The sequence below is a fragment of the Anabrus simplex genome, chromosome X, assembly GCF_040414725.1.
Source record: "Anabrus simplex isolate iqAnaSimp1 chromosome X, ASM4041472v1, whole genome shotgun sequence".
NCBI classification, from domain to species: Eukaryota; Metazoa; Arthropoda; class Insecta; order Orthoptera; family Tettigoniidae; genus Anabrus; species Anabrus simplex.
Genome location: NC_090279.1, coordinates 56,598,755 through 56,670,843, shown reverse-complemented (window position 1 = coordinate 56,670,843; position 72,089 = coordinate 56,598,755).

The following is a 72,089-nucleotide window of genomic DNA, read 5'->3' as shown; positions in this document are numbered from 1 at the left end:
TAAAGCGATTGTCACACTTCTGCACGTCAGACACCGAACCGTCAAATGTTGATTCTATAATAATGCCAACATCATTATTTGTTCTTCGGCTTCCATTGTACAACAGATAGTAACTGCACCCCATTTCACATGACTTTTCTCCACTCCTTCATTTTCCTGCAACTCACAGATGCCTAAATGCCTTCTCACAAGTGCTGTCGCTAATTTGCTACTTCATCCAGACATAGTTCAGTGATGCGATACAGAATGAAGGTACTCGCTTGCTTAGCTGCCACAGCCCGTGTTACAGTAACCCTTGCTTACTTTTCATGCTAGCTGTGTGCTTCCAATGTGCTTCCCTTCCAGAGGAGGCCCTAACCTTGGTACCGATTACATGAGACATGTTTCTGTAATCATGTGACGGTATTATTTTACGGCCGGCTTGTCTTGCAGCATTTGTGAGCTAGTGACACCAGGTAGTTACGGTGCTCCGTACATGGGGAACAGATGCCTTTTGCAGGCGATCCTCTAGAGAAGAAGCACTACGCTCCTTTCTGCATTAACTTCCTGAAAGGAATGTGTCACTCTCCACCAAAATTCCCATTAAGGACTTTGTGCGTGTTTGGTTCGCGAGAGCTATTATATTTCACTCAAGTCTGCCCACATGCCAGTGGGAAAGCCGTATCTATCGCCTGGGACGTGCCACGTGTTACAGCAATGTAGCTGGTTGGTGCAGAATATAGGAGCAAAATATCATATAATTTTACTGAAAAACTAATTGTGAACCTCATGAATCACTTGTGTCAACAATCACATAATCACAAAGAAGATTGGCTACAGAATTTTACAACTTTTGCCACAAAATGTATGGCATACAGTCCAGTGTCATATTTTCTGCCCCCTGTTGTCTAGTGGAGTCATCATCATAACCTTGTGCGATGATCAAGAGGTTTAGCCTGTCGTATCTGGAATCAGTGTCCCCCTTTCATTATTTGTCAGCTTAATTTCTCCTAAGAGTGCGGTGATAACACGTGGTCGAGCCTTCCACTACTTTGCTTGTTAGGAAGTCATGCATTCGACTGGTCCATGTGAATTCAGTACATACAGCGTGAAATGGGAAGTGCTACTTCATGCTACAGTGTATTTTGGCCTTCGTGATCGAGTATTCCCATGTTCCTGATCTCACCTTTAACCAAGAAATCCGTATTTCTCGCTCTTGTTTCCTAGAATATGTAGAACTACTCTGCGGTGGGGAGACAGGCATAGACTTGGAAGCTATCCAATGATGTTATCATTCGACTATAAATATTCACTTTGTCCATGACCTTTTGAAGTAGAAGGAATTTCATTCCTTCTTTTATGTAGCATCAATATCCACTATGATGAAATTCAATGTCCTGTAATCTCAAATTTTTGCTAAAACCGTGATTTTCATTCTCCTTCTAGCTCTAGTGTTAAAGGAACATTTGTAAGAATATTCAAGGAAATGATACCTTGCATTTGGGTTCAAATTCAGGGTATCAGAACATTGTAAGAAAACACTACTACCAATGCCATATTCTTTGTCGACTTCATAATGTACCGACCTCGATAGCTGCAGTCGCTTAAGTGCGGCCAGTATCCAGTATGCGGGAGATAGTACGTTTGAACCCCACTGTCGGCAGCCTTGAAATTAGTTTTCCATGGTTTCCCATTTTCACACCAGGCAAATGCTGGGGCTGTACCTTAATTAAGGCCACGGCCGCTTCCTTCCCACTCCTAGCCTTTTCCTGACCCATCGTCGCCATAAGACCTATCTGTGTCTGTGCGACGTAAAGCAATTAGCTTCATAAAGTCTATCGCAGCAATATCTGGAGGAGAAAAGAAAGCGTCAGTGTTAGGAAAACAGCCGTCATATGCTTGTTATATTCCAGATTTTCCAGGATTTCATCAGGATTATGGGTTTCCATGTTGCATACGGCTTCTCTTGAAGACTGCAATTGAGACATAGACGGATGTAATACATAGTAGTATAATGGGAAGGTCCATCTATTCAATACAGAACACAGTTATAATGGTTAAATTACAACCGTTTAATTAGTAGTTGGACTAGTTGCAAAGCCAATTTCTCGTATCTTAATCCAAAATTGAAAAACAGACATAGACACATATATAAATAACCATACAGGGCAATGCACTAGTACAATGTAACTCTATGTTTAAAATGATTGAGATAGACTAAGAGTTAAACTGAGTAATAATGAATTAGGAGAAATTTGACAACACTGAGTTAAAAATGTTAACATCCATTCTATAACATCATATAACGTTGAAAAATAGTTTCCTTATTGACATCATTAAGAATATGAGGGTCCAATTTTGAATTTTCATAACAAAATGCTCAATAGGTTTTTCCACTTATAAGTATGAGATTCATCAGTGTTGGGTTGAAAACATGACGCTCGTTCTTATGACAAAACATTACACTTTAAAACTAGTTTTCTGCAAGTCTAATAGGATCTTAAGATTCCGGGTACAACTTTGTGTTGTCTATAGTTTAAGATAAGGAAAAGACTTATATCACATATTTTAGGAGTATGATGTGTGTCTTTGTTACATGAAAAATCCGTTGAATCTTTCTGGCTGTAAAATGCAGTATAAGATGTTTTGTTCATTTTCCGAACTTGGGAATTGTGCTGTAGTTGGTAATTTGAAGTTTGTTAATGTTTTGTATGTAACGTGGATGCCATGTTATGTGCCAATGTCCGATAAGGAATTTGTAGTTCAATATAAGAACTGAAGAAAAGAAAATAGGGGAATTTACTATTTAGACGAGCGTATTTACGTGAAGTAACGGAACAGTGTGCGACTAACTTCTAGTACCGTGTGCTGTGGTGTGCGGTAGAGAAGAAACTGAATGTTATGATGCACCGGGTCGCAGATGCACTCTGTGCTGTGGTAGAGAATGGGCGGGGGAGTAGGGAGGGGCAGCGCGAGAGGTGTAGAGGTATGGAAAGACGGGGAATTTAGCGAGGGTAATGCAGAGAAAGTGAGTGGCTTGAAAAGGTTATTGTGCATATTTTGAAAGACGAATCTGCTATTGAGAATTTTATTTTTTCTAAAGAATGCGATCAGGATATCAAAGAGTGTTCAAGATTTTTCTGAAATTTCATTCATATTGTAGCCTGAATTGAACTATATATATCTTAGTGGATGTAACAACCTTCAGTAATATCCAACAAGGGACCTTTATTTAGAAGGTTGTCAATGAGCTCGTATATTCCTAAACCGTTAGAAGTTTCTTGAGCCACATGTTATGATTCGGGAGAAAAGACGCGCCACATCCTCGTAACAAGTGATAGGTTTTGAAATTTATGACCACTGAATTTGACCTCAGATGATGTTTACCCTCACGAATGTGATGTTCATTAGTAACGAGCTGTCTGAGTGGGATATCAGCGAGTGGAATGTTCAGTAGCAATTTCTTTGTGTGAGAGTTGTAGTGGACTTGGCTGTTGAACTAGTGATCGCATGGTTTTAATTGTCGCTGTAGATGGAGAACCGAGGTGAGCAACGCAGATAATCAACGTCCGGATGGCGGAACACATTGTTTTAGGTGCAATGTGTGCGGAGAGTTTCTGGCTGAGAAGATGAGCCTCTTGCGACATCTGAAGGGACACAAAGGTGATCGTCCCTTCAAGTGCGATTACTGTGGAAAGATCTTCGGCAGCAGAAGCACCTTGTCGGAACACTTGAAGGTCCACCGCCTCCTAGTGTGCGAATTTTGTCATAAATGCTTTAATAAACGGAACCGGCTTAAGGAGCACATACGGTTTCATACAAGTAGGGTAGGAACCGATTGCAGTATCTGTGGTAAAAATTTCGGCAGGAGAGGCAATCTGACAGGGCACATGCGGACTCACACAGGCGATAAGCCATACTGTTGCAATATTTGTGGTAAGCTTTTCACCTATAAAGGTTCACTCTCGGTACACATGCGGACTCACACAGGAGAGAAGCCATACTCCTGCACGACATGTGGCAAATCCTTCCGCCAGGCATTCCATCTAACACTTCACTTGCGTTCTCACGTACACGAGAAGCCATTCTGTTGCAATTCTTGTGGTAAGCTATTCTCGGATAAAACTACACTCTCAAAACATACGTGGACACACAGAAGCGAGAAGAAATACTGTTGCAATGTATGTGGTAAATACTTCAGGCTTAGAAGCGATCTAATAGTACACGTGCGCACTCACACAGGCGAGAAGCCATACTGTTGTAATATTTGTGGTAAGCTTTTCGACTATAAAATTAATCTTTCGAAACACATGACGACTCACACAGGCCTAAAGCGATACTGTTGTAATATTTGTGGTAAGCTCTTCACCCATCAAAGTTCACTCCCGAAACACATGCGGACGCATACAGGTGAGAAGCCATATGGGTGTAAGGTCTGTAGCAAATCCTTCTGCCAGAAAGTCAACTTGATACGTCACGTGCGCATGCACTCACGCGAGAATATTTGCAATATTTGTGGTAAGGTGTTCACGGATAAAAGAACACTCTCGAATCACATGCGTACTCACACCGGTGACAAGCTATAGTAATGCAATATCTGTAGCAAATCCGCCAGCCATAAAGGGCACCTTACACATCACGTGGGGATTCACACGGGTGCGTAGCCACATTGCTGCAGTATTTGTATTATGCACATCTCAAAGAGAATTGCTTTCTCGGAACACATGCTGGCGCATACACAAGAGAGCCAATACTGGTGAAATGTCTGTCGCAAAATCTTCAGTCAGAAAAACTATGTAACAGTTCCCATCCGAAAGCATACAGTAGGTAAGGCACACGTTTATCTCATTAACGCTGTAAAATGCTCTCATAATCATGTAAACTTAAGCAAGGATATGTGAACCACAAGCGACAGAGATGCCGCACTGCTCCGTGTTATATGGCGAGTCGCTCGCACGGAGCACAACGCTCCCGGTGCACACGGCCGAGAAGGTGCACGAGGGTCACGCCACGCCGGGATAAAGCCGCAAGAGCTAAATAACGTTATTTTGCTTTACGTTCCACTAACTACTGCACGTAGAGTTCACGAGTTCCACAAGGCTTTCTCCAATCCGGAGATGTAGCCAGGCACTTGCGATCGCACACAGCAGAGAAGTAGTAATCTTTTAATTCAGATCGGCACCTTCTCGGCACACCTTATAATGTACTCTGGAGAGTGGTCCATCCCTTTATTTCATTTCCTCTGAGATACAATTTTCAAGTAACATAATCCAAGGTCCGTGTGCGGTGCGACGTAAGGCAACCAGGAGAGAAAAAGAAGCAGAGGAAATTATCTGACTTTTCTCCTCATCAATCACAGATATATGACGCCCGCTTGTTTTCAGCCGTTGACGACACTATTTCTGCTTTCGGATATCAGTAGAACTCTGGTCAGTAACACTCATTGAGGAGTCACCCAGGTGTGGGGATATGAAGTAATCCGGATGAACGCAGAAGAATCATACGACAAGGAGAAGTGGTAAGAGACTAGAAACTGATGAAAAATATTCAAACGTTCGTATTAACAATTCTAGAGGATAAATAAATGCCGAATCAAGGCATAATAAGGTACGCAAATGAAGACTTTTTTTGCTGAAGACTGAGCACACCTGTGCTCCCCTTCCTACATGTCACAAGTGTGTCCCTTTAATTATGAGTAGACCAGTAGCTCAAAACTGTACCTGCTCCCTCGGCTCTTGTACGATTATATTGTGTCTGTCAACCTGTGCTGAATGCAAATTGAAAGTTAAACTTCAGTGCCCGTACCTGTTCATGAAGTTCACGTAGTTCTCGAGGAGGCGTCTGTAAGTAAGGACTCGTATGTCGACAGCTGCTGTATTCTTGTGCAAAAGTTCCTCAATTTTTGTTTACCTAGTGTCAGAGAATTGGCCACTTGCTTTTCTCTAATGAAACCACAAATAAGTCACTATACATCTCTTATATCTCAACGTTGCAAGTGTTGAAGAGACACACTGAGTACTGAACCCTTTTCGTCATGTCAAATTAATATTTGCCTGTTCCAGGTTTTTGGCAGGAATTGTTAACTGTTTTGTTTTAGGGGGTGTTAATGTCTCTTCGTCACTTCTATACGTGACTATTGGGTATGAAGGAAGGCTTACTTACTTAAATTAAAAGCTTACATAATCTGACTATGTGTATACAATCAAAAACAATGTAATATAATGGTGGGTTTCTTCACAAATATGGCCATAAGCTGTGGTCTGTGGCCATAATATAATGCTGCGTCTGGACGATTTCAGGATGAAATTAATTACCACAACAAAAGAAAGCCTCAAGGGATATTTATAGGAAACCACATTGTGGTTAATTAGAAAACAACAATATGAGGTTCAATCTACTCGGCTCCATAAGCAGGAGTGCTTTATGATTCTCGATAGTCTAAATATCAGAAAGTGATCTCCAGACCTCTTTTAATTTAGGCTGTCAACTAACAGACCGTCGGCATAAGACAAGTTATCTGGAGCCGTAAATGAATCTGTGTAACCTCCAATTCACAGTACTGAGGTATAATGGCCATTCAATAACGTTAATGTTTAAGGTTAAAAACGTACCTGATGACCAAGGTGACCCCTCATTGGAGTTAAGTTAACTGAACATGCCTGATGACCAAAGTGACTCGCCGAAACAAGAGGAGCTCAAGTGCCAGTGACAGGTGTAATATTACACAAGATAAAACAGTATTGTGTATATTAAATATATGAAGTTATTTCACAAACCATAACAACAGATTGCAGTCTGTGATTGGAATAAATCCACGAAAACCTGTTAAAGGAACTCCTATACTACCACAATTTTACCCACGCTGTCATTTTGTTATAACGTTCAGCGAATCCCCAAAATAAGCTCGACTCATGGGTAACCCTTAAATAGTATTGGTCACAGAGTTCAACCACATCCACTGCTAAAATATAATGGGATCCTCACACCTCATCTAGGATCAGTTGGCTGGTTACATCATTTCATGATGCTAGTATTGCCGAGCAATCCCAAGAATCCCTTCTATGAACTTCAAACACCATCCTACATTTCCACTGGAGGACATGCCATCGAAAATCCTTAACGCTTAGCTGCACTTCAAACATATCAAGAAATGGAAATTCTAAATACGTAAGGGCATTCTTCTTACACTTAAATAATGATTAAAATGCCCAGCGGGAATACGAGCTATGACTGTGTTATGGAAACATCGAAAGTGTAATACAAATTCAAATATTTGGAACCGTTACTGAAAATCCACTCTGTCATTTGCCTATGCAGTAGAATTGATATTCAAATAACTCCCTATTTATTTTAACATCAATATTGTTTTAAAACGCCCTTCTATTTCCAAACATATAAATGTGAGCACCTGTTATCTCGTCAAACAGGTTTATAGCTGCCGCTTCCCACTGGCTTACAAGTGAGCAAACAAATCTCGCCACGGACGACCATTTACTACAGCACAAATCTACGTCAAAAGCCGTGTATTATCAGACAATTTATCGGTCAACACTATTGCCATCACGAACGAACTCAAATTTGTTGGGATCTGTGGAATACGATATGAGTTTCACTGGTATTAATGGAGTTCATAGATGAACAAAGCATCCCTCTTGATATGAGATCCTGTTCAATGTTCAAACCATGGAACTTACCATATTTCAAAACATTCTGTCCTCACGATTTTCCCTCAGGCCTTTTAACAAAGAAACCTCGGCATTATCTACACTGTTAACTCTGGAATATCTACCAGGAACATGTCTCACTAACTGAGTCACATGTTGTCATAACTACATGAAGAAATAGATCGTATCTACCACCGAGTTATAGACAGTTACGAAGTCTCTCACTTCACTTGGAAATACAATACTCCAGACGCATACGACAGATTTAAAAATCGACCTCAAGCCTCATTAGACCTAACCCCCTGCTGTCACCTTCTGTCAAATTTATCGCAGACTGACCTTTTACAAAACAATCCATAACATACGGATAGTATATATTATTCATTCCATTATTTATTATTATCATTATTTCAGTACGTGTCCAACTAAGTAGCGAAATTGTACTTATTTTGCAGATGAGTGTGCTTTCTTCTCTTCCCAGATTCTCTTCTTCCCTCGCTGTGCTTTTCATCCGTCCATGCAGTGGTGTTCTCATCTTGGGTTTTTAGCAAAATGATGTGAGTTCACCAACGTTCTAAAGCTAGGCGTGTGCCATATACTTTCATCTTGTATGCTGATTGCTTTGTCTTTCTCAGTTTCGATTATCCAGTTATTCATGACTTTTAATGAAGAGGTATTGTTAAATATGTCCCAGGTGGGACACGATTTTAGCCTTGGTGACTCACCCTTGAAATTTGTACCTCTGTTTGTACTGTGCGACTAATGTCGCTTATTGTATCTGTATTCCGTCCGTCCGCGGAGTACTTCAGATGTTTTAATTTCATGTAAGTCACGATTTTCCTGTTGTCTATTGGTCCGCCTCAGGGCAGCCTGGGAGCGAGGCTGATCTTAGGTCCGCTCGCTCGCTGTTCTACCGGTTTCTGCAACAGGCTCGCCAGCATAGCCTCAGTGCATTGTCGAGTTCCAAGATGGCTGGAAGCCTTGTGCGTGGGCTCTCTGATTGGGCATCTTTCTATTTAGATATGCCCGGATGATGCGCTATAAATATGGGCTAAGGCCCTGAAGTGTTTTAATTTTCTTGATTTTTCATTATTATCCTTTCCTGAGTTGACGTCCGTTATTTTTTTCTGCTTAAATAGTGTGCTCATGGAATGTAAGTAACATATTTTCCAAACTGACGCCATGCGTTACTTTTCTTCACATGGATCAAAAGTAAGTGAACTACAGTTTTCTCTTTACCATGGAGCTTGATGTCATCTCAAAACCTCAATATTTGAAGTGAAAAATTTTCTGTTTTATTATCACCATTTCCAAAGGACCTTCGTTTCGAATGAACGTAGGAATAAAAAAAACATGAAAACTTCGAGTTTAATGACTGCAATGAATAAAACAGTTTCAAGTTGATAGTAAGTCTTCGGCCACAGTGCAGGCGGCGAGCGGAGCGTTGCGTTGTTTGGCGGCGCGAATGAAACTCAAACCTGCGTTAGCAAATGCATGTTGCCATAGTGCCAGCGGCGCGTCATTTGGCTCAAGGACAACGCTGCCTGCCGCCAGCCGCTCACTCCTGTTTGAGATTTCAGGTGCGCCGCTCGCGATGACTGTTCGTGATTTAACAAGAGCAGATTAGGAAGTGTTAATTTCTGAAGTTCAAACCCGCACTTTCCTATGGAATGACAGAGAGAAGAACTAAGTCAAACACGGTTATGAACATAATCAATATTGCCTTACTATTATTATTATTATTATTATTATTGTACGTCCTATTATTGTGTAATTAATATTATTAAATTTTGTAACATATTACTATTTTGAAAACTTGTTTTCGGCATTGCATCTGACTTTTATAAAAGTACTTACATGAGATATGAAATTTGCATTTTAAAAGGACTACTAATACTAAAAATACTAAAAGGAGTCCTTGGGGACAGAAAAATGAATGTTCTAGTGTTTATGTACTAATAACACTGAGAACAATGTTCTGTGAGGTTATCGACAGATTTGCTCAGCCTACAACTTGGAAGAAACCTTTGCTGTATTGTTTAAGCAGTACTTATTTCTATCTGTTTCCCTTTACTGTTAGTTACAATATGTCCAACTATTTAATTACAGTAATTAATTAATTTAGATTATTTCTAAGTCTGTAGTTTTAATTCTGTTTGTGATGATGATGATGTGATGATACCAACAGATAGTTTACAAGTCACTGGAATAATCAGTGAAATACTCTCTTATTTGCCTCGCATATTCACTGCAACTGTTGTTCCTGCGATCTAAGTTCCCACAAGTTTGGACAGTTTCATTTTCTGGAAATTCTAGAGTCACTTCACGATAGTGTAGATCACTGTCACCATTCTTTTCCCTTATTAGGTTATGGAGGACACAAGCACATTTGATAAATGTGATGGCGTTCCCCTCGTTTGTGTCAATATTTGTATCCAGAAATCGCCACTTAGCGCGTAATATTCCGAATGCACATTCCACACATTTTCGAGCGCTAGATAAGTGTTTATTAAACCTTTCCCTTCTAGGCGTTTGTCCTCTCCCCGGATATGGCCACATGAGGTAAGGTTTTAGAGGACAGTCTTCATCTCCAAGAAGTACCAGTGGCAGAGTTCGGTAGTCCCTTATCACTAGGCACATTAAAATTATTGGTTTCTAATAGATTGAAAAGAGTGGAAGTCGTGAAAATGCCTCCAACACTCTGTTTTCCTCTCGACCACATTTCAATAGTCAGCAACACCTTGTAGTACTATAGAGAAATATTTCAGATAATTGAAATAACTGGAGCCGGAATTAGGAGGGCGCTTTATCTCACAATGCTTTTCGTCGATTTTACCGAAGCAATTAGGGAACACCCAGCGTTCATAGTAGTCAGTGGCCTTTCTTCAGTTGGTGGTGGCATGAATTCTTCAACCTGGATGACCTCACAGGTTTCTTTCACTATTACAGAAACCGCAGATTTTCCTACCCTGAAGGAAAATGCCAGTGACCGAAACGAAACCCCTGTCGCTAGAGACCTAGAAAATAAGAACAGTGTTAGAAATTTACTCTGAGTATCTTTTTTAATGTTAAGCCATTAGGACTAATATAAGATTATATTAATTACAACATACAGTAGTTATTGAATATTTATTACTGTGTTCTACTTCAGGAGACGTGGCGAAAAACAAGTGGAAGAATTTGAAAGAAGAAAGTTTCGGAAGGAACTCCAGAAGCTTCCAAAGGCATACAGCGGTTCCGAAACAAAAACCGTAAACTCATCTTGGGCGATTTTCGACGCCATGATGTTTGTAAAGGATGTCGTTCTTTCCGGTATAACTGAGAGAAACCTCTACCTACAAGAGATGCCATTGCCATCAAGCGCCTCTTATGTGGGGGAAAGTGAACATACTATTGGCAGTGATGGTGAAGAGGTATCGCAACAGACAAATGTGTCCTCGGATACCACAACGCCAAAACCAAGAGCCCGGAAGCGTAAAATCGATCCATTCGATGAGAAGATGCTGGAGCTCCAGGAAAAAAGATGGACATATTATTAGAAGAACAAAGGCAGAGACAGGATTTCAGTGATCTCGATTACTGTTTCTTAATGACTCTCCTGCCGCATATGAAGAATTTAAGCGCGGTGGAAAAATTAACATTTTACACTCTTGCTTGAAGTTTTAAATGCAGTAAAAAGACACGAAGCATATGAAACGGGCTGAAACCATTGGGACTTTGGTTCTTTTCTAATATTTTTTTCTAATATTCTAATATTTTTCTAATATTGAAAAGTTAATTTCAAGTAGAAGCTAACTTGTTCTTATTTACTTTTTCTTGCAGTGTAGGACAGCTCTTGGATGTATTTTGAATGAATACGACTTAATTTCTTCCACAAACATTTACGGAGACATAGAACTAATCAATGTACTTTATATATACAATTGCACCATTACTTATAGAATCCAAGAACCTGTGCATTTAATTCAAAAATGGCCTTACTTCATTGTAATGATTAGCCTTTCTTCGGTACTAATGGGTCTCTGGAAGTTGGTGACTTGCTTCTGTAGTCGCACCTTAAGTTTGTTTAGTAAGAACTCAAACGTTTGAATAGACGTACGAGTATATTAAAAACATCTATCAGGAAAACTCCTTAGTTCCCCATATAAATGATGAAGTTCTCCATACATTTCACGTTCTTTATTAATTGGATGAACACCAAATTCTCTCCTGACCCCACTTCGAACTCTTCTTTTTAGGCAAGAATTTTCTAAAAGCAAAGCCAAACCGGAAAACTTTGATACCGCCATTATCTAATCACCACGCCGGGCCGCTTACTGACTCTTGCAAGATGTCCACACCAAATTTCTATTTTGTAACTCGTCTGGGGGATTGTGCTGCCTTCTTGATATGGGGAGGGGGTTAAAAGTTAGGACTTCCAGGAAACTTTATAAGACCATGAGACCTATAGGTTATCGTTCTGGATAAATATCACCGACTGTGTTCTTATGCAGATTTGAAACTCCCAGCGTGTCGCTCTCAGAGAATTTTGAGAACGTTAGATTTTTCTAGGGATCCTGAAGTCATCAGGTTGTCTAGTACCAAGTTTTAAGTTTCTAGGATGCCTAGAATGGTCTCATTAATTCACGTCTGTTTTCATTTTTATGCCTTTATCTATCTATATCTATAAAAATGAATGTATGTTTGTATGTAAATGACACATCTCCTTCCAAATCACTGGAGCAATTTCAATCAAATTATGAACACTTATTATTTGGTATCTGGAGACGAGCACTGTGGGGGTAAGCCACCTCTAGCCCCCCTTAGGAGTGGGGGGGTTAGAGGGTTAGGTAAAAATTAATCTAAAATGGTGTCGAATCCATAGTTTTTTGGTCGCTGAGGTGAATAGTGACACTCCCGACTTTTAAAAGGTCAAAATTCTGCTCCCATTTGGGTGGGGGTGAGGGGGAACTGATGATGAATGTATGTGTGTAAATGACACATGTCCTCCTAAATCACTGGAGCAATTTCAATCAAATTTTGAACACATGTTATTTGCTATCTGGAGACGAGCACTGTAGGGGTGAGCCACCACTACCCCCCTTAGGGGTGGGGGTTAGGGGGTTAGTTAAAAACATATTCGAAAATAGTGTCGAAACCATAGTTTTTGGGGTCGCTGAGGTGAATAGTGACACTCCCGATTTTTAAAAGTCAAATTTCTGCTCCCATTTGGGAGGGTGGCGAGGGGGGACTGATATATAAAATTAAACGAAAATAGTGTCGAATACATAGTTTTCGGGGTTGTCGAATGTGAATTGTACACTCCGGATTTTTAGTATCAGGAGACAAACCACGTGGGGTTAAGACAGCCAAGGAAAGCTTAGGAGCGTGGGGGGCAAGGGGGTCAGATATAAAAATTAACGAAAATAGTGTCGAATCCATACTTTTCAAGGTCGCTGAGATGAATAGTGACACTCCGGGTTTTTTAATGTCCGAGTTGAGCCCCCTTTGCGGTGGGGGTGAGGGGGTGTGATATGTAAAAATAAACGAAAATGGTGTCGAATACATAGTTTTCGGGGTCGCCGAGGGGAATTGTACACTCCGGATTTTTAGTATCAGGAGATAAACCACGTGGGGCTAAGACAGCACAGAAACCTTAGGTGGGGTGAGGGGGTCAGATACACAAATTAACGAAAATGGTATCGAATCCATACTTTTCAGGGTCGCTGGGATGAATAGTGACACTGTGGATTTTTTAAAGTCCAAGATCAGTCCCCATTCGGGTGGGGGCAAGGGGGGAGTAATATATAAAATCAAACGAAAATAGTGCCGAATATATAGTTTTCGGGGTCGCCCAGGGGAATTGTACAGTCCGGTTTTTTAGTATCAGGAGACAAACCACGTGGGGGTTAGACAGCCCAGGAAACCCTAGCTGCGGGGGGGGGGTGCGAGGGCGTTGAGATATTAAAATAATCGAAAGTAGTGTCGAATACATACTTTTCGGGCTCGCTGAAACGAATAGCGACTCTCCGGAATTTTCAAATGTCCATGTTCAGCCCCTTACGGGGTGGGGGGCGATGGGGGAGTAATATATAAAAATAATAGAAAATAGTGTCGAACCCACAGTTTTCGAGGTCGCTGGGATGAAAAATGATACCCCAAATTTTTTGTATCAGAAGACAAACCACGTGGGGGTAATACACCCCAAGAAACCTTAGGGGCAGGGGGGCAAAATGCTCAGATAGAAAAATCATCAAAAGTAATATTGAATCCATACTTTTCGTGGTCGCTGAGATGAATAGTCACACTCCGGAATTTTTTTAAGTCCAAGTTCAGCCCCATTCGTGGTATGGGGCGATGGGAGAGTGATATATAAAAATAATCGAAAAGAGTGTCGAATCCATAGTTGTCGGTGTCGCTGAGATGAATAGCGAGACTCCGGATATTTTATAAGTCTAAGTTTATCCCCCTTTTGGTGGGGGCGAGGGGGGAGTGATATATAAAATTAATCGAAAATAGTGTCGAATACATAGTTTTCGTGGTCGCCGGGGTGAATGGTACGTTTCGCATTTTTAGTATCAGGAGACAAAAATACGTGGGAGTAGGACACCCCAGGAACGCTTAGGGGAGGGGGGGGGCGAGGGGTTGAGACATATATATCATCGAAAGTAGTGTCGAATCAATACTTTTCGGGCTCCCTGAAATGAATTGCAACACTCCGGAATTTTTTTATGTCCAAGTTCAGCCCTCTTCGTTGGGGGGATGGGGGATTGATATATAGAAATAATAGAAAATACTGTCGAATACGTAGGCTTAGGGTTCGCTGAGATGAATAGTGACACTCCGGAATTTTAGTATCAGGAAACAAACCACGTGGGGGTAATACACCCCAGGAAACATTAGGGGTGGGTGGCGAGTGGCTGAGATATACAAATCATCGAATGTAGTGTCGATTCCATATTTTTGGGGGTTTGGGGGTCGCTGAGATGAATAGTGACACTCCGGAATTTGTTAAAGTCCAATTTTAGCCCCCATCGTGGTGGGAGAGATGGGAGAATTATATATAAAATTAATCGAAAATATTGTCGAATCCATAGTTGTCGGGGTCGCTGAGATGAATAGTGAGACTCCGTTTATTTTATAAGTCCAAGTTTATCCCCCTTTCTGATCGGGGCGAGGGGGATTGATATATAAAATTAATCGAAAATAGTGTCGAATACATAGTTTTCGATTTCGCCGAGGTGAATTATACACTTCGAAATTTTAGTATCAGGAGACAAGCCACGTGGGGGTAGGACACCCTTGGAACCCTTAGGGGCGGTGGGGAGCGAAGGTGCTGTGATATAAAAATAATCGAAAATAGTGTCGAATCCATACTTTTCGGGGTCGTGGAGATGGTTTAATTGCACTTTGGATTTTTTTTAGTTCAGCCCCCTTCGTGGTGAGTGGCAATTGGAGAGTGATACATAAAAATAAACGAAAATAATCTTGAATCCATAGTTGTCAGGGTCGCTGAGATGAATGGTGAGACCCCGGGTATTTTACAAGTCCAAGTTCATCCCCCTTTCTGGTCGGGTTGAGGGGGATTCAGATTTAAAAATAATCGAAAATAGGTTCGAAGCCATAGTTTTCGTGGTCGCTGAGATGAATAGTAACACTCCCGATTTTTTAAAACTCAAATTTTGACCCCCTTTAGGGGGAGGGTAATGAGATATAATAATAATCGAATATACTGCCTAATCCATAGTTTTCCGGGTCGCTGAGATGAATAGTATCATTCCGGATTTTTAATTTCCAGCTTCACCCCCCTTTGGTATAGAGGGTGAGAAAGGGTGAAATAATAAATTGTCAAAAATTGTCGAGGTATTTGGTGGCTAGACGGTAAGTCGTATCTCAAAAGGGATTGCATAATTTAGAGTGATCTACAACTTTGATCCTATAACTTTTGTTGTATCTTTATCCCTTATGTTAAATTTGGCTGTATTTCTTGAATTACCTAAATTTTGCACTTTGTACACGTAAATTTATGGTTTGATTCACTTATAGGAAAGATGGGATCATCAAATTCTACACGAATATTGGCCCACCCAGCCAAATTCTATGTTTGAAGCTGTCGCATAAGTATCTGAAAATTATTCACTGTGTGAAAACCTTACACAAATTTCACATTATTCAACGGTTCTAAAATAATCTTGCCTTTAAATGGATGAGATACGAGGAAATGCCATAGGGCCAGCCATTTAGATAGCTAAATGAGGCCAGAGTCGTCTTTTTATACAATCCGTTTTTCAATATGAATGCACCGTTTAGCAGCAGTTATTCTGTAAATGAAGGTGAACATGCATATACTTCCGTATGTCGATCTATATTTATTAATTTAAGTCGATTTGTAGCGATCTAGAAAGGGGTGTGTCTTACATTGTAATTAATACTTTACAAATCAAAAGTGACTCTCAGCAGGAGGGTGTCTGCTGTTGTAATCAGTACTCCCCACATCGACCTTAACTAGCAATAGGAATGGGGTAGTTCTCCAACGCCTGTGTACCATTGTAATGTATAATTCCCTTCTTGATTTGACTAGCAGAAGGCAAGGGAGCGTGCATTTTTAAAACTCTTTTACCTGATTCTCTTTATCATTAGGTATAGGTGCGCCCGATTATAAACAAATTTACCCATCAAAATGTGATTGACGTTACGCATAGTGAATTGTGGTAGACAAGTGGACCTGTCGTTATCATCACAACTCTGCAACTCGCACTTTACATTGGAAACAACGTCTGCGGACCTCCCTATGCTTTTTCTCGGATAACGCCAAGAGACATGCAATTAAATTTTTTTTCTTCACTTCATGTACAGCAATTTACTTCGATCCGTGTACATTGTAGAATACCGTAGCGAAGCACGGGTACATTTGCTAGTCTATGTATATATATAAATGTCATTGTATGTATGTATGTATGTATGTATGTATTACATCTCCTCCTAAACCACTGGAGCGATTTACACCAAACTTGGTACACTTACGACTTAGTATCAGGAGACAAACAGCGTGGGGGTAAGACACCCCAAGTACCCTTAGAGGCGGGGGGGCGAGGGGGGTCACATATAAAAATATACGAAAATAGTGTCCAAAACATCATTTTTGGATTCACTGAGATGAATAGTGATACTCCCGAATTTTTCCAAGTCCACATTCAGCCCCCTTTTTGGTGGGGGACGAGGGGGAAGTGATATATCAAAGTAATAGGAAATGGTGTCGAAACCATCCTTTTCGAAGTCGTTGAGATGATAGTGACACTCCGGATTTCCTTTGACAAACCGCGTGGAAGTAAGACACCCCATGTTCCCTTAGGGGCGGGAGGGGGGCGCAAATGGGGTGGCATATAAAATATTCGAAAATAGTGTCGAATCCATACTTTTTATGGTCGCTGAGATAATTAGTGACAACCCGAATTTTTTGAAGTCCAAATTCTGCCCCCTTTGGTGTGGCGGCTGGGGGGGCGAAGGGGCCACGTATACAAATATACGAAAATGGTGTCGAATCCATCATTTTTGAATTCACTGAGATGAATAGTGATACTCCCGAATTTTTCCAAGTCCAAATTCAGCCCCCTTCTGGGCGGGGGGCGAGTGGGAGTGATATGCCAAGATAATCGAAAATAGTGCCGAATCCATCCTTTTCGGGGTCGCTGAGATGAATAGTGACACTCCTGATTTCTTTTGACAAACCGCGTGGGGTAAGACACCCCACGTACCCACAGAGGTGGTGGGGGGCGAGGGGAGGTGTGACACATAAAATATTCGAGAAAAGTGTCCAATCCATACTTTTCGTGGTCGCTGAAAATCGTGACACTCCGGAATTTTTAAAGTCCATTTTCAGCCCCCTTTGGAGTGGGGAGCGAGGTGGAGTGATATATCAAAATAATCGAAAATAGTGTCGAATCCATCCTTTTCGGGGTCGCTGAGATGAATAGTGACACTCCGGATTTTTTGACAAACCGCGTTTGGGAGGACACCCGAAGTATACTTAGGGAGGGAGCGAGGCGGGTGACATTTAAAAATATTCGAAAATAGTGTCCAATCCATACTTTTCGGGGACGCTGAGATGAATACTGACACTCCGGAATTTTTAAAGACCATTTTCAGCCCCCTTTGGGGTGGGGGGCAAAGGGGAGTGAGATATCATAATAATCGAAAATAGTGTCGAATCCATCCTTTTCGTGGTCGCTGAGATGAATAGTAACACTCCGGATTTCTTTTGACAAACCGCGTGGGGGAGGACACCCCATGTACCCTTAGGGGCGGGGGGCGAGTGGGATCACATATCAAAATATACGAAAATAGTGTCGAATCCATCGTTTTCGGATTCGCTGAGATGAATAGTGGTACTCCGGAACTTTTCCAAGCCCAAATTCATCTGCCTTTTGGGTGGGGGCGAGGGGGGAGTGATATATCAAAGTAATAGGAAATAGTGTCGAATCCATCCTTTTCGGGGTCACTGAGATGAATAGTGACACTCCGGATTTCTTTTGATAAACCGCGTTTGAGTAAGACACCCCATGTACACATAGGGGGGGGGGGGGAGTGGGATCATATATAAGAATATACGAAAATAGTGTCGAATCCATCGTTTTCGGATTCGCTGAGATGAATAGTGATACTATGGAATTTTTCCAAGTCCAAATTCGGCCCCCTTTTAGGTGGTGGCGAGGGGGAATGATACATCAAAGTAATGGGAAATAGTTTCGAATCCATCCTTTTCGGGGTCGCTGAGATGAATAGCGACACACCGGATATTTTTGACAAACCGCGTGGGGGTAAGTCACCCCATGTACCCATAGGGTTGGAGGGGTGCAAGGGGGTGACATAAAATATTCGAAAATAGTGTCGAATCCATACTTTTTACTGTCACTGAGATGAATAGTGACATTCCGGAATTTTTTAAAGTCGAAGTTCTGCCGCCTTAGGGTGGGGGTCGAGGGGCGGTGATAAATCAAAATAACCGAAAATGGGGTAATCCATCCTTGGGGTCGCTGAGATGAATATTGACACTCCGGATTTCTCTGGACAAACCGCGTGGGGTAAGACACCACCACGTACCCATTGAGACGGGGACGGGGGGGGGGGGTACGAGGCGGTGACATAAAATATTTGAAAAAGTGTCGAATCCATACTTTTCGTGGTTGTTGAGGTGAATAGTGAGACTCCGGATTTTTATAAGTCCAAATTCAGCTCCTCTGGGCTGGGGGCGAGGGGGTAGTTATACATAAAAATTGTCGAAAATAATGTCGAATCCACATTTTTCGGGGTCAGTGAGATGAATAGCGGCACTCCAAATTTTTAGTATCATGAGATAAACCACGTGGGGGTTAGGCACCTCACCTGACCTTAGGGGTAGGGGGCCAGGGAGTGAGATATAAAAATCACCAAAAGTAGTGTTGAATCCATACTTTTCGCTGTCGCTGAGATGAATAGTGACACGCCGGAAATTTTTCATGTCCATTTTTTTAATAATGTTATTTGCTTTACGTCCCACTAACTACTTTTACGGTCTTCGGAGACGCCGATGTGCCGGAATTTAGTCCCGCAGGAGTTCTTTTACGTGCCAGTAAATCTACCGACACGAGGCTGTCGTATTTGAGCACCTTTAAATACCACCGGACTGAGCCAGGATCGAACCTGCCAAGTTGGGGTTAGAAGGCCAGCGCCTTAACCGTCTGAGCTACTCAGCCCGGCATGTCCAATTTTAGCTTCCTTCCGGGTGGGGGAATGATATATAAAAATAACCGAAATTTGTGTCGAATCCATGCATTTCTATTTATTTATTTCCTTTTTCTAATTTGCTTTACGTCGTACCGACGCAGATATGTCTTACGGCGACGATGGGATAGGAAAGGCCTAGGAATTGGAAGGAAGCGCCCGGGCCTTAATTAAGGTACAGACATACATTTCGACGTCGCTGAGATGAATAATCACACTCCGGTTATCGTTGTTCAGCCCCTATCGTCATAGATATTAGAAGGGATGGAAAGAAAAATGCTCAAAATGACCAAAGATACGGATGTATTTTTCATCCAGCATAGCCCTCATATAAAATTGGTACACATATGACTTGCTATCTGAAAAAAATACTGTTGGGGTAAAACACCCCTAGCACACCTGGGGGAGACGGTGAAATATAAAAATAAAAGATTTTTTACTGATATTAATGTCGAAAACTTTCTTTTCGAGGTCACAGAGTTGATCTGTGACACTCTGGATGGTTAAGGCATACTTCAGCCGCAATCAGTATGGAGGTTGAGAGGGGGTGAAAATGAATGTAAATATAACGGATATTATGGATGTACTGCATGTGGGTATGTTCCAGAATTGCTCTCAACGAAACTTGGTACACATATGACTTACCATCTTAGAAAAAATACTATGGAGATGAAGAATCACAGCCTCCGCTGGGTGTGAGGAATGAGAGGGGCTGACATGCAAATTACTCGGAAATAAAATAATCTAAAACTTGAAACCAGATACATCTAAATAACTCTAAAACTACATAATAGGTCGTAAAATCAATATCTCAAAAATAAATCAATAAGCATCTACTTCACACTTAACTAACTGGTAGTACAAATACTAAAGGTAAACAATCAAAAGCTACCGGGACAACGCCGGGTACTACAGCTAGTCTTTATCTATAAAAATGAATGTATGTTTGTATGTAAATGACACATCTCCTCCTAAATCACTGGAGCAATTTCAATCAAATTTTGAACACCTATTATTTGCTATCCGGAGACGAGCACTGTGGGGGTAAGCCACCTCTAGCCCCCTTAGGTGTAGGGGGTTAGGGGGTCAGGTAAAAAAGTAGTCGAAATTAGTGACGAATCCATAGTTTTCGGGGTTTTAAAGTCCAAATTCAGCTCCCATTTGGGTGGGGGGCGAGGGGGGACTGACATATAAAATTAAAGGAAAATAGTGTCGAATGACACATCTCCTCCTAAACCATCGGAGCAATTTCAATCAAATTTCGAACACATATTACTTGCTATCCGGAGACGAGCTCTGTGGGGGTAAGCCACCTCTAGCCCCCTTAGGAGTGGGGGCTAGGGGGGTCAGGTAAAAAATAATAGAAAATAGTGTCGAATCCGTAGTTTTTGGGGTCGCTGAGGTGAATAGTGACACTCCTAATTTCTTAAAAGTCAAATTTCTGCTCCCATTTAGGTGGGGGGCGAGGGGGACTGATGATGGATGTATGTGTGTAAATGACATATCTCCTCCTAAACCACTGGAACAATTACAATCAAAATTTGAACACATTATTTGCTATCCGGAGACGAGCACTGTGGGGTAAGCCACCTCTAGCCCCCTTAGGAGTTGGTGGTTAGGGGGTTCAGGTAAAAAAATAATCGAGAATAGTGTTGAATCCGTAGTTTTGGGGTCGCTGAAGTGAATAGTGACACTCCTGACTTTTTAAAAGTCAAATTTCTGCTCCCATTTGGGTGGAGGGCGAGGGGGGAATGATGATGGATGTATGTGTGTAAATGACCCATCTTCTCCTAAACCACTGGAGCAATTTGAATCAAATTTTGAACGCATGTTATTTGCTATCTGAAGACGAGCACTGTGGAAGTAAGCCTCCACTAGCCCCTTAGGGGTGGGGGTTAGGGAGTCAGGTAAAAACATAATCGAAAATAGTGTCGAATCCATAGTTTTTGGGGTCGCTGAGGTGAATAGTGGCACTCCAGATTTTTTCAAAAGTCAAATTTTTGCTCCCATTTGGGTGGGGGACGAGGGGGACTGATAACGGATGTATGTGTGTAAATGACACACCTCCTCCTAAAACCTCTGGAGCAATTTCAATCAAATTTTGAAACTTATTGTTTGCAATATGGAGGAGAGATCTGTGGGGGTAAGCCACCTCTAGCCCCCTTAGTGGTGGGGGGTTAGGGGGTCAGGTAAAAAAATCGAAAACAGTGTCGAATCCATAGTTTTGGGGTCGCTGAAGTGAATAGTGACACTCCCGATTTTTTAAAAATCAAATTTCTGCTCCAATTTGGGTGGGGGCGAGGGGGGACTGATATATAAAATCAAAGGAAAATAGTGTCAGTACATAGTTTTCGGGGTCGTCGAGGTGAATTGTACACTCTGGATTTTTAGTATCAGGAGACACACCACGTGGGGATATGACAGCCAAGGAAAGCTTAGGGGCGGGGGGGCAAGGGGGTCAGATATACAAATTAACGAAAATAGTGTCGAATCCATACTTTTCGTGGTCGCTGAGATGAATAGTGACACTTCCGTTTTTTAAAGTCCAATTTCAGCCCCCTTTGGGGGGTGAGGGGGATTGATATATAAAAATAAAAGAAAATAGTGTCGAATACATAGTTTTCGTGGTCGCCGAGGTGAATTGTACACTTCTGATTTTTAGTATCTGGAGGTAAACCATGTGGGGGTAAGACTGCACAGGACCCTTAGGGACGGGGGATGAGGGGGGTCAGATATACAAATTAACGAAAATTGTGTGGAATCCACACTTTTCGGGGTCGCTGAGATGAATAGTGACACTCCGGATTTTTAGTATCAGGAGACAAACCACGTTGGGGTAATACACCCCAAGAAAAGTTAGAGGCAAGTGGGCTCAGATACAAAAATCATCAAAAGTAGTGTTGAATCCGTACTTTTCGTGGTCGCTGAGATGAATAGTCACACTCCGGAATTTTTTTAAGTCCAAGTTCAACCCCCTTCGTAGTAGGGAGTGGATGGGAGAGTGATATATGAAAATAATCGGAAAGAGTGTCGAATCCATAGTTGTCGGGGTCGCTGAGATAAATAATGAGACTCCGGATATTTTATAAGTCCATCCCCCTTTTGGGGGGCGGGGGGAGTGATATATAAAATTAATCGAAAATAGTGTCGAATATATAGTTTTCGTGCTCGCCGAGGTTAATTGTATGCTTCGGATTTTTAGTATCAGGTGACAAACCACGTGGGGGTAGGACACCCCAGGAACGCTTAGAGGCAGGGGGGCGAGGGTGTGAAACATATATCATCGAAAGTAGTGTCGAATCAATACTTTTCGGGCTCGCTGAAATGAATAGCAACACTCCGCAATTTTTTAATGTCCAAGTTCAGCCCTCTTCGTTGGGGGTGATGGGGGAGTGATATATATAAATAATAGAAAATACTGTCGAATACGTAGTCTTCGCGGTCGCTGAGATGAACAGTGACACTCCGGAATTTTAGTATCAGGAGACAAACCACGTGGGGGTAATACACCCGAGTAAACATTAGGGGCGGGGGACGAGGTTCTGAGATTCACAAATCATCGAATGTAGTGTTGAATCCATATTTGTTGGGGTCGCTCAGATGAATAGTCACACTCAGGAATTTTTTAAAGTCAGATTTCAGGCCCCATCATAGTGGGGGTAATGGGAGAATGATATATAAAAATAAAAGAAAATAGTGTCGAATACATAGTTTTCGATTTCGACGAGGTGAATTGTACACTTGCAAATTTTAGTATCAGGAGACAAACCACGTGGGGGTAGGACACCCCAGGAACCCTTAGGGGCGGAGAAGCGTCTGTGAAAAAAAATCATCGAAATAGTGTCGAATCCATACTCTTCGGGGTCGCTGAGATGAATAATGGCACTACGGAATTTTTTAAAGTTCAGCCCCCTTCGTGGTGGGTGGTAATTGGAGAGTGATATATAAAAATAAACGAATTTAATGTTGAATCCATAGTTGTCGGGGTCACTGAGATGAATGGTGAGACCCCGGATATTTTACAAGTCCAAGTTCATTCCCCTTTCTTGTGGGGGGTGAGGGGGATTCAGATTTTAAAATAATCGAAAATAGTGTCGAAGCCATAGTTTTCCGGGTCGCTGAGATGAATAGTAACATTCCGGATTTTTAAAGTCCAGCTTCAAAAATCCCCCCCTTTTGGCATAGAAGGTGAGAAAGGGTGAAAAAATACATGGTCAAGAATGCCCAAGGTAACAGGCGTGTGTATGTTCCAGTATGACTTTCAAGTATAACTTACTACTTGGAAAGCATGCTGTGGGAGTAAGACGCCCCTAGAACCACTTCGGAAGCGGGTGAAATATATAAACCATATTAATAAATAGAATTCAGTTTGGCGCGATTTATATATACTGTACTATACGTACATAAATTAAGGCATAAAAATGAAAACAGACGTGAATTAATGAGACCATTCTAGGCATCCTAGAAACTTAAAACTTGGTACCAGACAACTCGATGACTTCGGGATCCCTAGAAAAATCTAAAATTCTCAAAATTCTCTGAGAGGGACACGTTGGGAGTTTCAAACCTGCATAAGAACACAGTCGGTGAAATTTATCCTGAACGATAACCTATAGGTTTCATGGGCTTAAAAATTTCCTGAAAGTCCTCATTGTTAACCCCCTCCCCATATCAAGATGGCAGCACAAACCCCCAGACGAGTTACAAAATAGAATTTTGGCAAAATTATAGCTTTTTGCCTGTAACCGAAGGAAAATTTACGAGATGTTAAAAAAAAATTTACCCCCAAGAAATATCGAATTATGGAGGCAATTTTAATGACGGTGCTGATATTCCTTTCGAGGTATTTGGTGGCTAAACGGTAAGTCCTATCACAAAACGGATGGCACAATCTCGGTTCAATTTGGAGCGATCTACAACTTTGGTCCTATGACTTTTTGTCGTGTCTCTATCCCTTATATTAAATTTGGCTCTATTTCTGGATTTACTTAGATTTTGCACTTTGTACTCGTATAATTGATGTTTTGATTCTCTTATTGGTTAGATGGGATCATCAAATTCTACACGAATATTGGCCCACCCAGCCAAATTCTATGTTTGAAGCTGTCGCATAAGTCTCTGAAAAGTAATTCACTGTGTGAAAACCTTACACAAATTTCACCCTATTCAACGTTTCTAAAATAATCTAACCTTAAAATAGATGAGATACGAGGAAATATCATAGGGCCAGCCATTTAGATCGCTAAATGAGGCCTGAGGCGTCTTTTCATACAATCCGTTTTTCAATATGAAAGCACCGTTTAGCAGCAGTTATTCTGTAAATGAAGGTGGACATGCATATACTTCCGTATGTCGATCTACGTTTATTAATTTAAGTCGATTTGTAACGATCTAGAAGGGGGTGTGTCTTACATTGTAATTAATACTTTACAAATCAATAGTAACTCTCAGCAGGAGGGTGCCTGGTATTGTAATCAGTACTCCCCACATCGACTTTAACTAGGAATGGGAATGGGGTCCTTCTCCAGCGCATGTGTACCGTTGTAATGTATAATTCCCTTCTTGATTTGACTAGCAGAAGGCAAGGGAGCGTGCAGTTTTAAAAAACAACTCTTTTACCTGATTCTCTATAACATTAAGACAACGGCCGTAGCCGTGCTGAAACACCGGATCCCGTGAGATCTCCGAAGTTAAGCAACATTGGGCGTGGTCAGGAGTTGGATGGGTGTCCACGCGCTGTTGGTGGGGGGTAAGGGAATGGAGGAGCGGAAAGGAACTGGTCACCCTACCCCACGTAAACTCCGGCTCAGGAACACCTCTGCGGAGATTCGGACCTGCCTTCGGGCAGAATAACCTTTACCTTTACCTCTATAACATTAGGTATAGGTGCCCCCGATTGTAAACAAATTTACCCATCAAAATGTGACTGGCGTTACGCATAATGAATTGCGGCAGACAAGTGGACCTGTCGTTATCATCACAATTCTGCAACTCGCACTTTACATTGGAAACAACGTCTGCGGACCTCCCTATGCTTTTTCTCGGATAACGCCAAGAGACATGCAATTTAAAAAATCTTATTCACTTCATGTACAGCAATTTACTTCGATATCCGTATACATCGCAGAATACCGTAGCGAAGCACGGCTACATTTGCTAGTATATCTATATATATAAATGGATGTATGTGTGTAAATGACACATCTCCTCCTAAACCACAGGAGCAATTTCAATCAAATTTTGAACACTTATTATTTGCTATCCGGAGACGAGCACTGTGGGGGTAAGCCACCTCTAGCCCCCTTAGGAGTGGGGGGTTAGGCGGGTTAGGTAGAGAAAATAATCGAATATAGGGTCGAATCCGTAGTTTTTGGGGTCACTGAGGTGAATAGTGACACTCCCGATTTTTTAAAAGTCAAATTTCTGCTCCCATTTGGGTGGGGGACTGATTATGGATATATGCTTGTAAATGACACATCTCCTCCTAAACTACTGGAGTAATTTCGATCAAAATTTGAACACTTATTATTTGCTATCTGGAGGCGAGCACTGTGGGGGTAAGCCTCCCCTATATCCCCGTTAGGAGTGGGCGGTTAGGGGAGTCAGGTAAAAAATAATCGAAAACAGTGTCGAATCCGTTGTTTTTGGGGTCGTTGAGGTTGAATAGTGGCACTCCCGTGTTTTTAAAAGTCAATTTCTGCTCCCATCTGGGTGGCGGGCGAGGGGGACTGATGATGGATGTATGTGTGTAAATGACACACCTCCTCCTAAACCACAGGAGCAATTTCAATCAAATTTTGAAACTTATTGTTTGCTATCTAGAGACGAGCACTGTGGGGTAAGTCACCTCTAGTCCCGTTAGGGGAGGGGGGTTAGGTGGGTCATGTAAAAAAATAATAGAAAATAGTGACGAATCCATAGATTTTTGGGGTCGCTGAGGTGAATAGTGACACTCCCGATTTTTTAAGAGTCAAATTTCAGCTCCCATTTGGTTGGGGGGCGAGGGGAGACTGACATATGAAATTAAAGGACAATAGTGTCGAATACATAGTTTTCGGGGTCGTCGAGGTGAACTGTACCCTCCGGATTTTTAGTATCAGGAGACAAACAAGGTGGGGGTAAGACAGCCCAGGAAAACGTAGGGGCGGGGCGGGGGTAAGGGGGTCAGATAAACAAATTGACGAAATTAGTGTCGAATCCATACTTTTAGGGGTCGCTGAGATGAGGGTTTCTTAAAGTCCAAGTTCAGCTCCCTTTGGGGTGTGAGGGGTGAGTGATATATAAAAATAAGGGAAAATAGATTAATGTATGTGTGTAAATGACACTTCTCCTCCTAAACCACTGGAGCAATTTCAATAAAATTTTGAACGCATGTTATTTGCTATCTGAAGACGAGCACTGTGGGGGTAAGCCACCACTAGCCCCCTTAGGGGTGGGAGGTTAGGGGGGTCAGGTAAAAAATCGAAAACAGTGTTGAATCCATATTTTTTGGGGTCGCTGAGGTGAATAGTGACACTCCCGATTTTTTAAAAGTCAAATCTCTGCTCCCATTTGGGTGGGGTGCGAGGGGGGACTGATATATGAAATTAAAAGGAAATAGTGTCGATTACATAGTTTTCGGGGTCGTCGAGGAGAATTGTACACTCCGGATTTTTAGTATCGGGAGACAACCCACGTGGGGATAAGACATCCCAGGAAACCTTAGGGGCGGGGGGCTAGGGGGTCAGATATACAAATTAACGAACATATGAAATTAAAGGACAATAGTGTCGAATACATAGTTTTCGTGGTCGCTGAGATGAATAGTGACACTTCGGTTTTTTTAAGTCGAATTTGAGCCCCCTTTGGGGGGGTAGTGACGGGGATTGATATCTAAAAATAAAAGAAAATAGTGTCGAATCCATACTTTTCGGGGTCGCTGGGATGAATAGTGACACTCCGGATTTTTAGTATCAGGAGACAAACCACGTGGGGGTAATACACCCCAAGAAAAGTTAGAGGCAAGGGGGCTCAGATACAAAAATCATGAAAAGTAGTGTTGAATCCGTACTTTTCGTGGTCGCTGAGATGAATAGTCACACTCCGTAATTTTTTTAAGTCCAAGTTCAGCCCCCTTCGTAGTAGGGGGCGATGGGAGAGTGATATATGAAAATAATCGGAAAGAGTGTCGAATCCATAGTTGTCGGGGTCGCTGAGACGAATAGTGAGACTCCGGATATTTTATAAGTTCATCCCCCTTTGGGGGCGAGGGGGCAGTGATATATAGAATTAATCGAAAATACTGTCGAATATATATATTTTTCGTGGTCGCCGAGCTTAATTGTACGCTTCGGATTTTTAGTATCAGGTGACAAACCACGTGGGGGTAGGACACCCCAGGAACGCTTAGGGGCAGGGGGTCGATGGGGGGAGACATATATATCATCGAAAGTAGTGTCGAATCAATACTTTTTGGGCTCGCTGAAATGAATAGCAACACTCCGGAATTTTTTAATGTTTTAGTTCAGCCCTCTTCGTTGGGGTTGATGGGGGAGTGATATATAGAAATAATAGAAAATACTGTCGAATACGTAGTCTTCGGGTTCGCTGAGATGAACAGTGACACTCCGGAATTTTAGTATAAGGAGACAAACGACGTGGGGGTAATACAACCCAGGAAACATTAGGGACGGGGGGCAAGGTGCTGAGATACACAAATCATCGAGTGTAGTGTCGAATCCATATTTTGGGGGTCGCTGAGGTGAATAGTAAAACTCCGGAATTTTTTAAAGTACAATTTCAGCCCCCGTCGTGGTGGGGGAGATGGGAGAATGATATATAAAAATAATCGAAAATAGTGTCGAATCCGTAGTTGTCGGGGTCGCTGAGATGAACAGAGAGACTCCGGTTATTTTATAAGCCGATGTTCACCCCCTTTGGGATCGGCGGCGAGGGGGGAGTGATATATAAACTTAATCGAAAATAGTGTCGAATACATGGTTTTCGATTTCGCCGAGGTGAATTGTACACTTTGAAATTTTAGTATCAGGAGACAAACCACGTGGGTGTAGGACACCCCAGGAACCCTTAGGGGCGGGGGGGGGGCGAAGGGGCTGTGATATAAAAATCATCGAAAGTAGTGTCGAATCCATACTTCTCGGGGTCGCTGAGATGAATAATGGCACTTCGGAATTTTTTAAAGTTCAGCCCCCTTCGTGGTGGGTGGCAATTGGAGTGATATATAAAAGTATACGAAAATAATGTTGAATCCATAGTTGTCGGGGTCACAGAGATGAATGGTGAGACCCCGGATATTTTACAAGTCCAAGTTCATCCCCCTTTCTGGTGGGGGGTGAGGGGGATTCAGATTTAAAAATAATCGAAAATAGTGTCCAAGCCATAGTTTTCGGGGTCGCTGAGATGAATAGTAACACTCCCGAATTTTTATTACTCAAAGTTTAACCTCCTTTAGGGGGAGGGGGAGTGAGATATAATAATAATTGATTATACTGCCTAATCCATAGTTTTCCGGGTCGCTGAGATGAATGGTAACATTCCGGATTTTTAAAGTCCATCATCAAAAATGTCCCCCTTTGGCACAGACGGTGAGAAAGGGTGAAAAAATAAATGGTCAAGAATGCCCAAGGTAATAGACGTGTGTATGTTCCAGTATGACTTTCAAGTATGACGAAAGCATACTGTGGGAGTAAGACGCCCCTAGAACCACTTCGGAAGCGGGTGAAATATACAATCCATATTAATAAATAGGAGTCAGATTGGCGCGATCTATATATACTGTACTATATATACATAAATTAAGGCATAAAAATGAAAACAGCCGTGAATTAATGAGACCATTCTAGGTATCCTAGAAACTTAAAACTTGGTACCAGGCAACCTGATGACTTTGGGATCCCTAGGAAAATCTAAAATTCTCAAAATTCTCTGAAAGGGACACGTTGAGTGTTTCAAATCTGCATAAGAACACAGTTGGTGATATTTATCCTGAACGATAACCTATAGGTTTCATAGGCTTAAAGTTTCCTGAAAGTCCTAATTTTTTACCCCCTCCCCCATATCAAGATGGCAGCACTATCTCCCGGACGAGTTAGAAAACAGAAATTTGGCAAAACTATAGCTCTTTGCCTGTAACCGATTAAATTTTTATGAGATGTTCAAACATTTTATATTTTACTCCCGGATAATATCGAAATATGGAGGTAATTTTAATGACGGTGCAGACCTTCCTTTCGAGGTATTTGGTGGCTAAACGGTAGGTCCTATCACAAAACGGATTGCACAATCTCCGTACCTTGCACGAATTTCACCCTATTCAACGTTTCTAAAATAATCTAACCTTTAAGTAGATGAGATACGAGGAAATATGATATGGCCAGCCATTTAGATCGCTAAATGAGGCCTGAGGCGTCTTTTCATACAATCCGTTTTTCAATATGAAAGCACCGTTTAGCAGCAGTTATTCTGTAAATGAAGGTGAACATGCATATACTTCCGTATGTCGATGTCCGTTTATTAATTTAAATCGATTTGTAGCGATCTAGAAGGGGGTGTCTTACATTGTAATTAATACTTTACAAATCAATAGTGACTCTCAGCAGGAGGGCGTCTGCTGTTATAATCAGTACTCCCCACATCGACTTTAACTAGGAATAGGAATGGGGTCCTTCTCCAGCGCCTGCGTACCGTTGTAATGTATAATTGCCTTCTTGATTTGACTAGCAGAAGGCAAGGGAGCGTGCAATTAAAATACTCTTTTACCTTATTCTCAATAACATTAGGTATAGGTGCCCCCGATTATAAACAAATTTGCCCATCAAAATGTGACTGGCGTTACGCATAGTGAATTGCGGCAGACAAGTGGACCTGTCGTTATCATCACAACTCTGCAACTCGCACTTTACATGGGAAACAACGTACGCGGACCTCCCTATGCTTTATCTCGAATAACGCCAAGAGACATGCAATTTAAAAAATCTTATTCACTTCATGTACAGCAATTTACTTCGATATCCGTATACATCGTAGAATACCGTAGCGAAGCACGGGTACATTTGCTAGTTGATATATATAATACAGTACATATAGATCGCGCCAAACTGACTTCTATTTATTCTATTCTATTATTTATATTTATGGTTTATATTTTACCCGCTTCCGTAGTGGTTCTAGGGTCATCTTACTCCTACAGTCTGTTTTCCAGGCAGTAAGTCATACTTGAAAGTCATACTGGAACATAGGCACGTCTATTATCTTGGGCATTTTTGACAATTTATTTTTTCACCCTTTCTCACCCTCTATGCCAAAGGGGGCTGAAGTTGGACTTTAAAAATCCGGAATATTACTATTCAGCTCAGCGACCCCGAAAACTATGGCTGCGACACTACTTTCGATAATTTTAAAATCTGAATCCCCCTTACCCCCCCCCCCCCACCAGAAAGGGGAATGAACTTGGACTTATAAAATATCTGACCGGGCGAGTTGGCCGTGCGCGTAGAGGCGCGCGGCTGTGAGCTTTCATCCGGGAGATAGTAGGTTCGAATCCCACTACCGGCAGCCCTGAAAATGGTTTTCCGTGGTTTCCCATGTTCACACCAGGCAAATGCCGGGGCTGTACCTTACTTAAGGCCACGGCCGCTTCCTTCCAAATCCTAAGCCTTTCCTATCCCATCGTCGCCATAAGACCTATCTGTGTCGGTGCGACGTAAAGCCCCTAGCAAAAAAAATATATATCTGGGATCTCACCATTCATCTCAGCGACCCCGGCAACTATGGATTCAACATTATTTTCGTTTATTTTTATATAACACTCTCCCGTTGCCAACCACTACGAAGGGAGCTGAACTTTAAAAAATTCCGGAGTGCCATCATTCACTTCAGTGACCCCGAAAAGTATGGATTCGACACTACTTTCGATTATTTTTATATCTCAGCCCCCTCGCCCCCCCGCCCCAAAGGGTTCCTGGGGTGTACTAACCCCACGTAGTTTGTCTCCTCATACTAAAATTTCTAATTGTACAATTCACCTCGGCGACACCGAAATCTGTGTATTCGACGCTTTTTCGAATAATTTTATATATCACTCCCCCCTCGCCCCCGATCCCAAAGGGGGATGAACGTGGACTTGTAAAATAACCGGAGTCTCACTATTCATCTCAGCGACGCCGACGACTATGGATTCGACACTATTTTCGATTATTTTTATATATCATTATCCCATCTCCCCCACCACGATGGGGTCTGAAATTGGCCTTAAAAAATTCCGGAGTGTCACTACTCATCCCAGCGACCCCAGAAAGTATGGATTCGACACAAAATTCGATGATTTGTATATCTCAGCCCCCTCGCCCCCCGCCCCTAAAGTTTTCTGGGGTGCATTACCCCCGCGTGGTTTGTCTCCTGATACTAAAATTCCGGAGTGTCACTATTCATCTCAGCGATCCCGAAGACTACGTATTCGACAGTATTGTCTATTATCTCTCTATATCACTCCCCCCATCCCCCCAACGAAGAGGGCTGAACTTGGACATTTAAAAATTCCGGAGTGTTGCTATTCATTTCAGCGAGCCCGAAAAGTATAGGTTCGACACTACTTTCGATTATTTTTATATCTCAGCCCCCTCGCCCCCCCCCCGCCCCTAAGGGTTCTTGGGGTGTACTAACCCCACGTAGTTTGTCTCCTCATACTAAAATTTCTAATTGTACAATTCACCTCGGCGACACCGAAAACTGTGTATTCGACGCTTTTTTCAATTAATTTTATATATCACTCCCCCCTCACCCCCGATCACAAAGGGGGATGAACGTGGACTTGTAAAATAACCGGAGTCTCACTATTCATCTCAGCGACGCCGACGACTATGGATTCGACACTATTTTCGATTATTTTTATATATCATTATCCCATCTCCCCCACCACGATGGGGGCTGAAATTGGCCTTAAAAAATTCCGGAGTGTCACTACTCATCCCAGCGACCCCAGAAAGTATGGATTCGACACAAAATTCGATGATTTGTATATCTCAGCCCCCTCGCCCCCCGCCCCTAAAGTTTTCTGGGGTGCATTACCCCCGCGTGGTTTGTCTCCTGATACTAAAATTCCGGAGTGTCACTATTCACCTCAGCGATCCCGAAGACTACGTATTCGACAGTATTGTCTATTATCTCTATATATGACTCCCCCCATCCCCCCAACGAAGAGGGCTGAACTTGGACATTTAAAAATTCCGGAGTGTTGCTATTCATTTCATCGAGCCCGAAAAGTATAGGTTCGACACTACTTTCGATTATATTTACATCTCACCCCCTGACCGACCCGCCTTTAAGCGTTCCTGGGGTGTCCTACCCCCACGTGGTTTGTCTTGTGATACTAAAAATCCGAAGTGCACAATTCACCTCGGTGACCCCGAAAACTACGTATTCGACACTATTTTTAATTAATTTTATATCTGACTTCCCCCTCACCCCCACCCCAAAGGGGGATGAACTTAGACTAATAAAATATCCGGAGTCTCACTATTCATCTCAGCGACCCCAACAACTGTGGATTCAACACTCTTTTCGATTATTTTTACATGTCACTCTCCTTAAAAAATTCCGGAGTGTGACTATTCATCTCAGCGACCACAAAAAGTGTGGATTCAACACTACTTTTGATGATTTTTGTATCTCAGCCCCCTTGCCCCCCCCCCCGCCCCTAAGGTTTCTTGGGCTGTCTTACTCCCACGTGGTTTATCTCCTGATACTAAAAATCCGAAGTGTCACTATTTATCTCAGCGACCCCGAAAACTGTGGATTTCACCAAATTTTCTATTATTTTTATATAATACTCCCCCATCGCCCCCCACCCAGGAGGGGCTGAACTTGGACATTTAAAATTTCCGGAGTGTCACTATTCGTTTCAGCGAGCCCGAAAAGTATGGATTCCACACTACTTTCGATGATTTTAATCTCTCATCCCCTCGCCCCTCCCCCCCGCTCCTAAGGTTTCCTGGGCTGTCTTACTCCCACGTGGTTTATCTCCTGATACTAAAAATCCGAAGTGTACAATTCACCTCGGCGACCCCGAAAACTATGTATTCGACACTATTTTCGTTTAATTTTATATATCACTCGCCCCCTCGACCCCACCCCAAAGGGCTGAACTTGGACTTTAAAAAATCCGGAGCGTCACTATTCATCTCAGCGACGCCGAAAAGTACGGATTCGACACTATTTTCGTTAATTTGTACATCTGATCACCCTTGCCCCCCCCTCCCCTAAGGTTTCCTGGGCTGTCTTACCCCCACGTGGTTTGTCTCCTGATACTAAAAATCCGGAGTGTACAATTCACTTCGACGACCCCTAAAACTATGTATTCGACACTATTTTCGTTTAATTTTATATATCAGTGCCCCCCTCGCCCTCCACCCAAATGGGGGCAGAAATTTGACTTTTAAAAATTCGGGAGTGTCACTATTCACCTCAGCGACGCCGAAAACTATGGATTCGACACTATTTTCGATAATTCTTTACCTGGCCCCCCTAACCCCCCACCCCTAAGGGAGCTAGAGGTGGCTTACCCCCACAGTGCTCGTCTCCATATAGCAAATAAGAAGTGTTCAAAATTTGATTGAAATTGCTGCAGTGGTTTAGGAGGAGATGTGTCATTTACACACATACATCCATTTTTGAATATAGTAAGACTAGCAAATGTACCCGTGCTTCGCTACGGTATTCTGTTATGTATACGGATATCGAAGTAAATTGCTGTACATGAAGTGAATAAGATTTTTTGAATTGCATGTCTCTTGGCGTTATCCGAGAAAAAGCATAGGGAGGTCCGCAGACGTTGTTTCCAATGTAAAGTGCGAGTTGCAGAATTGTGATGATAACGACAGGTCTACTTGTCTGCCGCAATTCACTATGCGTAACGCCAGTCACATTTTGATGGGTAAATTAGTTTATAATCAGGGGCACCTATAACTAATGTTATAGAGGTAAAGGTAAGGGTTATTCTGCGCGAAGGCAGGTCAGAACCTCCGCAGAGGTGTTCCTGAGCCGGACTTTACGTGGGGTAGGGTGGCCAGTTCCTTTCCGCTCCTCCATTCCCTTACCCCCACCAACAGCGCGTGTCAACCCATCCAACTCCTAACCACGCCCATTGTTGCTTAACTTCGGAGATCTCACGGGATCCGGTGTTTCAACACGGCTACGGCCGTTGTCCTAATCCTTTTCCTAGTTATAGTCGATGTGGGGAGTACTGATTACAACAGCAGACGCCCTCCTGCTGAGATTCACTATTGATTTGTAAAGTATTAATTACAATGTAAGACTCACCCCCTTCTAGATCGCTACAAATCGACTTAAATTAATAAACGTAGATCGACATACGGAAGTATATGCATGTTCACCTTCATTTACAGAATAACTGCTGCTAAACGGTGCTTTCATATTGAAAAACGGATTGTATGAAAAGACGCCTCAGGCCTCATTTAGCGATCTAAATGGCTGGCCCTATGATATTTCCTCGTATCTCATCTATTTCAAGGTTAGATTATTTTAGAAACGTTGAATAGGGTGAAATTTGTGTAAGGTTTTCACACAGTGAATTACTTTTCAAAGACTTATGCGACAGCTTCAAAGATAGAATTTGGCTGGGTGGGCGAATATTCGTGTAGAATCCGATGAACCCATCTTTCGTATAAGTGAATCAAACCATCAATTATACGTGTACAAAGTGCAAAATTTAGGTAAATCCAGAAATAGAGCCTAATTTAACATAAGGGATAGAGATACAAACAAAGTTGTAGATCGCTCCAAATTCAACAGAGATTGTGCCATCCGTTTTGTGATACGACTTACCGTTTAGCCACCAAATACCTCGAAAGGAAGGTCTGCACCGTCAATAAAATTGCCTCCATATTTCGATATTTTTTGGGGGGTAAAATGTTTTTTAACATCTCGTTAATTTTCCTTCGGTTACAGGCAAAAAGCTATAATTTTGCCAAATTTCTATTTTGTAACTCGTCTGGGGGATTGTGCTGCCATCTTGATATGGGGTTAAAAATGAGGACTTTCAGGAAACTTTTAAGCCCATGAAACCTATAGGATAAATTTCACCTACTGTGTTCAATATATGAATGAAAGCAAGGTTAAAATTTGACAACAAGACGAACTGAATTTGTTTATTTAAGGAATTTGACGGTTAGAAACAACGAGCAGATCATCGCGCAACCAATAGCAAAGCAGCAACAAGGAGGGAAGGAGGACATATTGTTTGGGTTCAGACAAACATCACATCAATTCAATTTGCGGATAAATTAAAGGAATGAAGAATTGGAAGAGAGTAAGAGGAGAAAATTCTGATGTATAAGAACTCTAGAAAATTAAAGCAGACGTTAAGAAGAGAGAAGAAATATTTTTTAAAAATGACTAACTTCATAAATGTAGTTTACTAATTTAATTTACAAAGTGGCTATTTATTATTTGTTATTTTATAATTCAGGATAGAGACTAATTTTATAGATTTTATAGAAGATGAAGAAAGAGTTACTATTTTCAGATATTAATAAGGACATAAATTAACATAGAGAGATTAATTTAATTAGATTTTATCATTTATGATTCGCAAACTTCTGGTAAAATATGTGACAAATGACAATGTAATTGGGCAAAAGAAAACTTAGAGTAATGTTGTAACTAATTTAAAATTCATATATTTTAATATATAATTGAAATATGATACCAATGAACCATAGTCCTAAGATAATTAGTATTTGGCACCGCTGAGGAAGAGAGCAGAGGCTCTCGAAACATGTACATGTACGGTAATTAAATAGAATAAAGTGTATAAAGTATTGACAAGGCGGAAATTTATTTTATAGAAATTAATTATTGGAATATGCAAACAGTGTTTGGGATCCTCACCAAGAATACCTAATAAAATAGATAGTGTGAAGAGAAAAGCAGCAAGATTTGTAACAGGGGATTTCAGGAGAAAGAGTAGTGTATCAGAAATGTTAGAGGAACTTGGGTGGGAAACTTTAAGTAAGAGAAGGGGGAAAACTAGACTTATAGGATTATATAGAGCATATACAGGAGAAAAAACATGGGGAGATATCCGTGAGAGGCTTCAGTTGGAAAATAATTATATCAGTTAGGACTGACCATTAGTAAAAAATTTGGAAGGAATTTTAGCAGAAGCGATTGGGGTAAATTTTCATTCGTTGGGAAGGGCGTGAAGGAGTGGAACAGTTTACCAGGGGTAGTGTTTGATCCTTTTCCAAAATCTGTTCATATATTCAAGAAGAGAATAAACAGCAACAGATAAAATAAATTAAATATTAGAGGGCATTCGACCAGTGCAGGTTACTGTAAATAAAAAATGTGTGTGATTAAATTAATTCCATCCCCTGGTCTGTGAAGTTTGGACAGCCGAAATAGGGGACTGCCTGTAGGGGTGAAGTACAGTGGAGACTTCGAGGGCCCTGGGACCGCTGCGGTAGCTGTGAAGGCACTTCAGGAACTCTGGCAAGTGGTGGCAAAAGGGGCCCTGGTTAGGACGCAGCAGGTCGTTATCCTCCTACTTAGGTTAAAAAATGGGTAAAGAAAGTAAATAAATACAATGTAAATTTTAATCTTATACCAGTTGTACAGTATTATTTGAATTCCACATACTGTATATGAGTTGACTACGTTTGTAAGTACAGGATATATAATAAGTAGAATTTTGTAAACAATATAAATTTATTAAGGGTGAGCTGTGTGTTTAATAGAAAAGATTGTTAGAGTAAACTGTATAATATTGTATTCAAGGGAAATGTTCTTCTTCTCTTGTTAATTTAAAATTTATTGCTTCACAATAACGTATTTTGGTGTACCATTTGCTACAGAGGTAGACAGCTCATTTGCAAATAAAGATATTTTGATTTTTGATTTGAAATAGATTTTCTCGCTGGGCTGAGTGGATCAGGCGGCTGAGGCGCTGGCCGGCCTTCTGACCCCAGCTTGGCAGGTTCGATCCTGGCTCAGTCCGGTGGAATTTGAATATGCTCAAATATGTCAGACTCGTGTTGGTAGATTTACTGGCATGCGAAAAAACAGTTGCAAGGCCAAATTCGGCACCTTCACGTCTCCGGAAACCTTTAAACTAGTTAGTGGGACGTAAAGCCAATAACATTATTTCATTCATTCATATCACTTTTTCTCATATGGACAGTGTTTGATCTCGAATATCTCATGATGTCACTCCTTTCCATTTTAACTCTTCTCTTCCCAAAATCTCTTCATCCTTTGGCTGTGCTCATGTTTCCTGTGTTCTGTTCACAATGTTCCTGTCTTCCCCTTCTTCTCGTTTAGTATAAATATTGTTTCTGAATTATTTTCTGACTCCTAGCATTTGCCTCTTGATCTCCACCTGCCTTAAGTCTTTCTCTGCTTCGTGATACGAATTTGTTTTCTTGCTTGAACTGCTTGCTACATCAAAGGTTTTCTTTTTAAGTCTGTTGTTGTCCATTCTCTGTATGTGCCCATAGAAGGTTAGTCTGCGTTTCCTGATCCCGTCTGTGAGTCTGTCAGTGTGCGGTTACAGCTCTTAGGCAGGTCTTTTCATCCAATAACATTATTATTATATGTTTCTCCACAACATTTTTACATATCTCTGACAATGAGGCGTTTGATGGACAAATTCCTCCCAAAATATACCACCTGGTAGAAAAAAGTTTGGAAGCTTATTCTCCTGATGGCAAAGTATCAGTTGATGAGAACCTCTTGCTATGGTATTGGTGGCCAGAGTGGAAAGTTTACATACCAAGGAAACGGCCGTGTTTCGAAATGGAATCATACAAATAATGCGAAGTGGGGATGAAAATTATCTGCTTCTGTGTGTATCATAATGAACAGCTGTAAAAGAAGACTGTAATTTCTGTAAGTATTACCTGTAGTGTAATATAGTCCGTGTATGCCACTTATGAATTGTAGGTAAGCCTATATAAATTGAATCCCTCAAAAGCGCTTAACCAACATTGAAAATGCCGTGGCTATTATAATTTACATGTACATAGAATTTATTTCCGTGCAGAGATGGTTATTAAGCTGCTTAAAATATTTAGGTATAAGTTACCAGAGCTCAACTATTACGGAGAAACAAGCTCTGTATCGCAGTGTTGAAAGCTCTTGGAACTTCTTGCATACAGGATTGAAAAATTAAAATAGGATTTTTCAACTATTAACTACACTACAGTATATTCAAATAGAAATTTATCTTAGGGCCCTTCTATAGCTCGTTTTGGTCTAAGATGGTTTCTACGCAAGTAATTAAATATATTCTTCAATGAGGTAAATCGCTCCCCACCTGGGACTGAGCCGGATTTAAGTCATTCTACAGGGAGAACCATGTGAAGCATATTTAATTCCTTATCATTTTAAGTTTCAATCTCGGATGCGCTTCACTTTATTCAAAAGTCTTGGAAAGTTGTGAAGCAGGCTACAATTTCAACGCTTGCCTGCCAGTGAAAGAAGGAGGCCTGTTTCCTGATGTATGGAGAATGTTGCAGTCAAACTGCACTGTTGAGGACTTCTTTTGTGGGGAGGATTCTGTGATAACTGCGGAGGAAAGAAGTGTGGAGGAGTTGGTAACATAACAACAACAAGGAGAGCAAAGTGAAGTGATACTTACCAGTACTGAGGCAAATCGTAGATATCTCCCATCTGTAGAGGGGCCTGAAAATTATTTTTTTAACCTTTATGAAGTTGAAAAACAAATAGAGGATGTTAGAGATAAAAAGTATAAATATAAATCTATTCCGGTCTCTTTCGGTAGGAAGCAGAGTTTGTGTAGTCTTCTATCAGCAATATGTATGTGTTAACGTTATAATTAGAAGTTTTCAGCATCTCAAATTTTACCCTATACCGGTACATTATCTCCTCGATTTTATATTATGAAAAAGTCTGTCAATTTCTTCTGAACACTTCCAGACACAAATGAATATTCAAGGCAGTCAGTAACCATTGCAGGTGAATTTAACACAGATTCTGGCACATCACTTCGTGACAGAAGAAAATCCTGAAGACTACCTGCTACGTTTGCTGCCTGCACTTAAATCACATCTTCCTCTTGCTACCCATCATCACACGGATTCCTGTCGCTTATAATATCTACTGTTTGAGAAACTGATATGTTGGCATATATGTCTTCTATGTTACTTGTGTGTTTATTTGTGTTACTTTCCTCTAATTGAGAATCCTTAATTCTGTTGCAGAATTCAATTTTGTTGTTGAGTACAGCTGTCAAAGTGGACTTAAAATGTTTCTTTAAAAACTGGATAAAATTTGCCATCATATAGGTTGGACTATTTCTAAGATTTACTATTGAACTTACGGATGAGTTCATTTTATGAATTATGAAAAGGGTAGTTTACATATTCTTTTATGACATTTATGACAGTAAAACCTCGTTCAGACGTTTCTACGGGGGACAACGAAAAAAGAACGTGTTAAGCAAGGAAACGTACTACTGTATATAGGAATAAAATCTATCCAACAAGGATATAGAAACAATAAATACGACTTTTCCGACGGGGCATTTTACGTTGTGTAGCCTCGGGTACAATGTAAACTATATCTACCAAATCGAAAGATGAAAGGAAAGTATTATTAAAAGATGTGAAAAATGCGAGAACACAAATATGAAAACCTTTTCTGCTGGGGCTCATAAAATATCAAATGCTCTGAGTAGGGAAAAATAGGCGGAGCTGGCACAGGGGCTAATGCGCAAGATGGCGACTATACATGGGCTCTTATGGGACTAACACTTGGGAGCTGGCCCAGGGGCTACTGTGCAAGATGGCTCCGACCCGCAATCCACCTCTAGCCACGCGTTACGTCCTCTGACACCTTAAGACTATAGGATGCCGTTATCTTATGGAATACTGTTGAAAGAGGCTACTGAAAGGGGCGCCTGACCTGAGAGAGCATGCGTTAGCGAACGAGGGGAATTTAGCTGAGTCTAGGCATGATGTATTCTAAGTTGTTGCCCATCTAACCTCCCTTGGGCAACTCTTGTAGGACAATTAATTCTGATGTGGTGGGGATCGAGCAGAATAAAGCTCCTCCAGGGGCACCCTTTTCTTAGTTAGGAGTCGAGCAACCTGTGCTCTTGTTGTGTCTGCATTGCCGAAATCGCGGGGGTCTTTAGCTGAGTCTAGGAATGTTGTGCGCTAAGCTGTCGTCTATCTAACCTCCTTTGCTAACTCTTGTAGGGGGCACTTCAGCCACAGGTGAGCAGAGTAAATGCCACTCCTAAGGATTCGAAAGTGGAGTTGACATAAACTCAAAAACTAAAGAGCTTAAGTGCAATTCAAATATCACCACCCTGATTGAAATATGTGTACGATGAAGGCGTACTGACTACAGTTAATGTGGAGACGTGTACATTTCAGTAGAAAAAAATGGCTTTGCGAGCTAAGCTGTATTTTTCCGATCTGGTGCTGTAAAGGAATGCGACAGTGTGTTATGACACAAGACACCTGACTTGAGAGAACTCTGAGTCTTCAGCTACAGGACAAAGCTTGTTCGCGGTGACGTCACCACAACTCTTGCTTCAATGATGACGTCACTCCACCCAGATCTTAATTTTTTATGAGGTGAGGTGGAGGGGTAGAATTGCATCAATGGTAGATTGCCAGTCCTAAGGGTGACTAAAAGCGAGGCCTAACTCAGGAGAGAGCTGTGCTAGGACTCGGGAGTAAATAGGCATACACAGAGCCTTATAGAGGCATTCCCTAATTTCTTCTTCTTCCTCCTCTTCTTCTTCATCTGTTTACCCTCCATGGTCTATTTTTCCATCGGACTTAGCGAGGGATCCTACCTCTACCGCCTCAAGGGCAGTGTCCTGGAGCTACAGACTCTGGGGGTCGGGGATACAACTGAGAAGGATGACCAGTACATCACCCCGCCTCGCCCACGCGTTAACCTCTCAAGACCTAACAGCTGAAGTGTTGATGGTCAAAAGTGCTAGGTTAACCCATGCATTTGACGCCAGGCTTAACTTTACAAGGGCGTTACAGTCTCAAGTTTGAGATTCGATCCTACGAGCAATCTAACTAAACGAGATGAGAGAAGATCCAGGGACTTTGATGCTGAGATTAGTGGAAGTTAATGGCTACACATAGGACTAGGGATATGGTGTAATACAAATAATTTATTCATAGGGGCGTAATATTGGGAAGCATCTTCGAAGTTCCAGAAACGGAGAGCCTAGCGGGCACATATCAGGAAAAAATAACTGCACGCGCAACTTGACTAGTGAACCACACCCCCCCCTCGATCTCACATAAATACATAGACAACGAGGAGAATAGAAGAGGAAACTACACGTGAACCGCGACCAAGAAGGGCGAACGACAGTGCCCTGAACTGGAAATGTTATTCACCTAAATCAGTACAAGCTTAAACTAACACTACTTTGAGTCAAAATCAGATAAGCGATAAATGGTAGTTTATTGAAAAGCAACGTTAATTAAGAATTAATTGAAAAAGAAAATATAAGACCATAATTGGGTAATACATACGTATATGGGTTAGCCCGAATGACAATCAATCATGATATTCTGAACTCATCAATACATACATGCACAGTTGCGTAATTACGCCAGGGATCATAGCGTTATTACACTTGACGACTTCGCATACAACATTTGCGAAGAGAACAGCTTTAGGCTAGGCCTTAAATCGATTTCTCCCATTTATTGATGGTCAATACTTAATTACAAGTCGGGAGTACCTTATCCATTTCACCCTTACTTTTTTTTTGTATCTATATATTTTTAACAATATCACGATCTCATTTCATTAGGTTCCCACACACCAAGGAGCACACAAAAAAGGGGTCGACCCATGAAAAGATAACCCCAGCGGGCAAGGAGAAAAAGATACACCGGGAAAAGAACGGAAAATGAATCAGTCAGATCTTAGCCTACAAGGAATACAAAGCCTGCTCACTCGCAGTGCTCTCTTCAGAAACAGTGTCAGCCTGGCAGTGCGCGTCTTGACCGCTGCAGCGCTAGTATACCACCTCACATCAGCACTCACTAGCATTGATAACGAGAGTTAAAACCAGTAGAATTTACCTGTACACTATACTTCCTGTATATTATATACGTTACTGAGCAGAATGAAGTAGAAAATAATAAATGTTCACCTTTTACCCCTAGGAGTTCAATTCAGCTGTGGATTTTCATTTCAGATAACACGTAAAACTGTCGCAATTTATGTCTGGCATTTAAAAGGATATAAGGTCTGCACTAGATTTTTTTACTACCGCACCATAGATTTTCAATGAAAAGGAACGACTTTAACTATTTTCCTTGATATTTTTATATCATAAATTGTTTTTCTTCTCGAGAAGTATTCTCGGCGATACTCATCTGTCATGCCATTAGCGTAGTTACGACAGAGGGGTGCAGAAACTTCTGCAGTATTATTCTGCTTAGTTCCTCAGGATGATCACTTTTTCCACACTGTAGAATAGGATTTTTAGCAACACGTGGCAACAGTATTTGGGTTAATGTTTGTGCTATTTTTGGACTGCCCAGCGTTACCGATAACATTTCGTCCCTTACTTGCCCCAGTTTCATCAGCAGTGAAACAAAACTTGGTTTTGGATATCTGAGACGTGAGACCACCTCTGTCTTTGATTTTTATTAATGACGTTAGTGGAGATGGACTCTGGATACTACTCATTTTATCAACACTGGCATGTGGTCTTCGACAACTCTCACCAAATACCCTACAATATATGCCATTGCAGCACTCGACGGGCGGTCACTAAGGGTTCCATAACTTATCCTTGGTACCACTTACACAACAGAATAAGGAAATTATTATCATCAGAACAGGAGCAATAATAATAAGTAACCTAATTTTTGGCGTCACATGGTCTGCGTATTTACTGTACCATACCTTGTCTGCTTATTGCTTTAATCCATAATTTCCTAGTTGGCTTTTGGCAAGGGAATTCATGGAAACTAGTTCCAGGAACTTTATTTCTGGAGCCTTGTTTACAACACGGTACGAAACAGTACACATTGTAATATGATTGACGTATTTTAACAATACCCTGTTCCCATTTGGTGAGTGTGTGAATAAAGCCGAAAGTGTCAGGTTCCAATTCATCCTCAGTTTATAAGAGTTTACCCGTTTCACATCGGATGGAAAAATTATATTCTGCGACATTTGCAGCAAAGAGGTGAGTGGAACTTGTTTTATATTTCCCCATATCGAATTATAATCAATTTAGCAAAATCAATACGGTGTTTTAAATAATGCATATTAAGATACGTAAAACTACAGCTGTCTAAAAATATTGTAGAGCCTATTTGAGGGTCTGTTTTAGGCAGCTTAAAAATAACATTTTAGCACCTAAAAATCCGAGGTCTAGTAATCAGTATATCAAGTTCCTGTGGTGGTTGGAAGTGTAGTGTGTTGTCTGAATATGAAAGGAAAAGTGTTGGAACAAACACAAACACCAGTCCCCGAGCCAGAAGAATTAATTAGACGTGATTATAATCACCCATCCGGCCGGCAGTCGAATCCGGGACCTTCTGAACCGAAGGCCTCTACGCTGACCATTGAGGCAAGGATTCGGACAAAACAAAATCATTATTGAGTTTCATTATTTCTATCAGTATTAACATTCAACTTTCGTAGTAAACGTCACCAGTAAGCATACAACGTGTAGAAATACCGCCAACCGAGGTGTTCATTTGAGGTTGAATTGCAGCGCCTCTAGTGGCAAGTATAGTATCCACAGGGCGGACAGCTATGAGTGGCTATTGGGCAGGCTTTGTATTCCTTGTAGGCTAAGGTCAGATGAACACGGGCCAGCGTGTGGCCAAGAAGGAAATAAATCAACATGGCGACGTCCAGGTCGAAAAAGATCGGGGCGCGCACTAAATAAGTAGAAGAGATAGTAACCGTGAGAAAAGGGGGAATAAAGAACAGTAAAATGTAAATTCAATAGACGGACACTCGGCTCATTCATTTAATCATTCATTCAGCCATGCGAACAAATCGCCTTAACGGCAGATAACAGTGATCACTAATGCTGGTAGGTAAATCCGGCCAACTCTCAGAGTGCAACACAACCAAACGTCATTAGCGGCCAAACAGTTCCATTCGCCGCGAACGTCAGCGGCACACAAATATCGCTGTGTACGGCCAGAATAAAGCTTCCGATCGACACACGAACCATAATTCCAACCGGGGGCAAAGACGTTTCGATGAAAAGCCCATTATAATAGACAGAGGCTCAGATTAAGTTGCACTACGATTATATCAACAACGCACACAAACACATACAATCCAATCTCCGAGTATCAAGACGAGTTTTCGGTCAGCCAAAATAAAAATAAAAGTAAAGGAAGAATGATCATACACAAGAGATGCAAATTCAAACTGGTACATTACCGTCAAATATCAATCTTCAGAACACGTTAATCGTGCAGTTATTTAGCACGGTTTTAAATCTAAAATACTTCCATTTGAAAGGTAATAACATTGCTCATGAATGTGAGGGCTCCATATTATTATTCTTCTCCATCAGCAGGACAAAATAAATATCAAGGAGAAGATAGTTAAAAGACCTAGTCGAGACAAGATCATCAATGCACTTGACAGAGGGGGCTGCCCTCTACCGATAAAAGCCGGAAACACATATAGTAACAGTTTGATACCTATTCAGTGAAACATTCGTAAGACATTATTTGGAAACCATGCTTGAGCAGCATGTTTCACTAGCTTTGAGTGTATTTGCTGACACATGGAATACAAAGTTCATTTTTTCTAAAAGTTCGCAACTTAGGTACAATCACGCAGGAAGACATATTGTCTTCATACTGAATACCCAATATAATACGTAAAAAATAATGTGGTGCCGGAATTCAGCTCTGCAAGATTTTGCGTATTATCAGAATCGTCGAATACAGAATAAAATCTCTACCCACACTTCACGTTTGATGCCCGTGCAGGCCCAACGTTGCGCTGACCACGCGTTAACCTCCCAGGACTTAACATGGTACCAGAGAGATGGTGTTAGACTTAATATATATTCTTTAATCATTCTGGCGTAACGTTGAAAAGCGACCTTAGGTCTTGGGGAGTGGAGCGACTGCGCAAGGTGTCAGCCAACGAAAAGCAAAGGCTACAAAAGGCATGAAAATTAAAGACTCCTTAACCCTCGTAAACCTAATAGAGTGAGGGTCGGAAAATAACAAGAGTTGACCGAGGAAGGTCGGATAGGATAGATAAAAGCGAGTAAGTAAGTAGAAGCATGCGTATACATAGACTCTTTTGGCACTAACCCGGTGGAGGCCGTGCTAGGTCTTTTTTCACGTATTACCCTAATTCGAGGTTCTATCCTCCTAACCGGATGCCCTTCCTAACTTGCGACTCTGTGGAGTGATGTAACATCGGTTGGAGGGTGATGGAACACTGCTGTAAGAAACGACTAAAAAGGGGTGTTATGGGCTCTTAGCTTCCGAGCGTGGTATTGGCGGCTAGAGGACCTCATGCTGAGTCTGGCATTAATTATAGCTGTTTAAATTTCTTCGAATAGGGAATCGAGGGTTGCTATTAATTTGAAAGGATGAACTATTCCCTAGACTAACTGAGCTGCCAAAAAACCTATAAGAGAATAATATAATTTTTAAATTAAAAATTTAATAACTTTAAAACTAAAATTAAAAAGTGAAAATATCAATTACTCTCACAGTAAAGAAAGCTCTTAAATTTCACATCACAGATAATTGACAGGTCGTAACAATCCTAGAAGTAAACATTCAACCGTCAACATTGAGAAATACAGGTAGTTTAATATAAAACGGGTGGCAGGTGGGGCTCTACATTACAAAATAAATTCAATGTTTAAATCATCCTTTTAGCGTGCAATTTTTCTTTCTTTCTTTCTTTCTTTCTTTCTTTGTTGGCAACCTGGCTACAGTGCCACTCAGCTGACGAAGTAAGTTTCTAGAACATTATAACAGGGTTGCCATGTATGCAGTACTTCGTAACTGAATCAATTTCCCTTCAGGTAATTCTCATGGTGGCCAGTTTCATTTAAAATGATCCCAAGTAAACCAGCTCTAAGGAGGACTCTTTGTTAATTTGTGGTGTTATTGTGTGTTCCATCCTCGGTGCGAACTCTGTGCGGCACTCTGCGGATCACTGGCGTAACATGTGGAGATCAGGTAATTGCAGCTGAAAGAAGACACCAGAGTGGTAGAAGAATTGGTGAGAACCCTTAAGGAGACAGAGAACAGCCCGAGTTTATGGGAAGAAGTGCTGAAAACGAGGGAGATGGTGATAGAAGATAGGGTTGAGGCATTTGAGAAGAAAGCAAAGAATGTGGAGGAAGCACGTAAGGACAGAGAAGAGGAGGTGGAGAGAGCATGTAAGAAGAGAGAGGAGGAAATGGAAAGAGCATGTAAGGACGGAGATACGGTTGTTGAGAAGAGAGAGCTAGCCTGCGAGGTAAGAGAGAAACTTCCTCTCCAGAGAGAGAGGGAGTGGCGGAAAAGAGAGGAAGGTACACGGTGGCGGGAACTGCTCGTCCAGTACGCACCAGGTCACGAAATCCTTCAGAAAATTCTATATTGGCCGCTGATCAGGGATATATCAATGTGAAGCGCACTGATTTGAACCATGCTGCAGAAGGGGACAGCTGCATGTTGTGGAAGGTCTGGTAGGAAAGGAGAAAATTGAGGTCGAGAGGACTGTCTCTCATTTAGAAGGAGTGACATTGATGTGAACATTGGTACCCACAGACAAGGAGTGCCTGCACTGACCTCTTGTACAAGCTGCTTAGTGGGCTCACCTTGATATAGTGAGGTACCTCACCACACAAGACCCCACTAGCCTCAATTTTAAGACTAGTGGTGGTAACACTACACTGCATGTGGCTGCACGTGAAGGTCACTTTGAAGTAATGGAGTACCCCAACGCAGTAGACCCCTTTAGTCTCATTATTAAGACTTTTGATGGTTACATTCCATTATATCTAGCTTCTCAGGGAGATCATCTTGAAGTAACGAAGTAACTCACCGCACTAGACCCCACTAGTCTCAATGCTGAGACTAGTAGTGGTTACACTACACTACATGTGGCTCCATGTGAAGGTCACCTTGAAGTAATGATCTACTTCACCATACTAGACCCCACTAGACTCAATGCTAAGACTAATAGTTGCACAACTCTGACCCTTGCCAAACGGAGGGGGGAAGGCACCATGAGGTGGGCTTCCTAGAGCAGTGCTCACTGAACATGTAAGTTACTTGGACACACAACACTAATCTAGTGTGTCTCCGTCTTTCGGTAGTACGATCCTTACCTGAGCCTTGGAGGTGAGGAGGAGCCCTTCCTCCTCTCAGGAGGTTCAGTGCTACAACAGTCAGGGATCCTGCCTGTAACAAAGAACTCTGTGTTGTGTCGTTGCCTGGAAGCGAATGGTATTCTGCGCTACGGTTTGTACCAATGCAAATAAATTGTTTCAAGGTAATAAAACTGTTAAATGCAAATTAGTGCTGGCACCAGCCCCAGCTTCCTTGTGATTAAATTAGCAGCTCTCTGCCTCCTTTGTTCTCAAGGGGTGAAGACCATATGTCGCTCTCAAAGTGGGAGTTGAGTAGAGTAATATACTTGCTCAGTACCGTCCAATTAAGTGGTTGAAGCCGGTCTACAGGCTGAGGACAGTGTGGATAATCAGCACCATAGATCATCCAGGTAAGTGACATCGAGGAACGTTTCCGTTAAAGACACTGGCAACGAAATATATAGCTTGATCTCACTTAGGTAGGTGGCCTTCAGATGTGGCACAGATGGGAAACTTGAAGTAATGTACGTAATTTTCCCATCACACATATGACGAGCACATCAGTCATCTTATAATTTTCATGTTTTCCATCCTCACCACTACATTTATGCTTTCAGTATTTCCAGCATTGATCCCTACAGAAGTATTTGAATTACTTTTTAAACAGGGGTGAAAGTGAGAGTTGATGCAAGTTCCTGTGTCAGCGGAGAATAAGGCAGACTAATGATCCACTTACCCCAGTGCTTGATATAATAATTAATGATTTCAATTAACTTATGACGACAAAAATATCTTTTGCAGTGCATATTTGGTTTAAAAAGCCGTTGGTACAGTAAACTCGCGTCCTTACTGTGAAGTAGTGCAGCTAATTTCAGGCGCAGTTCCAATGGAGATGTATATACCTTTTTAACCACGTACCTGGAATCGAACCCGAGCTAAATGTTATGCTGCCGTGGTTTCATTGAAATTGCAGAATGGGTTTGAAAATAACACAGGTTGAAAGGAGGGAGCTGACGGCTGTCATACTGAGCTATGCACAGGGTGAGAACGGCCAATGACATAAGAGGCCTGTCGCTACAAAGAAACTATTGTTCCCATACGAAACTTGAGTGGGGCCGATGACCATCGATGTTAGACCCCTTTAAACAACAAGCATCATCATCAGCATCATCAAGAAACTTGAGGGGGACCCTAGTTGCACTGTGCGATATTATGCAATTCAATCTAAACATTCTTACTTCCATCAAATCCTTTGCGAATCTCCCCACACGAAGTACCTCATTTGATTCCTTGATGCATTCAGGAATAACCATGGTATTGGAACAGGAGGGAGCAACCTTCAGTCAGTCGCCACTGATCTGCATTTAGGACAGTCACCAGGTGGCAGGTTCACTACTAGATGTTCATCCAGTATTTTCTCAAACCGACATGAACAGGTCTTACGGTGACAATGAGATAGAGAGGGAAGTTACACTGGCCTTAGTTTGCCTGGTGTGGAATTCGGAAGTCACAGAAATCAATATTCAAGTTTGCTGAGGTGGGGTTTGATCCCACTTTCTGCCGACAGTGATGTGGTCACTCGCTCTGTGGAAACATTTTAGTTATGCTGTAACTAAGCTGTGATGGGAAAAGTGCAAAATAAAAGTGATTGAGCTCAATTAGTTACCCTAGAAAAATTAATTTCTGAATGTAATCAGTAAAGTTTCAATAATCGTAGAACGCGAGTCTTCAGAGAATCACTGTCTTTTTTCACATGTTTTGTACCTTTTAGTATAAGGACATTAAGTGGCTAACATCGCTGCGTGAGCCTAAACAGACATTCAAAATGTTAGCTCCCGAGCAAAATTAGAATGTCACTTTCGAGGTTTTAGGGTAACTTATTAAAATAGGGGAGTGGAAATGCCTTAGCCGGCCCTGTGGTGTAGGGGTAGCATGCGTGCCTCTTACCCGGAGAGCCCGGGTTCGATTCCCGGCAAGGTCAGGGTTTTTGAACTGGACCTGAGGGTTGGTTCGATGTCCACTCAGCCTACGTGATTAGAATTGATGAGCTATCCGAAGGTGAGATAGCGGCCCCGGTCTACAAAGCCAAGAATAACGGCCGAGATGATTCGTCGTGCTGACCACACGACACCTCGTAATCTGCAGGCCATCGGGCTGAGCAGCGGTCGCGTGGTAGGCCAAGGCCCTTCAAGGGCTGTAGTGCCGCGTGGTTTTTTGGTAACTGTCACTGGGGAGTGTCGTTTGGTGACCACGGTTCCGCTAGCTGAGTCTGGCTCCTCCACGGTTAGAGGTGCTCGAGTCCTAGGGAGTCCTCCCTCTCTTTTGTCGATACCTTCACTTCTCCTCCATTTTCCCTCTGATTAGTGTTAATATAGGATGGTTGCCCAGTTATACTTCCTCTTAGAACAATAATCACCACCACCGTCTCAAGATTACCTAAATATCAACAAGCTGTGAGTAAATGAACGTGTGCTGGGGCTCCAAAGTTACCAAGCTCTCGATGCGATGTATATCGATTACTACAATGTATCGACTACAATTTTATTTTCAGTAGTAAAGTACGAGTAAAAGTTACTAAGAAGGTAGTCGTTTCATGTAATTCAATTACTTGCCTACTCTATAAGTAAGATATTCGTGCCCATGACACAAGCTCGTATTACTACGTGTTAACGGTACTGATGTCGGACCAGAGTACAGTTTACTGTACCTATTGTCATCCCGATTGTTACCGATCACTTCATAGGCAAGTAATACATGCTCTACGGATTCCATCATCATCGTCCTAGCGCTTGACCCGCAATGGAGCAGGGTCTGCTTTTTTTCGCAAGCCAATCTGCACTTGGTTCTATAAGAGCTTCATTTGAAACAAGATGAACATCCCTCATGTCTTCTTGAAGGTGATCAAGCCAGCGTTTCTAGGACCGACCACGTGGCCTGTTTTCAGATGGTGTGATGCGAAGTGCCGTCTGTACAATAGACGAACCTTCTCTACGCATTGCATCGCCATACCAAGTAGGTTATAAAGATAATAGCAAAAACACTCTGGAAAGTGCGTAGCTTTCCGACGAGGCAGCGCCACTACCACCATCTAGCGGCTCGCAGTGTAAAAACGAACAGCTGTCGACTGCTCCTTGTGGCTGCTATGACATATTGCCTGAACCAGAGGTCCCGGAATTGTATTGTATTGGTTTTAAGTTTTAAGTTTTAAACGAATCATGGAATAGCTTTTCAAGTACAAAATGTTTGATCTGCGTTATAACATTTTATTAGTCACGAAATACCCTAAGGCATGAAAAGTAACATCAATTTTAGAGCTACATCTAGACCAAAACTACTTGATTTTTCATGAGATAGCTTACTGTCTACAATTTCACGTATGTCATATACATTCAAAAGTATATTATCTTACTGTACACATGCTATTTTCCACAAATTGAAGTTTAGTCATGACAAACTTCTGTAACAATTTGCATACAACTACAACTACCATATGTATTGACAATCATGCATATGCCGTAATATATATATATATACATACTATATTATGTACATCTCAATGCAGTTGAACGCGAAATTACATATGTGCTACTTTCTGTAATTTGGCATTTTTCTTTTTCTGCTGAGTAAAAAATGGCGCATTGCCCTTAGTGCCGGGAGTGTCCGAGGACAAGTTCGGCTCGCCAGGTGCAAGTCATTTGATTTGACTCCCGTAGGCGACCTGCGCGTCGTGATGAGGATTAAATGATGATGAAGACGACACATACATCCAGCCCCCGTGTCAGATAAATTAACCAATGATGCTTAAAATTCCCGGCGCTGCCGGGAATCGAAGCCAGGACCCCTGTGACCAAGGACCAGCATGCTATCCATTTAGCCTTGGAGCCGGACTCTGCTGAGATGTGTAGAAGCCATCTTTTTTATTTAAAAAATCTTTATTGAGGACTGCAAAGTATTTATGGGCCTACAAGGAATAACAACTGTCACACATACCTTCTACACTAACATTCATTCATTCATTCATTCATTCATTCATTCATTCATTCATTCATTCATTTATTTATTTATTTATTTATTTATTTATTTATTTATTTATTTATTTATTTATTTATTTATTTATTTATTTATTTATTTATTTATTTATTTATTTATTTATTTATTTATTTATTTATTTATTTATTTATTTATTTATTTATTTATTTATTTATTTATTTATTTATTTATTTATTTATTTATTTATTTATTTATTTATTTATTTATTTATTTATTTATTTATTTATTTATTTATTTATTTATTTATTTATTTATTTATTTATTTATTTATTTATTTATTTATTTATTTATTTATTTATTTATTTATTTATTTATTTATTTATTTATTTATTTATTTATTTATTTATTTATTTATTTATTTATTTATTTATTTATTTATTTATTTATTTATTTATTTATTTATTTATTTATTTATTTATTTATTTATTTATTTATTTATTTATTTATTTATTTATTTATTTATTTATTTATTTATTTATTTATTTATTTATTTATTTATTTATTTATTTATTTATTTATTTATTTATTTATTTATTTATTTATTTATTTATTTATTTATTTATTTATTTATTTATTTATTTATTTATTTATTTATTTATTTATTTATTTATTTATTTATTTATTTATTTATTTATTTATTTATTTATTTATTTATTTATTTATTTATTTATTTATTTATTTATTTATTTATTTATTTATTTATTTATTTATTTATTTATTTATTTATTTATTTATTTATTTATTTATTTATTTATTTATTTATTTATTTATTTATTTATTTATTTATTTATTTATTTATTTATTTATTTTGCTTCAGACAGGTACAAACCTAATGATGTGAAACACATATACATATAATATTACATTAGATTCATTAAGGTCTTCGCTAACTTGTCTTTGACATCTTGAGTGCTTTCACATATAAATTTATTTAGATTATTCTGAAAAACACTGGACATTTTAGAACAGAGCATGTGAGAACATTCATTGGAGAAAATCATGTTACTTGATTCATATTTTTTCACTAGAATGAGGAAGTTTTCAGGGTCATGGGAATTAAGTTCAAGGGACATCAAAACATTCCTACACTCATTGTGTGACAGTCTTGTGATTGCCCAACCAATAACATAATTGTCTGCATTTGCCTGTGTAGTTTGCACATTACCGTCGATGATCTCATTTTTCATTACAATTAGGTCTCTTATCACCAATATTTAACCTTTCATTCACAGCGTAACTCATTTTCAAATAATTGTATTTGTTTAGGAATACTGCAGTATCAGCCTCACAATTGCTATCTTGTGATGGGGATAGTAAGTTATTTAACTAACAGTCTTTATGCACTGCGAAGTTTAGATGCATCTGGAGCTATATTATTGCCCTCTTTATATCTGACAATGGCAAATGAATTTTCCAGTCAACCTTGTGTCAGTCTTCTAGTGAAGAGAAATTGAAAATCCATTGCTCCATCACTTATGATCACAAAATCTTAAGAGCAGTGATATTATCTATCCAACCTTGAATACATATTGGGTTGAGTTTACTGCTACCGCCTCTGTTTAACACAATGATCTGCCTTAGACATTTTCAATTTCTACCATTCTTTTCTAAATGATTACAGTTACTGCAAAGGTGTTTTCTATACTGCTTAGGGCCTGTGATACTACATTTTGATGAATTCAAGATGTCAAAAGTATGTCACATATTTCAATTATCAGCTCTGATAGCTGCAGAATGTGATAGTGAATTAAGTAGAACATGCACCTTTATGCCACAAGCAACAGAATGAGTCACAGTCCGAACAGCCAAACACACCCTCATTGGTGAATAGGGGAAGTGAAATACATTGTTTTATTAATTTTGGGGCTAGTCTAGGAACAATGGTTGAATCTTCGTAAAAAAATTCTTCAGTATGAGACTAACTAGAAATTTTCCCTCCTACATTTAAATCATACTTCTTTAAATTGTTTTCAGTGATTTAATCAAGTGAGGGGCATCACAGAAAATGTACATTTTTCATCATTTATTTCTGTTACGGGGATACCGTGGTGGACAGAGGGGAAAGAAGGTAGGGGATGAATAGGCCTACCTATGACAATCAAAAGATTAATAAAAAGCTTTAAAATCAGAGTTATATTAATTTTTAGGCTGTTTTATGCTTTGTTTTAACAAAACAAGTCACTTAGCAACAGAACAGGATGTCAGGTACAGAACTAGCTTAGATACAAGATAGGAGAAATCAGAAAATCAACCAAAATTGCTAATTAACAATACCAGCTTAAAGCTACCAATTTCACGAATGTTACTTGAGCCCTATTGCTAAACCCACTCAGTGGTCAAGGAGACAGGTCTCCCAATATCATTTACACAGTACTCATAACGTACAACCTTCCGAAAGCACCTTTTGCTCTACAACGGCACCATTCAAAATTTACACTAACACCTCTACAAGAATAGAAAGAGCATCTATGCTCTATGAATATATCTAGGAGGCTGTGCTGCAAACCTTATACCCTTACTGCCTTGTCAGGGCAACCTTCAACTTTTACATTTACAACCAGAGCATCTTTGCTCAATAAAATTAACACTTTCCAGGTCTCTCGAGGCGCAACCTACATTTTACAATTCAAACCGTATTCACTGTCTTAAACACTCAACAGTCTAACATCTTATCATAAATAATCAATTTTACAGTAGTATAGAATACCCATTCTACCGGAACTTGGTGGGAGAAAAAACACAGATGAATGTTACTGACCCAAAAATCAAAATGATGCGGAGACGGACACTTACACTCCTTGAAATTTGCACTAAAAATTTTAAAACCCTATTTAGGCTAAGCCTAGAATCCTGAGCTGAATAGATGGAGAAAATTTAAGTTACGAAAGCTACAGACAGAAAACTGTTACAAAGTCATAGTCACCTCTAAGTCAAGTTGATAGGGAACTCAACAGGTGTCACTCTCTCTATTCCCGAATTTTAACTAAGTGCTTTTCGGCTCGTTTAAAATTTACATTAGAAGTAGAAATTTACATTTCAGAAGATTGGAGATTTAATATTACATTATTAAAGATAGGAAACCCTTCCCTCCAGTTGGCTTTCATAGGCTGTCACATAGTTATTAAAGGGCTGCCATTACCTTAATCTGCTGGAATACTCGATGATTGGCAAGACGCCCCCGCCTCCTCTATTAACACACACTCAGTAGACTGGACGATCAATAAGACAAGGTAGCTCGAAAAGGTACCAGATTTTATACCCGCGATGAAGGTTCTAGGGAGCTCTGGGCTAAGGCTCTACACACCTCCAAATTTTATTATATAATCAAAAAGGTACAAGATGGATCCTATTGACTAAGAAGAAAATATGCAAAATGTTATATTGGTCGACATCTGAATTTAGTGCACAGAGATAGAAGTGTTGCAAACTGTCATACACCAAAAACAAAGCATAATCAACCCAGTTTAGGAAACCTCAAAATAAAATTACTTTCGGATTTGAATAGTTCCTCTTTACACTAGAGGGCATAACATTAGTTTTTTGGCAGAGACATCCGTAGAGAAAAGTCCAAACTCCTTGCGCTAGTAGTTCGACATTGATATATCAAATGGCATTCTTCAATGCGCTTCATTTGAATTAACGAGGCGGGTGTACCTCGCGGTATAGACCTTCCCTCCCTTAAAGTCTCTCCTCAAAGTTTAAGTTTGACATTTTGGTTGTTAGAAGAAAAAATATCAAGTTGTATTTTACAGACAGACATTTTCTTGAAAAGTTCACTTTTAAGAAATTACGATAAAAACAAATCTTGAAGTATTCTTTCAGCCCTACCAGTACAAGATATACAGTTCAAGTTTTGACGACAAGAGCAGCCGCCGCAGCCGTTAGCATGGTGGGGTCACCCGGATCCCCCAATTACCCTCAGATTCATCTCTCTCGCTACCTTGAGAGGGGTAGCCATGGTGATGGTCACCACAGACCAGATATAGTGATACTGCTCCAAGATAGGTAGGCGGTTGAGTTACTTCACCACAGCCCTCGCCAGAAAGGATAGTGTTCCAGTACGCCGTTTTACAGGAGACTGGTCCAGAGCAGAGGCTCTTACCCCACGCCAGCATCCCTCGCCAGATGTTGAGACACGGCCTCAGATGAAAGAGAGGACACTGAAACTCTCATTTATTTGGCGTCAAAAATTGATTTTGTGGAGAGCGAGAGTTGTGTATTTTCCTGAGTTGCAGTTTCAGATAAGGCGCGCTACAAGTGTGACTAGCAGGCTTGGGCTTACAGGCGGGAAATGGGATAAAATAAACCTAACTAGAGGGGAAGGTTGTACGGGATTAAGTATATGCACAAGATACTGCTCTTAGGTGGATATGTGAGGGGTAGAAGAAAATTGTTACAGAACTGACAAGGAAGAAATATAACTGATTTCTTACTGCCATGACTTAGTGGCCTATACTGCAAAACAAAATATTATACCGGATTTAATCTGCGAAAGTGGGCTCTAGATATCCTCTCAGTGGCTGGGTTGCTGACCATAAGAGTGACAGGAGTTATGAAGTCTAACAAATACATGGCCCATGAAATCTGGGGGCAAGTTTTCCTGCAGGTACGAAATTCTTAACCTTAACTTGATCTCCAACCTTTAAATTGGTGGACCCCCGCCCACGATATGTATATCTCTCTCCCTAACTTTTTCATGAGAAGCCTTCAGATTACTGTCAGCCTTCTTTCATAGGTCCCTCATATTATCAGGACCTATTGTCTCTGGTAATATGTCATTGAGTGACCAAAGATTAGACAGCGGCGTGTTGGGAACAAATTTAAACATGAGAGAGAAGGGATTAAACTTGTGGGACCCATGAACAGCCGAATTTAAAGAAAAACATAACCAATGCAGAGAAGTATCCCACTTGGAATAATTTTCATGATGAAAAGCGATCAACGCAGATCGAAGATTATGATTGATCCCATCAGCCACAGGTGGTTGAGGGTAATAAGTGGTAGTTGCTACATGGGATATGGACATATTGAATCAGAATTTCCGAAATAAATTAGATGTGAAAGCCTTTGCATTATCAGAAACTATATTTTGACAGGGACCAAAAGAAGCAAAGATAGTATTAAGACAAGAAATGGTAGACTGAGCTGTAGTCAGCTTAGTGGGAAACAACCATGAAAATCTAGTGAAGCCATCTACACATACAATAATTAACTTAATCCCGTTCCCCTTTGATTCCTGATGGAGTCTCATGATAGAATTTGAATATCATTGGCACAAGAATTGGAACCACAACTTTCATCTTCTGATCATGCCTCGAAGGGCAACACAAAACCCCGTTCCTCAATATATAAGGGACAACATGTTCCCCAGTAGAAAGGGTTTCCATTATCGGAGCCAGCATGGGATCTTCTCGTTGATAATTCTCAGTGTCATGAAACAGCGTAGGGTCATCCGTCAAAATAGCATTAATACTAGGAGGTATGGGCATACAAAGAGAAGAACTAACTTCCTGTTCACTGGCACAATATCACTAGAAAACATGCGGCTTCGTCCATCAGCTACTACATTTTCTGTTCCCCTAATGTGTCGTACAACATATTGGAAAGCTGACATCCTGAAAGCCCAACGGACGTTACGTCCAGTACTACGTGGCCTTGCTAAAACCCACCTTAAGGCTGCTTTTGTGTTTCTAATTCAAATTTGACATGTTCCAGATAAAGCCGGAACTTCTCCAGGGCAAACAAGACTGCCAAACCCTCTAATTCATAGATAGAATACTTTGCTTCATGAGACGATAAGGTCCCAGACGCATATACGATGGGCCGCCTTCCGAGTTGCGCTTCCTGAAGAAGGGCAGCAGCCACAGAAGATGAACAGGCATCACACTGGACAATGAATTTCTTAGAGAAATCGAGCATGGCTTTTTCCGGGACGTTACAAAGAGCTAATTTAAGGTCTTCAAAAGCGGCTGGCTGCGACGGCCCCCATTCAAATTTTACACCTTTCTTGTGAAGTAAATTCAGGGGCGCCGCCCTATTAGCAAAGTTAGGAATGCCTTTCCTGAAGAAATTCACTATGCCTATGAATCTAGCGATTCCCTTGATGTCCTTCGAAGGCTTGAAGTTACGAATACCTGTGTTCTGGAATGGCCAAGAGAAACACCATCGGGCGACACAGTATGCCGTGAGAACGACATATAAGGCTTAGCAAAAGCTACCTTAGATAATTTAACAGTCAACCCAGCCTTCCAAAGGCGATTGAGGTCTTCCGTCAGATGATCTAAGTACTCTTCGGAGGTCACTGAAAACACGACGACATCACCGAGGTAATGATTCAGATATTCGAATTTGATATCGGAGAAGACCCTCTCCAGCTGTCTAGTAAGCACAGCTGCACGCGTGTGGAACCCGAAAGGAAATCGGTTGTATTGATACTGATTCCAATCCTTGGCGAAAGCCGTCAGGTGTCTGGATTCTTCTGCCAGAGGTATTTGATAATATGCCTGTTTAAGATCTAAGATGGTAAAGAACTTAGCCTTGCGAAACCATGAAAGACAAGAATGAACATTCTGAAGAGGTGCAGATTGTAACAAAACCTTACGGTTCAACGCCCTGTAATCAACCACAGGCCTGAAACCAACTTGAGGTTTGGGTACATGAAAAATGTCCGATGAATACGCTGACTTGAATGGTCGAATGATACCATCCCTCAAAATCTGCTCAGTGATTTACATAACAGCCTTAATTTTAGGTAAGGACAGCCTATAAGGAGGAATCCTGACTGGAATAGAATCAGTTAGTTCAATCCTGTACTCGATAAGGTCAGTGACGCCAAGCGTATCTGAAAATACGTCAGGAAACGTCTGACACCACTCTCTAATACTTTCAGTCTGGTGCTCAGGTAGGCGAAATAGATGCAAATGACACAGAATTACATTTCAACAACGGGATATTAATGTTACTAGCAAACTTGAATATGAACAGCATACTCTGAATGTCGAGCACAAAACCTGAATGGGACATAAAATCGGCCCTCAGTGTTACAGGGCAAGACAATTGTTTAGCTACAAATAACTTAACCTCCCAGGTAAATTTTGAAATGCGAGCTTTAGCGAAAAGGAAGCCTAAAATTCCCAATGGTGACGAGTTTGGTGGAAAAATACACATACACAATTCCCTATTAGTCAATTTTGAAGTTGAAGAAAGATATCGAACTGTTGACAACTGTGATACACAAAAAAGACAAATCAACTCAGTTTAGGAAACCTTAGAATAACAAATTACTTTGTAGTCTTAATCTTTCCTCTTCACACTAGAGGGCATAACATAAGTTTTTCTTGGTAAAGACATGTGTAGAGAAAAGTCCGAACATTTTGTGTAAGATGTTGCAAGTTTATACTGAAGATGGCATTCTTCAAGGTGCTTCATTGGAATGAATGGTGCGGGTATACCTCGTGGTACAAATAGTAAATGTATTCATACAATGGGGGCAATTAACAATCTCGGTCGTTTCGCATGAAAACCAACGGGCAGACTTTCCGAACTTCCTGTTGAACAAGCGTTTAGTGTTATTCCACTTCAAAGAATATATAAAATATTTGGAGAGGGAATTTCATGTACATGTCAGGATTTGTAAGTGATTTTACCAAACAGATTTAAAGTACTTTTCGATTTAGGTCTTGAAAAAATAAACCATCGAACTATTTCAATGGCGTGGTATAGAAAAAATTCATGTATTGTTAGTTTTAACGTTATGTAATTGTTTAATATAATAAAGTAATATGAATTAATTAAAATATTACATATTTTAATTTTTTATGAAATTAGAGAAAGTTTTCATGCCATGGTTTTTAATTGGGAAACTACTAATACATGTTTTTCATCACGTATAACAAGTGGTATTAAAAAATTCAATGGATATTTTCGATCCAAATTGGTTTTAAATATCATGCTATGATGTGTTAAAAGATAATATACCTTCTTTGCTATCTACACTTTCCGCACTTAAGCTAAATGCAGTATTAACATGATCATTAATTCCTTCTAAAGGTAATGATGGCTTTTATGGAACTTTTTATAGAACATCGAAAATGACAAAAGGCTGAAAGATACAGCCGCAACATTTGCTTGGTGATAACGCTCTCTGACGTCAGGGGAACGTATAACTGGGCCCTGTATGAAAAATGGCGTCTGTGAGGAGGGAAGGGCATCTAACCGTATAACTGGGCCCTGTAAGCAAAATGACGTCTGTGAGGAGGGAAGGGCATCTAACCGTAAAACTACGACAGATGAGCAGGCCGGATATGCCCTCAAAAATCGCGTCTGTGAAGGGGAAGGGCACTGACCCTAAAATTGGGCCCTGTCCCTCCAAAATTGCGACTGTGAGGTTAGGCTTGCTCTCGTGCGCAAATCCTGAAGTAGGAAGGGAATCTGGCCGTAAAAATGGGTCCTGTAAGCAAAATTGCATATGTAAGGGGGAAGGTCATCTAGCCGTAATACTAGGCCAGATGAGGAGGGAGGTGCATCTTACCGTAAAACTGGGCTCTATAAGCAAAATGGCAATTGTGAGGGGAAGGGTATCTAGGCGTAAAACTATGTCAAATGAGGAGGGAATGGCTATGCCCGTAAAACTGGGACCTGTGAATTTGGACACCTCCAAGACGACTACTGTGATGAGGGAAGGGCATCTGGCCGCAAAACTTGGCCCTATGAGGTTAGACCTCTTCAAGATGGCGACTCTGAGAAGGGAAGGAAATCTGACCGTAAAACTGGCCCCACTCACCAAAATATCGTTGTGATAGTAGACTCCTCCAAGCTGACGACTGTGAGGAGGGAAGGGCATCTGGCCGTAAAACTGGGCCCTGTGAAGTTAGGGCGTTGCAGGATGGCGACTGTGATGATGGAACGGCGTCAGGCCGTAAAACTGGGCCCTGTGATGTTAGTGCCCTCCAAGATGGCGACTGTGAGGAGGGAAGGGCATCTGGCCGTAAGACTTGTCACTGTGAGGTTACGCCCCCTCCATGATGGCGACTGTGAGGAGGGAAGGGCATCTGGCCATAAAACTGGGCCCCGTGAGGTTTCCAAGATGGCGACTGTGAGGAGAGAAGTGCATCTGGCCGTAAAACTGCGCCCTGTGAAGTTAGCAGCCTTTAGGGGGGCCACTGTGAGAAGGGAAGAGCATCTGGTCGTGAAACTGGACCCTGTGAGGTTAGATCCCGTCCAAGACGACGACTGTGAGGAGAGAAGGGCATCTGGCCATATAACTGGGCCCCGTGAAGTTAGGGCTCTCCAAGGTGGCGTCTGTAAGGAGGGAATTGCATCTGACCGTAAAACTGGGCCCTGCGAGGTTAGGGCCCTCCAATATGGCGACCATGAGGAGAGAAGGGCATCTGGCCTTAAAGCTGGGCCCTGTGAGGTTAGGGCCTCCAAGATGGCGACTGTGAGGGGATAAGTGCATCTGGCCGGAAAGCTGGGCCCTGTGAAGTTAGGGCCCGTCCAGAATGGTGACTGTGAGGTTAGGCATGTTTTCGTACGCAAAATCCGCGAACCACCGTAGTCCTACTTCTGAACTGGGGGTCAATGACCTCAGGTCAGTTTTATTACTACCTTATATACGACTGACGCTAAAGTTCGCTAGGGATGAGCACTCATCCCTTGAATTTTAACTGCCTGACCTGTCCTGGCTGTTGACAGCAATAGGCAACGACAGGCTGCATGATTACCTTAGCGACCGCACGGGTACAGTGCTCCACAACAACTTACACCATTCACAGTTAATGTGTTTCAAAGTAGGTTTATCTCACAAATATAAACATAAAGTTTACTAATTTCCTTGCGATCAGCAGCAAACGTATATTTTTCTAGTATTTCAATTTAATAGTATTTTGAAAAAAACAAAACATGAAGCACAGGATAAAATATGTCAAAATTTTGAAGTTAAGGATTCTTCAAGTGGCGCAGGAATGATTGCTTTTGAAAAAAAGAAAGGATCTGCAGATGATGGAATGCGGACAAGGCTCCTAGCATTCGAGTTGAAATAGCTAACATTTCAACCATCTCAAATGATGTTCAGATTATTGGAGTGAAACAAGTATTAAACAGGGGCTATGTTCACTAGTAAATAACTTTTCAATTACCGCTTAGCGGTTAGTCAGTGATGAGCAGAATAATTAATGAAGATAGTCAGGTGTCATGTATGAAGACCAATGTATTGAATTATTATTATTAATATTATTATTGTGCCAGTAGTGCGACACTTTCCTGAGTTTGAATTGCCGCTCATCAGCTGTCAGAAGTTTATTCTAACGAAGTCTGTTTGAACCCTGCCATGTTAACAAAGTTTAGTGTATGTTCACAAGATGTCGCCACTCTTGTTTCTAAGTGTCACCTGGTGGATTGAACGGTAATGAACATGGTCACCCTAAGATGTTGTTGAGTTTATCAACCAATCTGCTAACTGCCTTATGATGTCACGTTCCACTAACCAGACTGTTTAATTACGTCATTTTCTAGCCCCGTTTACACAGCTGTGAGTTTGAACCTCAAAGTGTCAGTCTTCATCTGGAACTTTCAGAGTGCTACGTTAATTGAGGAGATCACCTCGGGTTCTCAACGCGTAAAATTGGCGTAAGGTAAAGCAGAACAATAATCTAACTACGCGCACTTTATCTACTTATGGCAAAATGGAGATTCTAGCTTTCCCCTTTAGCATGTAAACGTTAGGTGGATCTGCGTTGTCTCAAATTTAAATGTATGGTTTCTCCCATATGTGTTGGAACTTAAGATTTCTACGGACTTAATGTAAAACTCCTACAAGGGACGCACGAGTGCGTAACCTCGTTTCCCTTATCCACTTCATTGTCTGGTTACTGAGTTTTCAAATTCTACATGTTCTTCCCTTCTTTGCGGACTCGTATTTTCTTTTTCTTAGTGTGACCGGGCGTTGTACTAGGAGTGCCTCCATTTCATTTTGGTTCTCGGCTTTTCTTGGCCGTGTGGCTGCTGATTTTCTGGCTCCCCAGCATTAAAGAGCAGAATTCTGCTAGATGTAACTAGAAGTGTTCTGACGTGAATTCATTAACCTCATGTGAATTGGAGGCCCATTACGACACTGTAAAATATTAATTGTGAATTGTGGTTCAGGGTACGGGACCCATCTGATATATAACTTAGAATTTGAGTGTTCGATTCTTTACTTGGTTACTTCGTTCTAGAAACCTCCGCGTCTTCCTTTTTGAACAAAGTAAGCTTCTATAACACCTCTGATGGGGCACTTTATTTTTAAAGTCTATTGTCTCATTATTTATGCCAAAGAATGAAAGTCTTGTGTGAAATGGAATTCCTTTCTCCCTTGGATGCGAATTAACTAAGCTTCTAAACTTGTCCGTTTGTTATCTCTTGTTAATTCTCTATCATTGCCCTTCTTGTTGGTTTCTCGCAGTAAAGGAAAGAAAAAACGGTAAACATACTTTTCAAAATTTAGACTTCGGTTCTTGATTTTTCCAGACATTTAGCCCTCACGTTTGCTTCACTCTCCGGATCACGGAAAATCCTGGAATTATTATCGTTATTATTATTATTATTGTAATTAATTCATAATAAACTGCACACATGACTCAAACATGGGAATACGCAGTTGCTAGAGATTGCTTGAATGACTTTGCATGTTTAGAACACCCTCCTCGTTTACAGTAATCTAATTATAAAATATATTAAGAACTCGCTAATTGCTGGAAGCGTTTTTCTTCGTATTATTTATCTATGAAAATATTTAACAGTAAATTCTCTGTGGAATATTGATAGTCTTGTAACATTCATAACCCTAAATATTTAATTTTCTTGTAAATGTATGGAATTGTAAATGTTAGTGCGGTTCTCCATTGTCCCTTTACTTCACAATGTAAACTCATTTTTTCCGCTGTCGTACATATTTCAAAAATATGTTCCACTCCCCTTCATGGAATCCTGGATCCGCCTCTGATTACCGCTCCCTAGTCCACCGTCTTTCCCTAAACGCGCCTCTCTTTAACTCTCCTGAACAAACCCCATTAATTTATACGTAGGTCTAACATTGTGGTTCAAGGAAAGGCCATCTAAGCGCAAATCCCCGTCACCTACCTACCCATTAGGATCTCCAAATCTCACCTTCCATTCTTCGCATACCCCTTCCGCAGTCTCATTTATATCCGCAATCATACTCCATTCATTATCCCTCCTGCACAATATCCCAATGATAACTATCTCCGCTTCCTCAAAATTTCTCCGCTCTGCAGCAACCAGATCCCACAAAGCTCCTGCTTGCCTTACGTTGAAATCTACCACCGTCTTCTTATCCCCCTCCCGCAATTCTATTTTCCTCAACACCTGCCTTAATACTCCACTCTGGTTCCCTTTCCTCCACGAGCCTCACCAGAGCCTCAACCTCGCAATGTTTAGATCCCCTCCTCTCCCTGTCACTTCTTCGTGCCTCACCTTCCTCCTATCCACTAATTTACGTTTCTGCTTCCTCGTGCCCCACCCAACCTCTGTAACACTTCCCTGATCACCATCTTCCCTCTGCTGATCTTCCTGCAGTCATTCAAGCCAACATCTCGTGGGGCCAATCCCTAAGGATAACTCTTAGCCATCGTTGTCCTTGAGCTTAAGACATTTGCCCACTTGTCTGTTCTTCCGTTTTGCCTGCCTACCTGCTCTCTGAGGATCGGAAGTGCCAACACAGAAGTGTCCGTTACGGGCACAAAGACGGACAGGAAACAAGAACTTGAAGAAGAAGAAGAGAAGGAGTAGAAGGAAAGAAGAAGTAGCCTATTGAGTAAATGATTCAGACTTCAACATTACGGACAATAAGTAATTTCTTCAGCTTAACTTAACTAAGGCTGCTGTGGCCACTAAGGCCGGGGGTTCAGGGCTCTATAGCGCGTTATAATTTAGATGAAATCCCAACCCAGTATCGATGGGGATTCGATCCTCAGCTTTTCCAGGTGGGAAGCCATCAGCAAAGCCACTGAGGTAATCATACACACATTAAGAGTAATAATTGTACTGGGATTCGCCTTCTCCGTCCAGTTAAACTGCGTGCCTTCTATAAGGCCGTCTATGAAATTGAACTTGAAATAATGTTATGCAAGACACTTGGATTTTCAACTATTAGATGCCTCTACCATCAGCCTAAGTGCCCCCTCTGGGGGGATGAGGACATTTAATTCTTAATGGAAAGTTAATTTTCAGAGTTGGAAAACCTTAGTTTTAAAGATTGTTTTGTTTTTGTGTCAAGGTTGTCACCACTTCTGTCCCCCTCAATCGCTTGTATATATCAACCAACTATAAAATTTTGAATATTTTCTTTAACCAATTAAAATTGGGGGTGGGTACAAGCATCCAACCTATCTGTAAAGAGTTCTGGAACTTCCCCTCCAGATACTATAAAAGCTGGGCGCTTTAAGGCCGTATTGTCATGATCATGGCTCCAGTTTATTGTGTGCGGCGTATACTAAAGTGGCAGAGGTCGCAGATCGGCGTTCGGAAGGCCCAGCAGCTAAAGGTAATGGCAGAATTTTTTAGCATGTGATAGTTCCGGCAGATTTATTTCGTGTACATTTCTAAACCCGGTGATTGAAATGTAAAATTTTCGTCAGTCTAAGAACCCTGTTTTATTCCCTACTGGGAAATATGTAATGTAAGGCGACAAGAGTGATTACCCTCTGTTTACTCCCATTCAATTCGGTATAGTGTGACTAGAGTTTCTTATCCTATAACGTTATTAACACTATTTTTATATTTAGAGATTATCACTCGGTCTTTCTGGTGCACAGTGGTCTAAACACCGATTCTATCCGGCAAAAGTCGATAAAATCGAAGTCAAGAAATCGCTGAAATAATTTTGGGAACTTACTCTAGACACCCCAGGTACTTCATATCTGCCCTATATAACTTGCTTGGAGTGCGTAAGTGGCGGGGGATAAAGCACAAACATGACAATTTTAAAAACTTAGAAAAAATTAAACACTTATGTCTTATTGGGACCAACCATGATATTGAAGAACCCCTTCTTGGAGGTATTTGTTGAGTAAATTCTCAAGGATAAGTCCTTCTGCACGCGCTAAAAATACCGTACCAATCAGTTAACTTCTCCATATTTTAGACATCACTGTACTCCGACTTTACGGCGTTTTCAGAGGCGGAAACCGAAGTTATAGGTAGTCATGAGTTACTGATTGATTTAATCGACATTATACACTATAATAATGATTTTCCACCAAAAATCAACTGTCACTTCTTGCAAATTGTAGACCATGTTAGACACAAAGTTTATTTCAACACTGACAAATAATGGGAGTGCCACCTGCTATTTCTGCGGATACTTACCATCTCAAATGAATGATCTGCAATTAAATTCCAGTTGCTGTATTAGGGAGGAAGACCTAAAATATGGAGTTTAATATCTACACGCAGGGATCAAGTTTTTGGAACGCATTCTCCACATAGCTTACAAACTGGAATTGAAGAAAGGTAATTTAAACTGTAAACTTTTAAAAGAATACCATGGATCTGACTGTATTTCTTTACATCGAAATTTGTTGTTTAAAGGTAGTTTACGGAACACCACGGATGAACTAAATCAAGATGTCAAAGATCGAAAATCCATTATCCACGAGCCTTTGTGGAAAGAGCTGGGCCTGAAAGTTGACAGGGTTTTTCAAGGGACCTCGATCACCGGCAGCATCTCAAGAAGGTTCTTTCACAACCCGAAAAAGGCAGTGGAAGCAACCGGAGTCAGCGAAGTATTAATAATCAGATTAGCTGGTATATTGCAGGTACAGCAACAAAACCCAATTCAACTATGTTTGGACTTAGTTCCTTCGCTTCACGATATTTATACCCTTATGTGGGTTGTAAGTTTTGTGCAGTTGTCATCAGGTCAACGATGAGGCTTCCAGCGCGTACGCTTTAGACACCGCAAAATTGTACGTGTCCTATCCCTCCGACCGTCCACAAACACTTAATTCATGGTGCTCAGGTGACCATATACGCCCTTCTGCCAGTCGGAAAGCTGTCCGAGGAGGCCATGAATCCCGAAACAAGGATTGCAGGTTCTTCCGGGAGCACCAAACCCGGAAGACCTCCAGAAAGGACACAACAACTGATATAGCCGAAATTCACTGGAATGAACTGCCGCCTAAAATACATGCTCTGTTCGTGTTCGATAAGGACACAGATGAAGAGGAAGCTTCCGATGAATTGACTTCCGAAGAAGAGACCCCCAGAGCAGAAGAAGACGACGTTGAAATGTCAAATACAGGTAGTGAACTCGTAGATAGTGTTACTAATAAGTAACATGGCGCTAAAAATCTAAACATTTCAAACATAACGTAATGTATTCTTATTCCTTTTTCAGGTCACCATCCTCGCCAAACTGGCCTAATTTTTACAATCGTTGATATGTTTTGGATCATGGATTAGATGACCGATTCTTATGAAAAAAAAATGACATTTGTCAAGGATTCCATACATTTTTCTTTCTAAACCCTGTTCATAATTTCATTAAAGAGTTAACGGGAGCGTAGCGTGCCATTTATCATAAATCCATTCGCAGAACAAAACATTTTGTCCGGCTACCATAAGTTTTGCGAGTTAGCGGATGCGTAGTGGATCCGCTACTCCGCTAATCGAAAATCCGTTAACGGATTCGTAATCAGCGACATCGAAAACCCCCGAGTATGAATTTTCGTCGGCTTTTGTGAACCCAGAAAGATGATATGATTTATTGCCGGCTAGAATCGGTGTTTAGACCACTGTGTGGCGTGGAATAGGCTTAGGCTCTATATCTTTGGACCATAAGCCCACTTAGGGTTTGAAGGGTTTTCTAGAAGGAGTGCAACTTTTTCGCCTTCCTGCATTTTGATTTTGGCCGATCATTATCAAACTTTTCCCTTTTACATTATCGTAATTTCGTATGGGCACTCATTGCTCCTCTTCATGTTTCCGGAAATGAAAATAAAACCTGTTGATCAGAAGTGACTGTAAATACCTTATTTGAATATTTTCGTTGTATAACCTTGTGCGCTACAAGAAATTTATGCCTGTGAGAAGCTGAACTGTATTCAGTTTCGGAGCTCAGATTTCTAGGCTATGAAATTTAGTGGAGCAAACCTGTTCTTATAAAATAGTGTACTTTTTTCTATGGAACTCACTCCTTGTACATCATCATGCTGATAATTCTCTCTACTTTTGTACCTGATTTTGGACTTTCAGTCGTTGTTGTTGGAGCTAACGAGCTCATGATTATATTGTTCTTGTTTATTCAAATTTTAAATAAGAAAAAAAAGAAGGAAGGAATAAAATTTAAAAAATTAGTGCATTAAATTATGCTCTGGTCATTTCCTTGTCCGCCCATTCACCCCAGAACCTTCGTACACTTCTGTGAACCACGATATTTCCCGAACAAATGGTAGCAGAGCGTAGTTTGATGGGCCTGGACCAAACCCCTTCTGACGGAATTACTTAAAATTTGAAATTGAAGAAGAGAAATTTTTCGGTTTTCTGATCTTTCCAAATTTTGGCCAAATTCATTCAGCATGGCTGGTCCTAGAGAGGTTATGGCTCATTGATTTTTGCGCAAAGAAGAACTTGTTTATGAACTAAGTATTAGAAAGGTTCGGTAGTATTAAACTCGTGTCCTCATCCTGAGGTTGTGCAGCTCTTTTCAGGCACACCCCCATTGTAGGTGAGCTGCGTGTACCATTTCAAGCACATACCAGCCCTCCTGTCAGTTTTAAATTCCTGACAGTGCCGGGAATCGAACCCGGGCCCCCCTAGGACGGCAGCTAATAACACTAACCGTTACGCTACGAAGGCGGACGAAAGGTTTGGTGTGGTGGCACGATTTAAACAGATGTATCTATATTCAATGATTATTTGGATTTACCTATTAGTATTCCTGTGTATGGACAGAAGTAAGTTGGTGACGCTTTATCCACGATCATCAATAACATTGTTGACCATGCTTACGTTTTGAGTTTTTTTGAAGGAGGTGAGCCCTCTCGTAACCAGCTTAAACGTGTTCAGGCTAGACTCTTTCATTTCTATACTAGAGTAGGAGAACTATTGTCTCTTAAAATCAGTGATGAACACTCAAGTATGCCAAACTCCTTGGCTCAAAATAATTCTCAGATATCTAATAAAATTAATCAATTGTTGTCTGGGTTTGCGAGTGAAAAAAATGACTATGCTGTCCCATTAAATGTCAATACGGAAGAGGATCCGAACAAATCTTCAGACAGTGAGGAATTACTCGGGCAATGACAAACAAGTTATTAATTTTGCAAATATGTCTAATATAATGAGGTAGATTGCTTTCCCAAAGCTTACATGCAACGCATGTCAAACTGACAGGCCTGTAATTTTCAGCTTTATGTCTATAAACCTTTACTATATACACAGGGGCTACCATCGCAACTCTCCATAGCTTCTTCATGCAAATAATAATCAAAAAAGTTCTTCAGATATGGTACTATATCCCAAACTGTCTTTAGTATATCCTGCAAAACCTTATCAATTCCAGCTGCTTTTCTAGTTTTAAACTTTTATATCCTACTGTAAATGAATCCTAACTTACTGCCATTTCACAACAAACTCTAAAGGCCTGAAGTCACCTTACCTGACGCGAAAGACTAGCACAAATTTAATAAATGATTCACTATAAGTAATGAGGCCTGATACAACCAGTACCTCCTGCCTAGTACCCATGAATACGACCACCTGAAGGGTATCGATATTCATTTTCCTCAGATTTGGGTAAATCATTTTATTGTTTCCCAGGATTTAATTAAATCCCTACTTGATTTTGGGTCCGTCAATTACTATGAATGACTGTCATGGTTATCGTCACCTTGATTATAACCGCGACTATGTTTTCATTTTGCCTCAAATATATAATTAATTTCAATCTGTCACTCACTTCACACACTGGTCCAATTATCAGCATCCTATAACATGAACAACCATAGTGTTCCTTCATATAATTGGCCAGTCCTATACTTCAAAATATGGCATTACCATGCCTTGTGCCCATTTTCGCAAAAGTCCGCATTTGAAGTTATCTATCGAAAACGCCGAAAATTCTGAAAATGCCAAAATGCCGAAAATATCTAACATTGAAAATGCCCAAAAATGTCGAAAATGCCAAAAACGTTGGGCGGCAAATGCTACCTTACCACCCACACCATTGCCCCACAGAATCACATGACAGCATCATTGTCCCCATAATTTCGGGCTACCGCCATATAGCACCATCCGCCAAGGCGTTCGATGGCATGGGACCTTTTTAGTCTAGAGTCAAATGCCACCTCATCTAGAAAAACGAAGATAAATAAACTTCAAAGTGATGAGTGAGCAAAAGCTCCTTCGACCGTGCAAGGATCAACTGCACTCCTCAGTTCCAAGGAATCAAACCAACAGCCTCCCAGGGCCATGGTGCGTTCGCGACAAAAGATCATAATATAACACTTAACTAACTTAAAGGCATAAATGAACGGAGGGAAACTTAGGACGCAATGTCTTTCCGGCAAAATGACAAGCAAAGAAAAGTTAAAAAAACAATTTATTATTCCTTGGTAAAATCACGATTAATTGAAATTAACCCTGAATAATTCTAATATAATGAAAATGACATATGCAATGTCCGATGGACTAAATACAAATTTGGAGATGTCACTCCTTTCATTAATAAATTATAATAATTCATATTCTGTTAATATTTATCGATTAAATGTCGAAGTTGTTTGTTCCATACCCTTTTTTACATGACAATAAGTATTACATTAAATACTCGGTACAAAATCCTTTTTAAGAACAGAAATATCCTTATAAATGCGACGGTTCTAATTGCAATCCTTCTTCACTATTAGAAGAAACAATTATCTATGCGAAAAATTGGAGACAACTCGGAGTGGTCGTCTGAATAATAATTATACTACTAAATAAATAAGCAAACGAAGGAATAAGCGAACACTAGTGGATAAAATCATAATCATCAAAATAAAATTTGACTGATCTCGGGTCCAGAAATCGAACCCACATCACAATGAATCCGATGACAAATAACGAGCCAGGAGCAGTTTTGGAATCCAAACAAAAATAAAACACATCTCAAGGAGCATATTAAAAAATATGTACACATATTATAAAACAAACTATAAACAAATATACGCATGCAACTGGCTGTATAACGTAAAAGAAATATTGTGTGACAAAGAAAATCCATGGTCTGCCTTGGAGTGCGAACCGATGATCACCAGGATATCATCGACAAACGGGTCTCTAGAAACTCCCTATCTCAATTATTCATAAGGTCAACAAATCAATAATAATACTGGCGTTTCAGTTATTTAATTTCTTTATAGAAATAAACATGACCGAGTTAAAAGAATCCTTTAAATGCAATCGGGTTTATGCGAAACTCCCAGCATTCAGTCTTAGTGGACAGGCTAGAACAATAATATTGGCAGTGACCCTTCTCACAAGTGAAGTGCTAACGCACCCTTTCTAAAATCATAAATCATACAACGTCTAGCCACACCAAATGGAGGCCGGCCGCAGAATACTTCTTGTCAACAACTCAAGGCGAGTCCAATCGTCTCCCTGAAAATACATCATGTTAAATAATATCATTACAACTGATATCCTCATATCATATTCCAAAGCTCCACTGGCTTATTAATTCACTGCCCTGATACAATTCTTTAATTCAATATCAAGCCACTATTCATTTTTCAATTCCACATCCATGGACTTAGAATGTACAGATTCACATCCACCCGACTACATGGAATATCTCAGCCTATGTTTTCCTACCGTTTGAACTCCGACAAAAATCAAATATGGATTTAAACATATCCATAATATTATTCTCATATTACTGAAAAACAAATACTTGACATAAAGGAAAACATTTTTTCGAAAATGGGAGGGCGTTTGTTCGTTGTCCAGGCTTGTCACAAATTGCGCATATAATTAATACAGCCATCTACATATTCTTATCATGCAAAATTACATTAAAACAAGAGTGCCTTCCTATCTTCATGATTATTATGCCGATAGTGGCATTTTGAAGACACTGTCACCATGCATTACCAAAACATGCTTGAATATTCCATAAAATAAAATATACATATCACGGTTTGATATCATAAATAATACACATCTACATATTTCCCACCTAATCTGAAGCACTCTCATACTTACTGATACTTTTCCATTAAATCACGTACATGCATTACACTAAAATTATATTTCTCAGGACCGAAATTTTAGCCCAA